The sequence below is a fragment of the Conger conger genome, chromosome 1 (genome assembly GCF_963514075.1).
Source record: "Conger conger chromosome 1, fConCon1.1, whole genome shotgun sequence".
NCBI lineage: Eukaryota > Metazoa > Chordata > Actinopteri > Anguilliformes > Congridae > Conger > Conger conger.
Genome location: NC_083760.1, coordinates 73,317,928 through 73,380,675, shown reverse-complemented (window position 1 = coordinate 73,380,675; position 62,748 = coordinate 73,317,928). Strand labels below are relative to the sequence as shown.

Below are 62,748 nucleotides of genomic sequence, written 5' to 3'. Positions count from 1 at the left end.
CAGGGTCAATAATGATCTCCGCATGATGCCTGATGCTGGGTCCCCATGCCTTCTTATTCTCCTGGACCTGAGTGCAGCGTTTGATACAATCGACCACGCCATCCTACTCAAACAGGACTCTATTGGTCTAACAGGGATGGCTCTGAGGTGGCTCAGTTCATATCTATCAAACAGAATGGAGTATGTTGCCCTGTTTACACACCTGGGCGGCCTGTAGCGTAGTGGTTAAGGTAAATGGCTGGGACACGCAAGGTTGGTGGTTCTAATCCCGGTGTAGTCACAATCAGATCCGCACAGCCGCTGGGCCCTTGAGCAAGGCCCTTAACCCTGCATTGCTCCAGGGGAGGATTGTCTCCTGCTTAGTCTAATCAACTGTACGTCGCTCTGGATAAGAGCGTCTGCCAAATGCCAATAATGTAATATGTAATGTGGTGTCCCACAAGGTTCTGTCCTCGGCCCTATTTCGTTCATCCTCTACATGCTTCCCCTTAGTCAGGTCATCAGCCGGCATGGAATCTCACTCCATTGCTATGCTGATGACACATAGCTGTCCCTACAAACTGCTCTAAGCCCCTCTGCTGCTTGTTCCCACCTTAACATTGGACTCGAAGAGACAAAGACGTGGATGCAGAATAATTTCCTTCAACTGAACAGACAAAGAAATGTACTGTCCTCTCAGGTCCTCTTCGCACTTGTACTTTACATTACATTATTGGCATTTGGCAGACGCTCTTATCCAGAGCGATGTACAGTTGATTCTAAGCAGGAAACAATCCTCCCCTGGAGCAATGCAGGGTTAAGGGCCTTGCTCAAGGGCCCAACAGCTGTGCAGATCTTATTGTGGCTACACCGGGATTAGAACCACCGACCTTGTGTGTCCCAGTCATTCACCTTAACCACTACGAGGCTCTGCTCACCTCACCATTACAGGCCAAATCATTCCGCTATCCACATCAGTCTCTCTCCTGGGTGTGAAATTTGAGTCCTCCTTGTCTTTTGAATCTTATATCAACCATATTTTCAAGACATTCACTTTTCACTTTTCACTCACATTTCACTTTTTCACCTTAAAAATATTGATACACTCCATCCCACTCTAACCCTGTCAGATGCAGAGAAGCTTGTCCATGCCATTGCCTCCTTGAGGCTTGGCTACTGTAGCCTTCTCTTTATTAGGATTCCTGCTAAGAGCCTCCACAGGCTCCAGTACATTCAGAACAAAGCTGCTCGGATCATGTTAAGAGTTCAGAAACATCAACACATCACGCCTATCCTTGTTTCCCTCTACTGGCTCCCCATCTCCTACCGGATCAAAATTCAAAATCCTTCTCCTCACCTTTAAGTGCCTAAACAACAAAACACCCACTTTCAGAACTGCTCACTCAACAACATTCCTCTCATCATCTCCAGTTCAATAACGGTCTTTGACTTTTCAGCCCTAAGACAAAGCTCTCCTCAATGAGGTATTGGGCCTTCTGTTCAGCCGCTCCTCGTCTGTACCACCAGGGCTCCTCAGACTCTTAGCAATTTTAAATCTGTGCTTAAAACACATAATTTGAGGAATGTGTTTTATTAAAACAAATTGTTGTTTGTTTTTTAATACTTTCTTTTATAAAGTCTGTTGATCTGCTTGTATTTTATATTGTATTTTATGTAGCGCTTTGAGATTGTTCACTCAATGAAAAGCATTTAATACATTTGATATATTATTACTATTATTATTATTATTATTATTATTATTATTATAATATTGTAAAGGCATTATGCAGTACATACAGCAGGTATTGCTTGTCTTGCATATAATCATAGAGATAGGGGCGACATGCCTCAGGCAGTAAGAGCAGTCGTCTGGCAGTCGGAGGGTTGCCGATTCGATCCCCCGCCCGGGCTGTGTCGAAGTGTCCCTGAGCAAGACACCTAACCCCCAAATGCTCCTGACGAGCTGGTCGGTGCCTTGCATGGCAGCCAATCACCGTCGGTGTTTGAGTGTGTGTATGAATGGGTGGATGAGAAGCATCAATTGTACAGCGCTTTGGATAAAGGCACTATATAAATGCCAACCATTTACCATATATGGGTCAGGAGCTTTAGTTAATGTTCATATCAACCTCAAAAATGTGATCTAAGTGACTTGGAATGATTGTTGGTGGCAGGCAGGGTGGTTTGACTATCTCAGAAACTGCTGATCCCCAGGGATTTTCACACATGTTAGTCTCTAGAGTTAGCAAAAAATGGTGCAAAATTTTTTCATTCAGAGACCAGCAGTTTTGCAGACAGAAACGCCTTCTTAATGAGAGACATCAGAGGAGACGCCAGACTGGTCAAAGCTGACAGGAAGGTGACAGTAATGCAAATAACCACACATTACAACAGTGTCTAATAAAAATAAATACCTAATAAAATGCTCACTGAGTAATTTATTATGTATTGTGCAGGTATAGTATAATGTATTGTATATGTATTTTGTCCCTAACTATAGCTCCTGCTGTTTGATGTGTTCCAAAAGAGGTTTCAGTACTACATTACTACAGATGGATACTTTTAAGCTGAAATGTTCTGTAAGATACCTTTGTCAGCACTTACAATATTGCAATTATCCAGTAGGTCTACAAGTTGCAATATATATGCATGCACTTAGTGAGCACTTTATTAGGTATTTATTAGACATTTTTTCTTCTGCTGATGCAGCCTACCCACTTTTTTGGTTTGATGCGATGTGTGTTCAGAGATGCTCTTCTGCATACCACTTTTGTAATGTGTGATTATTTGCGTTACTGTCACCTTCCTGCCACCTCTGACCAGTCCAGCCTTCTCCTCTGACCTCTCATGAACAAACACATTTCTGCCTGCAATATTGCTGCTCACTGGGCATTTTTTGTTTTTCACTCTATTCTCTGCAAACTCTCGAGACTGTAGTGCATGAAAATCCCAGGAGATCAGCAGTTTCTGTGATACAAAATCCATGAAATCCTGTCAAAACCTTCACTACCTACCTTCATAGCGGGATGGTAGGGGAGATTGGGGATGGTTGAAACAAGAATGTTATTTTGTCCTATGCACAAATTCTTGTGTAAATCTAATACTATGGGTCTAATTTAACCAAATTTTCTGTTCCGGTTACATCCATCCCAGTAGTAGGGTAGGTTGTAACAGCGGCACTCCTTGTATTTCACATTAACTCACACATTCTGTGATATCGTAGATGATGTCTAAATGACTAGTATTTGTAGCAGACAAATTTGGGTAGCTTATATCAAAGCTTGAGAGCTCTAGCAATGAGTTATACATGTTGTAGAAAAACGTGTTACAATTGTCCCCGTTCTCCCCTATGTACTTAAACAGAAATAAGTGGGTAGAATTCTGCCCCAGCCTCTCAGCATTTGACGCTATTCTTTTTACCAACTAAGTACACTGTTTCATTTACAAACCACACATGAATGCCGCAAGACTCCCGTAGCTTAGCTAATAGAATTTTCCGGTCGATGCTCTTAGATCATGCGAAACAGCCATAGCCTATCATTGAGATAGTCTCACTGTTTCCTTTAGCGACTCAGACCAGTAGTTATAATGCAAATGTAGCCTCAACTAGCTTTACAAATGGGTGCGTGAATGTGGAAGTCTTCCCTGCAGCATCAGCAACTTCCTCGCTACTGCACTGACGCTCTCAGACGCCCAGGTTCCCTTATCTCCCAGCGTGCTCGCTCTGTTCTTTAGTTCTTCAGCATTTTCCCCACGGGCCATTTGACCTGAAATTGCTTGTACCAGCCCATTACTCACCCCTTCGTTGTCTGACCCTTTTTATTCAAGCACAACTGGACTGCCATCTGATGTTACGTTATGAATAGATTCAGAGGGACGTGATTACTTCCCGCATTTTCCACGGTCTTCCCACCCCACTTGCCCTCCATCCCCATGTAAGACAAATGGGCTAAGAAAGACCCTTTATGTAAAAAGTGGGCTGGGAAGTTTTTCTCTTCTCTGCGTAATTTCTCTCGTTCCTCAATCTTTCTCTTATTTTATTCACAAGCAGACGGTGCGCAGGACTTAATACATATTTGACGTATTTTGGGGAAATTCTGCTGACCTCGCCAATTGCGAAAGATTTACACCTGTCGAAACATTATTTAACCAAAATTGCAAGGTAACGGATAACATCAACTGCAAGTTCAGTCAGAAGAATGCGGTGAGTAATAGCCTACTGTATTGTGTGTTTTTCATTCATTAGCTTGTATAATAGTAGTATTGTTATTTTTTGCAATACTCCTAATACGTTTAACGCGTTTAAGGCTGATAATAATTTGACTTCACCTTATAGGCTACCTTCGTAGTCTGGTGGTACCAGACACAAATTCATTTCAAATGCTTAGTAATCTATAACGCTTGGCAAGTTATTATTTAGATCGTTTTTGAAATGTCACTTTCACCTGTTCGCAGCAAGTCTAACTGTAGGCTACTGTTGCTTTTAACGTTCCCTTAGTGTCATTTCCTTTGACTGGGCATTGGAATTCTCATGGAACAATTTGTTAATGTCTCAGTGTTATCTCGAGAATATATTATAAGCACATTATATTTTCCATTAACTTTTATTTTCTTTCTAGTTTCAGCTTGTCTAATAAACCGAAACAATGTTCTGAAATTGTATACAGATTTGACAGATGCCTATATTTATATTGCCCCGGTATTAATCAAAACATTCCATCTTCAGTCGACTCCCATTTGTATTTTCAAGACTGTTCTCTCATGCCTCCTTTAAAAATCCAATTTCTACCATGAACTCCCTTGCATATTTCACCTGGTTCACTACATTCACTACAACCCCACATTTGGTGACTATTCTCCCAATATAGCAATATTGGTATTGACATGCAAATGTACAGTGTTGAAGGTCTTGCATCAAACAAGTACATTTCAACTATTCAAGTGAAATGTTGTGTGCGGTGGACCATTCAAGATCATAGCACATTGTCAGAATATTTGACCTAGCCAGCTCCTTGGATCTGAGCAGAGTCAGTTTGTAAAGGGTTATTCTACGCAAATAACATAATTTGGTATGTTCTGTGTCACTCTCATAATTGCTGTGACCTATATATTATGTCAAGTCTAAAATCTTTTATCTGTATCCCCAAATTTCAATTTGTGAAGTGATCTTTCCATTGGGATCTAACTCCTCCTCTTTGAATTGGAGAATTATATGTAATGATGAGTGACACATCTATGGTTTTCTCCATATACTGTAGCTATATTCCACAACATTCAAGACTGAAATGGAGGCTTTGAGTCTAGTCATAGTTTTATTTGACTTTCAAGCACTAGAATTAGTATTTGCAATTAAATAAATACATAGGATAATTTGATAACTATAATGGAGATGACCAACACCTTAATACTGATGTATGACTGAAATTCCCCAATAAGTTAGAATGGGGTGCTTACGATGGACTCTGTACAGCCTCAATTTGTCCCAGAGATGAGATGATTTAAGATGATTTAATAATAGATTGTATTGTATTTATACAATGCATACTAGCATTACCTTACATGTAAGCATTTACAGCTTGCTGCCAATCACTGTTAAGTGATTTCCTAGGGTGTGTAAATGGGAAGCACGTTACAGGAATTATGTCATATGTTTTGTGCCTTCTGGTTTTGACAATGATAAAACTTTTTGCTATTGGCAACTTTTGGCAGAGTGCCTGGATTGTGAGCTGGGACGATGAGTTCTTGTCACGTGGTGGAATGTAGCCCACTGCACACCTCAGTGTTGTTGACCCAGTGACAGGCAATCCATCCACCCAGTAACATTCTCACCAGCGTATAAGCTTTGAATTACTGTTCGCTGCTCATGCTTCTGAATGCAGCATCCACTTCAGATGGTTAACTGGATCTACAAAAAAGAAGAGAAGAAATTAGACCTGCTCTGGCCACCTGCTGGCATTATTGTGAACTGCATTTGTGGTCAACTTTGGCCATCAAAATGTGGTCTTTGGTCTTAATTGTACTTGGTCTCAACTGCTACTTCTACTGTTACACACAAGCACATACACACACACAGACACAAGCAAGCACACACACACATACACCCACACACACACACGTGTTGAGGTGGCAGTTAAGGTGAGGTGGCAAATCATGTCCTAATGCCCTGTGTTAATTCCCTGTTCTATGTGGCCCTACTTTAATATTCTACTTATTTTATTTATGGATTTAAGAGTTCAATCAGCCGTCTGAAGTAAATTGAAAGAAACCTATTTGGTCTAACTTACATGGAGATCTGAAAGCGTTATTTTCAGATGGAAATTTGACCTGAAACAGAATATAGAATTAAGGTAAAACACTTCCTCAGAATGCAAGCACGCATCAGTACTGAGGGAAACTTTGCACTGACCTTGTCTTCAGTCTCAGAAGTCTCTCTCAGGCTCTGAGGCAAAACTCTTGTGTTTGTCAGCAGTAGCCTAAACCTCCTGCATAGCTGGCTGAATGTTTTTCAAGGACTCATTATTGTTGTGTCTGGCACCGGAGGTACATTTGCTTTCTGGGCTGCAGCACCAAGGGGAAAACCTACTCAATTGAGCCTCTTTCGCCAGATCCCAGACCCAACCTTGTAAATTACTTATTGGACATTAGTCTATAACTAGGCCTTGGGTCTTTTATATTGAACATTTACAGCATGAAGTGAAGTCCAGTTGTTTTTGTCATAGCTGTCGGTCAGGAAATAAAGAATGTACTTCAGCTGAATCATGTCTGCTATATAATTGGATGATAGATGGTAGACCTTGTATGTGCCTAGGACCTTATTTCCCTGCTGAGCAGATACATAATAATACATAGCTATGAAGGAAATTGTCTGAAAATAACTTTTATATATTGGTTGATTGCAATGATTTGGTTTTATTTTCCTTTGTAAATATCAGAATAATTTCCAGAAACAGTGAGATCCTAGCTGAAGATCTTTTACCTTACACAAGTACCAAGGGAGCAAGCTAGCCTGTTTGATAGGCTACTAACTGTGGACTGGCCCATCATAAACAGGTTTTAGATATTGAGTAGAATACGCTCATAAAACACATAAAGATATTTGTTGTGAATTCAGTCCTCCTTGCTGGGGCTACCTAAGTCAATGCAATGCCTGTTGTTTTACAATTCAGTGCTTTCACAGAGGGATTGTGAACCTGACAAGCTTTGTAAATGAGAATAATTTATGGAGCTCTGATTCCATAATATGCTTGAGTTTTGCTCCAGTCCCTGATAAGCCACTGGAAATCTCAGCTGTTTGCCAAAACATCCTATAGCTGTTTGCCCAATTATCACATTTCCTCCTGTGTTTGTCAGAGAGGAGTGTCATACAGGCCTGTTCTGCATGCATCCCACAGGGCTATCCACTGAATCTGCTGCACCCAAGTAACCGAGTGCTCGGGTTTCTCCCACTCTTTTTCCTTCCTAATTTCTTGCCAGTTTTGCACCCATGAGAGTGAGCGGGTTGCCCGTGGTGATGGGCAGACAGAGTCGTCCAAGGATAAAAGAGGCGGGATTGGCGGGTGGGCGGTGCCCGGGGGAGAGAGATGAGGAAGGACGCGAGATGTCTGTGAGCACCATCTTGGCTGGTGTTAAAAGGGCCTGAGTGACTGTGCGAGTCAGTGGAATGAGCTCACTGCCCCATTTTCTGCTGCCAGAGAGAGGAGAGCAGATTACACCGACCACCAAACAAACACAAAAACAGCTGGAGCATGCCCCATACAGTGAACTGGGGTGGTCACATGAACAACGGTGGTCAGGCCCCGCCCCCTCTACATTCAACCAGCCTCAGTTGACCCTCCGTGCTGAATCTCATGAGCTCCCTCCTCAGCTGTTTCTCAAGGTGAAGCTATTGGTATTCCCAGCCATGATGCTTGCCTAAGCACTTTTGTGGTTGCCAGGCTGCCCCATTCCACTTCCCTCACAGGAAGTTGACTGCTTTCCCCTTGGCTTATGGAAATGTGGTCGTGGACACAGGCCATGCACAAACTCTGGTGCCATGGAGGAGCAGGAGTGGAGGGAGGGGGACAAAAACGTACCAAAACCTTTGCTGTCAGTTTTACATCATCAGTTCATCACATGCTGCGACTAAAGTGACAAGTAATCGCAGAACAAAAGCAATGAAAACATACTCTGTCACATCCCGCATGTTGATACTGAAACAGTCCTTCTCATAGTTAAATTAAGAGCTTCCACTGGAATAAAATACAGCTTCCACTATATTTTGCCCCTCTGATTTTTCCATCTCGCTGAATCATTTTGGAGACAGTCTGTCTCATGCAGAACTAGGTTTTGGAACCCTTGTCACGTATTGGTGAGATGACCATGATGGATAAGTTTTGCAATAGGTTTTTATTTCCACACCATATGTAGTCCTTGGCTTGTTGTCACCTCAAACTGGCAAGGGATCCTACACACTCTTAATTTCACATAAATCTTTGGAAATTATTATGAGGTTATATAATGACCCTTATAAACTGTGCTGTTATATGATTTTGTGTTGGACAGAAATTACACATAAATGTTCAGTGATTGGTAAAACTATCAAAAGGTTGTGTTAGGTTACTTTTTTGTGATAAATCTATCCCTCAAATTCACACTTAGCTTACACATACAATTTATTTTCATAGACATACTGCATATACTATACACAAATCTATAGCTTCAATAATTTATCTAGTAATGACCCATATATACTGAATATGCCAACATTATTTGGATTGAGTGATTCTGTTTTGTAATTTGTCTGCTACTTTTTTAATGTCATCTTAGAATTGTTTCGTGGAAGGATGGGGGAGAGAGGTGGGTGAATGGTCTGGTGGCTGAAATGAAAGTTGGGTTTGTGTGTCTGACATTCAAGGAAATTGGGTTAATCAGAATTCTCCTCACACACAACAACACCCAAAGGCTATGTCAGGCCAGCTGGATTAAAGACACACACACATAAGCACACACACACACACACACACACACACACACACACAAACCAAAAATGCCCTGTTTCTTCCATTTTCACCACCATTGTGATCTGTTTCTGTGCTGTGTCAGACATCTGTGTAATGTCATGTAATGTAATCCATCAATATTCAGTGTGTATTTATATCTATTGCAATACTTTTTGATTACAGGGATTTTGATTACGGGGATTGTTTTCACATCAATTTCTACTTCAAATGGAAATAAAGCTGCACTGGTGAAACATGCTTGTTGGACTATAACTATGTCTTTCAGTTTAATATCAGTAACCTTTCATTTTACGCCACTCTTCTTGACAGATTGACAATGCCACTACCACTGCTGCTGTGTGCCCTCTGCCCACTTGTCCTGGCATCCCTGCCGGGGTCAGAGCCAGGGCCTGGTGCGTTTCTGCCCTCCACTTTACTCACCAATGTTCAGAGGATATTTTATTGTCTTTAACATTTTGGGCTGCAGCCTTCCTGCATTTCAGTGACACACAGTCTAGACCCTCTTTGCACAACATGTATTGCATTATATGTCACATGCGATTCGATCCCACTATATTTCTGCATTCAAAACTCAGATACATTTGATATTTTAAGTTCTGCAATAGTGTCCATGTATGATCTTTTCATTGTACACATAGCCCACATATTGACTGACAAATAAGATCTTTAAAGGCTTATTAGCAGGCAACATTTTGATTATATTTCTGACAAATGCTTGAAGATATTTGCTGTCAGTTACTGAGCTCCAAATGCACTTCACTAATGTTTTGGCACATCCAGCATTTTCAGTTTTGGAAGAAATTGACCATTAACAAAGTTATCGCTTCTGTGCTCTGTTGCAAATGTTCTGCATTTCAGATGGGATTTGGATGTCTGATACTTTAATATTTATACCGCAAAGTGAAATTATCTTCAGGGGAAACTACCCATATGCCTGAATACACAGAAGAGAGCAATAAAAGTGGTCTCTACATAATATGTTTTGATGATTAATCATTGTTGGTTTGAACTGGTCTTCCTGCTCTTATCTGTATGTCGTCTAACTCTTGAGCGGGAACACTTTGTACTTCCTCCAGACGACACAAGACTCCTACAAGTCACCATCCCCCAGCTGTCACCTGTGTCTGCTGCTCTGGGTGGAACTCTCACTCTGCCCTGCCTAGTGTCCCTGACCAAGCCTCCCCCCTCGCCCCCCACGCTGGGAGACCACAGTCCCCCACTGCCCCGGGTGAAGTGGAGCTTGCTGTCCTCCGGCCATGACACGGAGATCCTGGTGGCCCAGGGGGAGAGGGTTAAGATCAGCGAGGCCTACTCAGGACGGGCGTCCCTGCCCAACTACGCCTCGTCCCCTGCTGACCTCACGCTCAGACTGGAGGCCCTCCGCAGCAACGACACAGGCTTTTACCGCTGCGAGGTGCAGCAGGACCTGGAGGATGCCCACGACGTCGCTCAGGTCAAGGTCAAAGGTAATGTTGGGGGAGTCAGGCTTGGGCCATCAGGTAAATCACTGTTCGTACACTAACCAAATCTGGGATGAGGTCTGATGCGGATTTAATGTAGTCATGTCCCTAGCCACTAAAATAGTGTTCATTATAGCAATGTCATGATAGGAGTTTTACTTTAAGTATGATGTGTATAAATTATTGCCTCTTTGTACATCAAGATAAAGGAATGTTCTTTTCTGTGAATGTTTCAATGAAAATGTTTTTGCTGTTGTTCATTTATCAGTTCTTTGGTTTCTTATCCAAGACAGTTGGGGTTCTTAGCGCGTAAACCCATTTCCAATATGTCTGTGTGTAGAATACATTATATTTTGGCATTTAGAAGATCATAAACAATCCACAACTTACAATTAATTTGTACAGCTGCACCCACAACCTTTGGGCTACGAGCCCAGCACCCTAATAATTATACTGCACTGTTGGCCACAGTTGAATACCAACAGGGTTGTGAATGTGTGTACAGGTGTGGTGTTCCACCACCGGCATGCCTCCAGTCGCTATGCTCTGTCCTTCTGGGCGGCACGGCAGGCCTGTGAGGAAATCGGAGCCAAAATGGCCACCCCGGAGCAGCTCCTGTCATCCTACCACAGTGGCTTTGATCATTGTGATGCCGGCTGGCTCGCTGACCAGACTGTCAGGTGTGTGTGGTCAGAAAACCTCAAGAAACATCAGCTTGGGGTTCCTATATTGCCCATGTATAATGACGAAGATGATGATGATGGTGATAATAATAATAATAATAATAATAATTATTATTATTATTATTATTATTATTATTAGTATTATTATGATAACACTCTCACCTGGAGCACTATGAGTCAGAACCTTCATATTAATATCTCATCTCCTAAACTCCAACAGCACAGTGTCCCCGTCATTGTATTGAAAACACCCCACCATTCACTATAAGCTGGGTGCTTGTGCAGGTTATTTCCAGTGGGGCGGTAATACAGACATTGGACCCCTCTGGGAGTGCTCAGCTCCAACACTCTCATATTACAGTCTCAGACTGTTTCAGTAATAGTTGCCACTTGGGTGACCGTGGCAGACCAATTCTGTTCACACAGTTCTGTAAAATTGTCTTTAGTGAAAAGAACTCTCACCCAAAACAAGAAATCTCTCTGTTTTTCTCTTGGTGTGGCAGCACACACTTACTAACACAAGCACACAACAGACACAGACAAATGCAAATGCGTCCACAGACAAAAAAAAAGAAAAGACTGACACTGTTTGTATTTGCTCCTTAGATACGCCATCCACGTGCCACGGGAGGGATGTTTTGGGGACATGGATGGGAAACCAGGAGTGAGAAACTCTGGGATGCAGGACCCTGAGATCCTATTTGATGTGTATTGTTATGTGGATAAAATTGAAGGTAAGTTCCAAACTTAACCTGAAATCATAATATTTGTACAGATATTATTAGGCAAATGTTTACTGTAGGATGTCATCCTAGAAATGATGATACATGTTTTATAAATATCAAGCACTTGTATTAATGATGGAGCATTCATCCAGCCATTTCCTAAGAGCCTAGACCCAGACTATACTCCTTTAATTGACACAGGCTACTCCACTAAACAAAGGTGGGGTTTTTTCTTAATAACTCTCATCTCTGGCTGGTGATAAAGGTTGGCTTTCTATCAGCTGGTGGAGTGGAGTTGGGTTCTAGGTTTAAATCGTCATATATCACAAACCTATTGAAATTCATGGCTATGATGTTTGAAGCATACAGTACAGGCTATCTGTCATGTCTGGTTATAACCTGTTCTATATGAGAATATGGAATAGTGACTGGGGTATTGAATTGGACCTGGAATTCATTACATTACTTTTTATTTAGCAAATGCTTTAAAGCAACATACAAAACAATGCATATCAAGATCATAGAACAACCAAACAGGTCAGGTAGGGTACAATCAGTCAGAACATTGAATCTAACTAAGTAGGGAGTTGCGGTAATGAAGGGAGATTACCATAGCCTGGATGAGTAGCTGTGTAGGGTATGTGGTCAGGTATGGTCGAATCTTCCTGATGTTATACAGATATAATCTGCAAGACCCTGATGTAGCTGAAAGTCTTTTAAGTTGTCCAGGACCACCCCAGGTGGTTGACCGTATCAAATGCGGCAGACTGGTCACGGAGGATCAGGGCCTCTGTCCCAGCCAGGAGAGCAGTCTCCGTTGAGTGCTGAGCAGGCTGTGCTGTTGGAGAAAAGAAGAGAATTGGTCCTAGCAGAGGTGCTACTCTTGCAGCCTTGGTTCTAAATGGTTTTATTTTAGCATACTTTGGCATGTCTATTGAAGCCAGCTTGGTAAAGGAAATGAAATCATACATTGGTAGAGCCATGCATAATGAACTAAGCATGAGCCAGTGTCAACTGAGTGAGATGGATTACCTGTGTTTACAGGTCATGTGTTCCACTCCCCACTGAACCTCACCCTGGGGGAAGCTAAGGCCTTCTGTGAGAAAGCTGGGGCGAGGCTGGCCACCACTGGTCAGCTCTACGCTGCCTGGAATGATGGTCTGGACCACTGCAGCCCTGGCTGGCTGGCCGATGGCAGCGTGCGCTTCCCCGTAGTCACTCCAAGGGAGCACTGCGAAGGACTCGAACCTGGGGTCAAGACCGTCTATCACCACAGCAACCAGACAGGCTTCCCTGATCCACACAGTCACCATGCCGTCTACTGCTTCCAAGGTGAGGGGAGAAAGAAAGAGCGGGGTAGGTGACAGTATCCATGAGGTTAAAAACGTTAATTGTTCCATTTTTGTCACTCATTGGCTAAAGATTCTACACATTTTTCCACGAGTCCTAAATCGGCCATCGATTTAAAAGAAAATCCATAACCTTTGAGTTAAATTAACACTGGATTTTACTGTGTATATATGGCCTTAAAGGACTGGACTTTAAGATCTGTACTGTAAGGGAATATATTTTCTGCACAGGTAACGGGAACTCCCAAACAAATGCACCCCAGGACTACATGTCCACAGAGCCAGAGGACATGGATCAGGACCTGGTGACCCTGTCAGAGCCGCTGGAGGAGATGAGCCAGAGCCAGGGGACAGAGACTGAAGCAAAAGGCTCTATGGAGTCCTTCTCTGTCTCTACTGGGCAGCGCTACAGGAAGAGACCAGTCAAGGCCACTGTGACAGCTGGGAGACCCCTGCCGTACACAATCACCCCTGTGTATTTTCCCCGGGAACATCGGCCCACCAGCGACATCACCAGAGTGGAGTCCATTCACCCCCGCAAGCGCCATAGGCATTCCCAGAACCATCCCGGAAGGAGGAGGCCTCAAGGAGCCACCACCAGAGTGAAAGAGGAGACTCATGTCATCACTCTGACTCCTGCTCAGGACCAGGACTCCAGTGTCCCAGCTGAGACCGACAGCACCCGCTACCAGACCACCCCCATGACGGCTTCCCCTGGAGAAGAGTCTGATCAGTCTGGTACAGACCCAAACCAGGCTGTGCTACCAGACTCCACTAGCCCTGCGCACGCAGAACCAGAACCAGAGACAGAGAACGGGTTCACGGACTCGGTAAGCCTGGACTCCACCAGTGAGGAAGAGAGTACGGCAACCATTCCCATGGAGACGGGGTCCGGTGACGGGGAAATCCCTGTGACCCTGATGACCCCCGTCCCCTTTACACTGTTCGGCCCCACCTCCCCCCGCTGGCCAGTGGAAGTGGAGTCGAAAGCCTCCAAAGACCTAGAGACCAAGGGGCAGGTGGAGCAGGAAGGGCTGGGCAGAAGCCCGGAGGTGCTGAACTCAACACTGCAGCCCAACGAGACCACCAGAGAGGAGTCTGGGAGCATGTCAGGAGATGCGCTCAATCACTCTGGAGCGTCAGGGTCTGGTTCTGGTCTGGAGGAGCCCTCGGGCTCTGGTTCTGGTTCTGGTTCTGGTTCTGGTTCTGGCTCTGCTGAGGGCTCAGCCATTACCGCCTCTACTGATTTCCCGTACCCAACTGAATCCTTCACCAATTTCACAGAAGGAGCCAACAAAACCAGCAACACCACCGTGGTGAAAATTCACTATACTTCCAGCAGCACAGAGGAGCCGGACGAACACCAGCCTAGCACGACAGAGTTGTCCACAGGCCTGGATGTAACACTACTCCCTGAGGAGTCCCAGACCACCAGCTGGAACACACACCCCTCTCCCACCGCCCCACAGGAGTCCCGCTCAGCCTTGGAGTACAGCGGGGATCAGCCCCACTTAAAGCTACATGCACTGCCAGACCCCAGGCAGGTACTGGAAGCAGCAGGAGCAGGAAGTATCTCAGGTAATGTCTGTGACTGCTGTGCACTGGTTACTCTAAACACTCTCCTGTCATTTGTTAATTTAAATCCTACCCCATCCTACCCACTATTTAGTAACCCTTCATCTTGTACATTCTCTGTTAAGCTGTTTTTTAGTGTTGATAACATGGGACATATTGTGAGTCAGGTCCCAGGTCCCAGGTCACCCAGGTTTCTTTCACAGCACTCGCATGGTGGATTGACATTCTCGTCATTTCATGTTCACGCAGGCATTGGAAATTGGTATAACTGATCAAATGTCTCCCTCTACAGGCCAATATCAGCATACTGATGGCAAACGTGGTGAAAAACATATTTAATCACTGAGAAAGCATGCAACTTTAATGTGTAAAATTTAACATGTTCACAAATTTCTCATATCTGTTTTAACATGAATGACAGTCATTGCAATACTGCATTCAATATATTCTCACTGGGCACTTTGTTAGGAACACATGGGGAAAGAATTTGATCTCATCTCAGTGATATTGATTGTGGCATGATTCTTGGTGCCAGACAGGCTGGTTTGAGTATTTATGTAACTGCTGATCACCTCGGATTCACGCACAACAGTCTCTAGAGTTTACTCAGAATGTTGCGAAAACCAAAAAACATCCAGTGAGCGGCAGTTCTGCGGACGGAAACGCATTATAACTGTGGTATGCAGAAGAGCAGCCCTGAACTCACAATGCAAAGTGGATAGGCTACAGCAGCAGAAGACTTAAAAAGTAAAAAAAGGCAAATAAATACCTAATTTACCTCATTTACCCCCCTTGTGTTTCAGATGTGTGCCTGGTGAACCCCTGTGCTAATGGAGGAACATGTATAGAGAGCAGAGTGTCTGCCAGCTGTCTCTGTCTGCCTGGCTATGGAGGGGACTTCTGTCAGACAGGTAGGGGGTCCCAGGCTTTCTGTCTTTTGTCATGACAGACAGGTGGTTAAAATGGGTATCAGTGTAAAGCAGCATGTCCTGTGAAATCTGGGAGGCACACAGCGGGAGCTCACTAGTTGCTTGGGAGTATGTCATCATTCCTGTTGAGCAGATGTAGACCTCAAGAACATGATTTCTCTCTCCCTCTCCCTCTCTCTCTCTCTCCCTCTCTCTCCCTCTCTCTCCCTCTCTCTCCCTCTCCCTCACTCAGACATGGAGCAGTGTGAGGTAGACTGGGAGAAGTTCCATGGTTTCTGCTATAAGCACTTCTACAAGCGGCAGGCCTGGGAGGTGGCGGAGAAGCACTGCCGCATGTACGGCGGTCACCTGGTGTCTGTGATGACTCCCGAGGAGCAGGAGTTTGTCAACAGTACGTCACACATGACACACAATGTCAAGGCCTCCTAAATTTTCATTCCAGCAGAACTTCGGTATTACATTCAGGAATTTCATAAGATTTTAATTTGTCTTATTGTCTAGTATCAGCTGCAGTAAACACTGCACTGTAAAGTAGGCCCCATGTAGCTATTTTGGCTTATCAGTTTTGGAGGAATTTCTCTCACTCGGTTTCCTACAAACAGTAGCCAGCATATGTATTGTTCCAAAACACAGTTTCTTCAGTTATGTTTTTCTTGTGAGGGTTGATCTTTCACAGTAGTCTCTTGCTCATTTCTTAGACAAGTTCAGGGAGTATCAGTGGACTGGTCTCAATGACAGAACCATAGAGGGAGACTTCCAGTGGTCTGATGGAAACCCTTTGGTGAGTCTGACTCAACGTGACTCAATGTGGAGTTTGAATATAAGTATTTTACCTATATTCAAAATAAAAGCTTAATATTATGTCATTAATCAGTTTAGTGGATGGTGCCCGGGGGCCATGAGTGGAATGTTCTGTTTCTGTTTCTCTCTTCAGGCTGTTTGAATTTAAATGATTTAAATGTACCTATTATGGCTGGGGTTTGGGTAGGTGCGTGGTGAAGTGGCAGACAGTTGCAGTTATACGGCGCTTTTCTCATTACATTACATTACAAAGCATTTAGCAGATGCTCTTATCCAGAGCGACATACAACAAAGTGCAGATCGAACACAGGAACAAGTGTGAAGAGGACCCTAGAGTACAGTACAGTTCCGAGTGCTAGCGTGACCATACAGATACAATTGGAATCCTTGAAGAGTACATCAACTTACAAACTACAGACTCATAATCAAAGCACGTTACAATGATGAGGGGGAAACTCACCACCACCAACCACCAACAGCAGCCATTTTGCATCAAAATGCTCTCCAAATATCAGCTGAGGTGGAGAGGGAGATAAAATAAGCCAATTTAGCCAATTAAATCAGAGGACGATTAGGTTGTAGGTTGAAAGCGCAGGTTGGGAATTTAGCCAGGACACCAGGGAACCCCCTACTCTTTGTGAAGAGTGTCATGGGATCTTTAATGACCACAGCGAGTCAGGTCCTCAGTTTAACTCTGAAAGATAGTGTCTTCTGCAGCACAGTGTCCCCATCACCGCACTGGGATATTTAACCAGATGGAAGGGTCCCTACTGGCCCACCAACATCACTTCCAGCAGCAGCTTAGCTTTTCCCTGTCCCATCAGGGTACTAACCAAGCCCACGCCTGCTTAGCTTCTGCCATTTACTAAACAAGCCCACGCCTGCTTAGCTTCAGACATTTACTAACCAAGTAAATAGTAGACATTTACGAAACAAGCCCATGCCTGCTTAGCTTCAGACATTTACTAACCAAGTAAATAGTAGACATTTACGAAACAAGCCCACGCCTGCTTAGCTTCAGACATTTACTAACCAAGTAAATAGTAGACATTTACGAAACAAGCCCACGCCTGCTTAGCTTCAGACATTTACTAACCAAGTAAATAGTAGACATTTACGAAACAAGCCCACGCCTGCTTAGTTTTGCCATTTATTAAACAAGCCCACGCCTGCTTGGCTTCAGACATTTACTAAACAAGCCCACGCCTGCTTAGCTTCAGCCATTTGCTAACCAAGCCCACACCTGCTTAGCTTCTGACATTTACTAAACAAGCCCACGCCTGCTTAGCTTCAGCCAATTGGCAGGAGCTGGGTGGCTGCTGGTTTGGTTGATGTCATTACGGTATTGTAATCTGCAATTTAAGCACCGGAAACTTTTATTCATACATTAGAACCATTAAAATAAATACACCTAATGAATTATTGTAACAAATGATTCAAGGATAGATAAGTATCATAATCCTGGACAATAAATCTGCCTACTTCAGAAGATTCTGACCCATTCTTTGCCCTTTGAGTTATTTGCGCTGCTTTGCATGAACTGAAAGGGCACTGTCCCACATCCTCTATCCAGCTCTATGAGAACTGGTACCGTGGGCAGCCTGACAGCTACTTCCTGTCTGGGGAGAACTGTGTGGTGATGGTGTGGTTCGATGACGGGCGCTGGAGCGATGTGCCCTGTAACTACCACCTCCCCTACACCTGCAAGAAAGGCACTTGTGAGTACAGCTTCGCCCTCACGGCACAGGAGACATGTTTGGATATAATAGACTCTCAGTGTTTTATTACTATGAACAAGCTGTTTTGTTTGAGAGAGTCTGCTTGCACAAGATAATCCTTGGCATGAATAGATGATTACTCTATCCAAGTTAATACACTGCAAATACTCCGATGACAGAAATGGCTCCCAAAAAGACACTCCTGAAGAGCCCAGTGATGAAGGGCGGGACAGTTTGGGAATACAGATGAGGCATAGTCAATTTATGAGTCCGTTTATGGCTCCTTGTTCTCAGCAGTTTTCTTTTACAAAATGTTGCTGTTCGTATGTTTTGTCCAAGAAATATAGCAGTAATAAAAATGTGATAATAAAAAAAGCTATTTTGTTTTATAGTACGACTACATAAGTGTTCCTCTGTTTCGTTTCTCACATTAAATCCTTGATTTCCTGTTTTCCTGTTCATTCTGTACCGCTGTGTAGCTTTCTGTCGGCAACCCCCCGTCGTTCCCAATGCTATGATGTTTGGGAAGCTGCATCCACGCTATGAGACCAACTCCATGGTGCGCTTCCACTGTAAAGATGGCTTCTGGCAGAGACGCAACCCCATCATCAAGTGCCTTCCAAACGGCCAGTGGGAGGATCCCCAAATCCTGTGTATCCCAGGTGAGCCTTCACAGGAACTCATCTGTGCCTTTTTATAGAGTTCATTAATATAATGGGCCTGGTTCAACTTGAAGGACTATTCCTTGTGAAAAATATTAGCAGTTGACATTGCAGTGCAATTTAAAACGATAAACCTCAGTTCATTGTGTCTAATGCACAATATCTGTATACATGACTGTTTTTTAAAAAGCTGGAAGTATTTCAGAATGCAGCAAAGAGAGGGTGTGTTGTGTGCACAAAGGGCACACTAGCCCTGTCATTTTTGGTATGGCGGACATTTCTCTTGGTATTTATTGATCCGTAGAACCAACCAAGGTACCGTACCTTTTGCCAGCGATGTGATGGGAAAGCAAAGTAAAGATTTACTGAGGGCTTCAGGAATTAGGGCTATATTTTGAAATGAAGTTAGAATGGAAAAGGAACAGAGAAGAGTGACAGAAAGCTTGTGCTGGAGAGGATGTGTGTGAGTGTGGGTTACTGGTGCAGCGCTTCTGAAAGCACTTGTGTGTGCCTTGTGCTGTTAAGCCCCGGTGACTGCGGCAGGTGAGGAGCAGACGTCTCCCCCGGACAGAATGGAGGCAGTGCTTATGGACGCCGTGGCCACCGAGAAGGCAAAAGCACAGTTCTGGGACATTAAGTGGAATGTCTAAATGTCTCACCCTCTGTTCCTCTTTTTATATCCCTCTTCATGTCCCTCAGAGACAATCCCTCTTCATACGCAGAGTTGCTTCCCTTTGAGAACTGAGGTGATATTTTAATGTACAGACAATATGTACAGTACAGTGCATATCTTATACTGCTCTGACTATTTCATTTAATCTTAAGTCTGATATACCTGTTATTTAACTTATCTGTCAGGGGTGGAAATTTGAAGGATGGGGTTAAGACCCACAATATTGTGGTGTGTCATTAAGTTGGTAGTTCATGAAGTAAAGTTAACGTTAAAAGCTCATTTTTTTATTTATTTGTTAGCCATTGGTTGGATACTGAAATGAACAAACATGTCTTACCTGTTTAAAGTTTGGGACAAACTGAAATATACTATGATAGCCAGGTATAAGGGTCTCAAAAATAATCTTCAGTATTAGTCCATGAAAATGTGATGATATTCTCCCTTTGACTAGTCTTGTCTCAAATTTTCCTCTTTTCTCAACTTCATCAATATTTACAAATAGGTCCTTAATCTGGTGCTTCATTTTCAGGTCTTTAATGTGTTTTGAGTGATGCTGGGTGTAGATGGACCCAAGGTGTACATATAATGTTTAATATGCTATGACTGAGGCCCACTGATATCAAGAGCAGTGAACGATATTGTGGTTGCCAATAGTTTGCAACCTCAAAATACTTTTTGTGAAGTAGTACTCTAATTTACTTAAAGCATAAACACATTAGTTACATGTAATTTCTGATGCTATAAAAGTTATCCATGTTTTGTACTGTAAATATTCACTGAAAATATTCTTATCCTTATGTTAACCCTGTCCTTTAATTTAAAGGATCGCGTGTTTAGCATTTTCTCAGAGATTGATGATCTGTATAACTCAGTTGTATTGGAAATATTCGTGTTGCAGCAATATCTGTAGAATTCCCCATTTCACAAAATAACTTTAGTTTATTATTTCCGATTGACCATTTATTATTTTACCACTGCACAGTGAATTCAGAATCATTCCTCAAATTGAATTTAATGAAAACTACACAGTACATCTCAGCTATGTAATTGAAGCTTAACAATGTAATGTTTAATATATAGCATGTAATTATCAAGCAGACGGTGGCTATGTGGTATACATTTCTCCAGATCAATAAAAGGTAGTGTTCAAAAATAAATGCTTGTTATGCAAGTATAGGTTGAGCTGTGCTCATACAGAGACATGATTAAGTCAGAAGGCCCAAGCAGATACAGAAATGTCTCATTAAAAAGTCTCATTTAAAATATGTTTTACCAGGTTATGCCATTTCATTAAGAATTGGTGAATTGTCAAGCAAATTGGTACCATCTGGTACATGGTACCTACTGTTTACCACTTGCCACACTGTTACACACTTTAATAAAAAAATATGTTTTCTAACAGAACATTAATGAAGTAACCTGTCAAGCTTTCCTGTGATTTTTCTGATCCTCCTTGCCAACTTTGGAGTAGTAGGCCCACAGATAATAATCAGGGATAGTCTTTTTAATCCAATCATTTCCTTTGTGAATGCATATCACAGCAGTTAACATAGCAGAATGAGAGCATCGTCAGTAGTTTATTTTATACAGTAAGTTAAAAATAATTCTGACTCAAAATTGCTCTGTATGTATATTCTATTTGTTCTCTAAAGACTGCACATGCAATTTAGTTTCTAAATTGAATTTACCTCAATATTTCTGTTTTCTTAAAGTGTATATTTATTGAATTCACATGTCCATAAATTAAGTCACAGAAGCATGAAACTTAGTTTGTGATCCTAAGACAAATTTGAATGCAACTGATGAGGATTAGTGATTCAGAAAGTAGGAATGCAATCACTGATCAAAAGTCTCCCTTGACTAGTTGAAATGACGAGCATATTGCCAATTGCAGGAATGATGAAAATGATTTAGCTCATGTGAACCCCCAAGTCAATAGAAATAGGGGAGTAATGTGAATTGTGTTGTATGCACAACAAAAAATAAATTTTCCTACAAAGCTCACATGAAGGTATAAAGAAGGTTATCCTTCAAAAATGCTACAATCAGTACATGTGTATATAGAGAATACAAGACAACAGAAACAATGGGAATTACTAGCTTATCAAATGTCTCCCTCTACTGGCAGAATTGTGTATGTCCATACAAAAAGCTGCACAGGTGCAGAATGCAATGATGCGGGGACCCCCAGATTCCCCCAAAAATAACCCTCAGTGACAAGTGCTGACTGCTGCTATTTAAACTAGTCTTTACAGCACACAGGAACAATTCACAGAAAACTGCATAAGAACCTTCTTCGTTCTTTCTCTGTCACACAGCCAAATGATTTATTGAGGTGTGTACCATTTATGGACCACGCTATTAATTCCATGCCCAAGCAATTCAGGGGATTTACAACACCAATCCTCTCCCTTCTGATATATCTGTTCATTTCTTACATGTCCCCCTTACTCCCCCTCTCTTTCTATAAAGTCAATTATAGTAATTAGCAGTACCCACCCTACCATACTTTATTGTAAACTTGCTGGTGTGTATAATTTATGAAATGTGGGTAATCACATTTTATTCATCTGACTCCCTCATATTTAGCTCTAGCAGACAGCAGTGCTGAGGCTTTTGAACGCACCCTTTTCTATCAACCCTATACAGTCTATTCAGTTTGCCTTTGACTTATTAGGTATTCTCTTCCTAGTAATTCCCACAAAGCAGAGATGTTTTTTGTGAGTGGCCCATATACAGACATTACTGCACCGAATGTTTAGGTTTGCTATTATGTCTTTGTCATGAAGCCTGATCACAATCTTGCATTCTTGTAGCTGAATAGAGTATTCAGCCTCACCACAGTTCCTGTCTTGGCAAGTAGGTCCACAGAATATCCGTGGTCTCAGTGAATAACAGAATGAACCATAGAGGAATAATTCTTCCTGTCAATTTCCATATTTGTCTACTTCATTTTACACAGTAATATAATATTCATACTGTACATACAATGTCATACTGTCCGCGGTATATATAGGTGTCATGTACTGTGCACTGTATCATAAATGTGTTGCTTCAAAAGCTTTTATTAAAGCTGCAAAGCTTTGGGAAAGGCTTTCATAATAGCTCATGAAATCTCTTTTCGGCAGCAATTTTCACCCACTCATTGCTGAAATATCTGCATGCACGCTCTTGCCTTCCTTCTCCAGTTCCAAGATATGACTCAATATAAAATCAATAATGTATGGTGCTGTCATACTTGGTCATGTACTCAATTAATGTCATGCAATCCCTGCATTTTTGGCCCTGAATTCTGAAAAAAACAAAAACATATAGTGAACTACTACAGCAATTGAGACAAATTGATATGGCAACACCTGCACCAGTTTGATTCAAAGGAAATAAAAACATGTTCACAGAGGATATGACCACAATGAAGGAAAAACCATGGGCAATAAGTGGAATTTAATTATGTGGCCATACAATCTTGGGGAACTCATGTGCAATATTCCATATTAATATAAGAATATTCCATTAATTCTATAATTATTAAGTCATTATTTACTTTATTGATGCATTTACATATCAAATACAGAATCATATTGTCAAATTAATTTGACCTACACTGACTGAAGACCATGGACTTCATGGATCAAGCAGAGTGGCAGACAACAATGGAGGGTTGCCTACAATAACATTTGATTAAATGCCTTTCCTTGCTACATAATCAATTCATTTATGATGAATAAGTTCTTTTTTAAGTAACATCATATGATCTTCTTCAATATTCATGGTGAGAATTAACGTAAATTTTAGCCGTATTAATTCAATGGAGACTGCCACATGACAAATGCATGAACACAAAATCCTTCTGATCCTGTTATGAACAGAATTAACACAGTAGGAAAACACAAAATTATTCAATTTCTTATTACTCAGCCTTCATGCTGTAGTATGTAATCCTGATACTCAATATGTCCTCCAGTCATAGCAAATAGCACTGCTTTTAAATATCAATATAATCACAAAGTCAGGAGGTAATGCGATTGCATTGTAAATACAAGCAGTTATCCTGCATCATTTCCTGCAGTATTTGCAAACATTATGGCCAAACTTCAGTTTTAAAAGTGCCAAAGCATGCTGTGTCCTGCTGACGTCTTCTGAAGAGTCAGTGTGCCACCTCCACCTCTTCCCCCTGCCCTACTACCTGTAGCAGTAAGCCCCATGGAGACGCAGGGTCTTGCTGGGGAAGCCGAAGCTCCGCACCCCGGGCTCACGCAGGTCTCCGCAGCGCTTCCTGGGGCTGGTGATGGGGAAGCGTACGCTGCCGTCATACAGCCAGCCTCCATCGCAGCGGTCCAAGCCCCTGAAGTGCCAGGCCGAGTACAGCTGACCAACTCGGGCCAGCTCCGCCCCCTTCTCCCTGCACACCTCTATGGCTTCAGTAAAGTTCAGTTTGCCCCCGATGAAAAACACATACCCTAGAGAAGGACAGAGAAAGATAGAGGCATCCGCTTTAAAAACAGAGATATCCTGTTACTTTGATCTTTTTTTTTTATCAATGCAGACAACCCTGTTCTTAGCATGCCACAAAGATGGAGATATTTCTGGGGTATTTTCCATGTACTTTACAGATGAAAACATTCTAAGGTGAAGATTATAAGGTGAAGAAATTTCCACATTCCCCAACCAGTGTAAGCACATACCTACTGCCTAAACCTGCACAAAATTCAAATTTGCACAGATAAAGGTCAAACTGTGGCCATGCATGTATTGTTTCTACACAAACACTGTGACCCAAGGCAGTTAACCCAAACCTATACCTAAACCATTAACAATTTAGGCTACACCATCCATTACTGAGTGTGGACCGTGTCATTGGACCGTGGCGCTGGCAGTGGTTTCACTGCACATACATACTGTATTTCTGAGGCTTTACAGCTACAGCAGTTCCAAGACTGGCATGAGCCAAACTGAGCCGGACACTGACTGACCTGCGGTTATAGAAGTGAAGCAAAAGGCATCGAAGTAGTCTCGGGTCTTGTCTTTGGGGCCGTAGCTGCGAATTCCGGCCGGCAGTTTCTCTCCTCCACACTGTGCCCGCGGGTGCAGGATGGGGTAATGGACTGTCCCATCGTTCAGCCATCCCGCATTGCACCAGTCAAGCCCTTCAGTCCAGGCTGCAGATTTCACACCATTAGCTTCATTTTCTTACTATTATGCACATCTTCAACTGGTTATTTATTTTAAGCTGTTGATTGGCTAAATCTATCTACACACCTTAAGGCCTTAACTGGCTCCCGATCAATCTCTGTACTTAAGTCTTTTCAATTTTTTTATTCAATATTTTTGAAATAATCCAACACAACATGTTCTAAACAGTTCATTTCGGTAAGCCTATTGTTTGGTCTGTTTCTTTTTTCTCTCATAATGGCTTGTGTGAATATCAATGGCACAACGCTGGTCCTCATGACAATCTCCAATAACAGAATCAAGAATCAATACCGAAAGCTTTCTTATACATGCATCAAGGAAGCAATTCAATACACATGACTAATCAGAAATGGCCGTCTGTCTAATTACTTCTGGTCCCCTAAAATGCTGGGACTATGTTAAAAAGGGATGTCATTCCTATACAGATCACCTGATCTGGATATAAATACCTTCAAATTAAAGGTGACAGTCTGCACTTTAACCCCATTATCCATTGGTTCATTTCAGATTCTTTCTTCAACAACGAATGAAATGTATCACCTCTGAACAGCTGCTTATGCGTAGCCAGTGCAGCGTCCTGTCCATAGCAAGCCTCTTTGGCCTCCTGGTGGTTGAATTTGTAACGACCATTGGCACTCTGATAAGGAAATACAAGCCCTGGAATGCAATAGGTTCATTTACTAACCAAAAGGTTAAATTCGTAAGTACAACACGTTCAGATTTATTTTCAGAAATGACACTCTTTTAGTACGCCTCTGCAGAACTGTGCTTTCTGTTATGTAGAAGAGAGATTGGTTGACACTGGGTAACTTATTTTGGCTACCACTTTTATTCCGCTAGCACTGTATGCTATCACTGCTTACCTTCTACTCTCAGGGTAAGGACGACACTTTCGTCTTCGATACCGTTGATTAGTTCACATCGGTAGCTTCCGTCGTCCTCCAGTTCAAGGTTGCTGATGCGCACGGAGGCATCCAATGGATGTGCGCGGCGTAAGGATGCCCGGGGCCCGAGCAAGCCGTATCCCTTTTGCGCCTGACCGTTTGTGATGAGAACAATGTTTTCCACTCCACGACGCAGTGGTTCCAACTTTGTCCACTTCACTTTGTACACGAGCGGTTTCTTTTGCAACAAACAGGGAAGGGTGACGTTTGCACCTCGACGAGCAGTTACTTCTGCATAGACGGGTGGTTCGAGAAGGTAGCGAAGTTTCTTATGCACACCTGTAATGCAGTTAAGGAAACATTAAGTTGTATTGGTGGAATTTAGTCAGTGTTATACATAAGAAGAATAATTTTTCCTTGGTAGTCTTGGGAAATATACTGTCAGCCAACCTGAAATAGAAAAGTTGCACTTTATTGCATTGCACATTTTACTTGATGGAAAGGTTCTTCCAATTTCATGCTGTATAGTGCTCGCTGGCCTGTCTTGGCTGTGTGCAGAGGTTCTATAACAACTGAGCCATTATTAAGCCAACTGGAATGCTGATTTAAAATTTGAGCTATTATGATAAAAATAATGAGTTCATCTGTGTGACTTTTTTGGAAATAAACAAAATATGATGAGTTTATTGCACACAGTTTCTTTTTATATACTAAAATTATATACTAGTTATATTTATATACTATGCTGATATATAATACTGCATATAAATATTTGATCCTTATCCTCATTAATTTAATAGCAAGGTATCTCTCCTGTTTCATAATCATGAGCATGTTAAATAGCATGATGAAGAGGGAACATTAAAATGATTCAGGGCTGACACACTCATGGTGACTCACTTTGTCTTTGACTGTCAAATACAGCTGATGTCCAGGTGAAGTAGTTGACAGCAAACAGAATCACAGCTATGTTTTGCATGATGGGACACAACACTAACTCTATCTTCCTGTTTCCTGCAAAAGAGGAACAGTAGCACATTTTTTTTGCTTTCTTAGACATTGCCTTCGAACACTCCTCAGTAGCATTTTTGTGGAGAAAAATGTCAGTGGTAATAGTAGAATATCCTTATGCTGTTTGTATGCCATTTTATAACAATAAATAGAACAATGATGGAAATTAAACTGTCAATCTTATTTTTGCTATAAAAACATGTACAGCAAAGGTTCAGCAAAATAAACATATCCATATCCATAAATTGCTAGCATATTAACACACCCACAGTGTGTTATGAGTGAAATAGTGAAGTTAAAATGTTCTCAAAAGGAATGGAACCAGTATTTTCACAAGTGAACATGTGTAGATTTATTCACAGTCTGTACAAAAGACAACAATTGCTGCTGGAGTGTGTGGAAATCATCGAACACACAGAACAGAGTAGCCCAGCTTGTATCCACATGGTAGCACATACATCTTAAGTCCATACATTGTTAAGTTGGGAATCTAACCAGTACACCAGGGAGCCCACTTTCTCTTTGGAATAAGTATCATGGGATCTTTGATGACCGCAGTGAGGCCGGACCTTGATTTGATGTCTCACCGGAAAAAGACAGCACAGTATCCCCATCACTGCACTGAGGCATAGGGGTTTATTTCCCCAGCAGACCAGAGGGCCCCTACTAACACCCACTAACACCCCTACCAGCAGCAACTTTAACCAAGAGGTCTCCCATCCAGCACACATTTCAGACATTATGCAGGAGCAAGGTAAACGATGGTATAGATGCTGAAGCTGATGCTGGTAATGCTATCAGTGGGGATGGAAGTTGATTTTCTAATTTTGCATAAGCACACCATCTAATGTTCACCCTTACACAATGCTTGCACCCTAGGCCTGGTTTTAGGCATATGTAGGTGACACAGACAATCACCTAGAGCCCCATCAAGACCATTTAACTTACAAATGCTTGACACGGCACAAAAAAAGCTAAGAAGCTTGTATTTGTCCGTAAACAGACAGCTCATTGTCAATGTTACAAATAAGTGGATGCTCTGAAACAATTGACTAAATCCAATACATAAGGTAGGCCTACACGGTGCAGCAGCAGATAATGATATTACCAACTTTAAAAGGATGGTGAGCTCTGCCAAAAGGACTGGACTGTACTGTAAGCCTAAGATGACTTGCAACGACAGTCTTAATATTAGTCACCATACATCGTGCAAAAAATCAGTTAAGCATATAACCATATAATGCCTGAAAATGTTCCAGATTTGCCAGATTCTGTCACTACTGTGTTTTACAGCTCCATATGTAATCGTGGTTTCTTCTCATTTCCATTTACACAGATCACTTTTAGAACCCAACCCAAAACAAGTAGTCATTATGATGATGAGTGTCAGAATCACAGCTATGTTGTGATTAAACTACCAGTACACTAAACTACCAGTTTAGTTTAATACACTATTAAGGTCACTTTAGTGCAGCAAAGTTAGTTATTTGTGATTAGTTTATTATAAAGCTGTAGTTTGCATATTAACCGCTGTAAGGGCAATATATTAGAACGACTTTCCACTTTATGGATCATTTTACTGGATAATTTATGGATAATTGATATTTGTTTCTTTAAACTTTTCTTCTCTGTCTTATTTTTCTACCTATTTGAGCACCAGAATGTGGTCAATTATATAAGATATGTCATAGTCGCTATCAGCCAGAAAAGTAAGATATCATTCTGTTTAAAACAAATCTAGAAAAACATTAGATCTAAGTGCACAGTCCAGAGGCATTATGCTACTACATTTAGTGTGAATTCGTATTTCTTGTGTAATTTACACCTGGCATTTTAAAACTTTTTCACTAGAGAGCCATCTCTGTTCATTTAAACATTTACATTGGTATTCCATATTGGTCGACCTCTAGTAGTGATATCAGGATCACTGAAAGCATTGCAGAAGCAATGTAATGTAGTCACATTACCACTCTCAGTATCTGCCCTAGTAACAATTTGCCTGTTATGCAATTTGTAAAGATCTGACTAACCACCATTCAGCACAAAATTCTCCCTCAAAGATCACGTCAGATCTGTAGAGATATAGAGAGATAAAGAAACTCTAACCTGTTGATGTTGCCAGTGTGGCTTTGAACTCTGTATCTTTTGTTCACCCAGACATGTTATGTTCCTGATGGTGCAGTTGATGGTGATGTATGGCCTGCCAGATTAAAAGGGCAGAAACCTTTTTTTAGCTGTCTGTTTCCTTCTGTATTTCTGTCCTTCTATATTCCTGTGTGCTTTTCTCTTTCCCTCTGGATATCTTTTTTTCTGTGTATCTCTGTCTTCTCTCCTCTCTCCTAACCTCCCTTTGTATGCCCTTCTGCTGTTTCTCTCTGGGCTCTGCTCAGGACTCATGTGCCCCAGGCCAAGAAACGCGTAAACAACCTTTTTCTCCTCTATGCTCCAGATGTTAATTAGATAGTGACAAGCAGCCATTGTTTGCCCTGCCGCCTCTCTCTTCCACAGCTCCATATGAGGAGCAGGAATAATGGGAAATTTCATGAATGGACATGGGGAAAGGGTGATGCTGTGGTGGCATGCACGGGATTATATAGAGGCATTTCCACCTCTGTTACTCACCCCTACACTACACCTTCAGCTTTGGGAATCCTGCTGTCTGGTCCAGATGGTTGGATGTTTGTGTCTTTAGGAGGGCAGTTACAGACCGTCCATATGTGGCCATTCTTTGATTTGTGTTGCAAACCATGTCTGAGCAAATTTCACATCTCATTAAAAAACGAGAAACCTACTTATTGTCAGAAAACTGATGGATTAGTTTTTATTAACCTCTTAAAAAATAGAGAAATGTGAAATTTCAAAATACTATATTGTAGAGCTTTTTGTGTCACCACATGATGAAAAACAGAAGTCTTACTTTTGCAATATGATGAGAATTTAACCACATAAACTTACATTTTAAATAACTATTTTCTGGTCAAACCACAGAAACTATTGTTTACACGTTACCTAGATTAAAGATTTAAAATATATATATAAAATAAAATAATATTTTATTCAAAATTGTCCAAAGATTTGATGTCTGTGGTGTTACCCAACAGATAATATCTATTTAACAATAAGCAGGAAGAACTTCTAAACTGCAAAACTACTCCCTTTTGGAAGTGATTGTACAAAGAAACAGGGATTCTGACAGGTTTGACCTACCAAGCACTCTCTCATACCTTTTCTTAAATTTAACAAAATCTCAGTGAATTTTATGTGTCCCAATTTCTTTGGTGTTACTCGTTTATAACATATTTTACATCAATGTAAAATAATAATGAATGGCGGATATTTTATGTTTCCACATGTCTTCTTGGTAGTTACCTAAAATAGCTGCATGTTAGCTTTGAAGAAAATATCATATTTGTGTGTAATTGTAAATGGGTGGCATTTATGCAGCACCTTTAGCCAAAGTACTGTACAACTGATGCTTCTCATTCACCCATTCATACACAAGGGACCAACCATCAGGAGCATTTGGGTGTGAGATGTGACTCAGGGCGGGATCGAACCGGCAACCCTCCAACTGCCAGGCAACTGCTGTTACCACCTGTCTTTGGTGTTACCGCTGTTTACTTCTCACACCACAGACCCATATGTGCAGTGCACAACATTATATGTGATTATGTGTGTTATTTTGGAACATTTATCAACCAGACATACAGTATAAAAGGCCTTTTATTTTGTTACTTGCTAGTTCAGTTAATTAATGATGTATTGTCCGTGGTGTTACCACCTAACATACAGGAAATAAATGACATTGAACATCCGATAACTATATGCATTTCTTTTACTTTTCTTCACAATAGAGATGGTACGTCATACAGCATACTAGTAGAAATTGCACTTCAGGGTACAAAATGATCATATCACATGATATTGTACCATAGAATATTGTACCATAAGTGACAATAAGTAATACCACAGACATGAATGATTTTGAATGTGTTTTAAAAAGCGAATTTATTTAAAAAATGAACGATCATTAAGCTCTCAAATTTGTAGAAAAATAGCTGTAAAATGTTGCCAAATGAAAGACAATTTTTGAAGACAAATCAAATTGTTTACATTTTCTCAGCTGGTTTGCAACAGAATCACCTGTGTGTTAGATTCTATTTTATCATAAGGTGACCAAAAAAAAGTAGCCCTCAAAGTTCTGAATGTCTTTGTTCAGTAAGAATATAGTGTTTCTCTGAGTATTTCCTCTGACAATTCTTTTCCACAGTCTACCCATTTCCTCCTGCTGTAAAAGGGGAAGGAATTTCTCTCTTTCTGTCTCACTGATAAATCTGAAGTTAAAAGCAGTGTATGCCCAGTCTATAGTGTCGTAAATATAATATGTAATACATGTATATGTAAATTTTTCTGAAATTGTAGCCTACAGGTTTTTAAAGATACGACTGACAGTTCATCTTCAGCCATGTATATATTTTTCCTTATAGTTTGCTCATATCCTCTCTGGTATGGCCTTAATGATAAAATATTTAAATTGCGGAAAACACGTGCAGGTTACAATAATAACAACATTTTATTTGTTTTATTTGGACAGAAAGTTATGTATCACATTGAGGATGCACTGCTGTGTTTTGGAGGGGAAAGTGTCAGCAATATCAGGATAGCCATATCCAACTTTCAATCATACAGCTGATAAGTACTTTAATTGCTGTCCAGGGTATAAACAGAGTCACTAATAGAGCATTGTTACTGACTGCATTTGAAATATGAATATGGCGACATGGCTCAGGCAGTAAGAGCAGTCGTATGGCAGTCGGAGGGTTGCCGGTTCGATCCCCCGCCCGGGCTGTGTCGAAGTATCCTTGAGCAAGACACCTAACCCCCAAATGCTCCTGATGAGCTGGTCGGGGCCTTGCATGGCAGCCAATCACCATCGTTGTGTGAGTGTGTGTATGAATGGGTGAATGGAGAAGCATCAATTGTACAGCGCTTTGGATAAAAGGCGCTATATAAATGCCTGCCATTTAATACCTGATTCCATATCCCTTCCATGTAGTGTCAGAAGGCAGTGGCCCACAGCCCTTATTTACATTTTCTGTCTCAAAAGATTTATTGGTTTTAAACTGACTGAAGCATGGAAATTGAGGGAGACGGACTGATAATCGCAGGGACACTATTTGAATGCACTTCTCATGACATCTTTTGTAGGTAAAATTGCAGGTTCAATGTTCGGTCAACTGCAAGTATCAGTACCCATGTCACAGTTAACTGTACTGTTTCTTGGTTCTCATGCAAAAAGGCTAGCAGGTAAGATAAATGCTAAGACTGGCGCCAGTACTGCCCCAGGTGTGCATGAAGGTAATGGAAATGCGGAAAATAAAGTTTAAGGTGTAACCCATGTATGTGTAATTCAATGTGTTTACCTGTGATGACATTGAGACAGGGAAACAGGGATTGCATATACACCTGTTCCTGTTTTATTCAATCTGTCTGTATTACTGCAGTACCCTCTTGAGCAAACACATTATCTTCATTACAGCTCAGAGAGGAGCAAACATTTCCATGGTCTGTGCTCCTGAACCCCAGATCATGAAGAGGAAGCTGTGTGCTCCGCATTCCTCGACCAGGCCACTTGTAAACAATGCCAGAATTGTAGCTGCTGTGACCTAAAGAAAGCAGCTTGCACACAAACACGAGGAGGGGGAAAAAAAGTAAAAAGTAAAATCAAATAATGGAATTCCACTGCCTCCCCTGTGTCTCTTCACCATTGTGTGGCCCTATCAATGGGAGTCTTTCTAGCTTTCTGTGGAGACAGCAATTAGTATTCATGAGGGCACGTTTAGGTGACAACTGTTCCTTCTCTCTCACGCTCCAGCCTCTCTCAGCTTTCTATTTACTCTGCCCTCATCAAGGAAAAATAGAAACAACACTGGAACTTTGGCTGTGTATTGCTATTATTTTTTAATTTGGTAGACAATCTCATCAAGTGTGACTTATAGAGCCATATTGTATGAATTGTAAGAACGAGGAAACAAATACTGACTAGTCGCATATGTTTTACAGGATCAAGCTCAGTGCTAATGCAGACATGTAGACAGTCAATCACAGCATACAATTAAATGCCGTACTGACAGTATGTGCTGTGCTTGGCTGTATCCACATATAAACGTGTTATAGTTTATAAACATGCATGTTTCTTATTGGCATATGGCAAGTTCATTTCACCTTCATTTCATTTCACAATTACCATATAAATTGTATGAGACAATGCATTCAGTACATCACCAGTAGCCTGATTAGCCTTAGTATGTGAGCCATCTTACCGGACCCAGCCATCATGCATATGTCCATACTGCATGGAGCTGTTTATGCATCTTCTATCACTAAGAATCTAAGACACATCCAGTGCACTCTTTCTACAATAACTCTGATACAAAGTGTACAACAGACCTCAAACCCTCATTCTATGCTGATGATTGCATACAGAATCATTTATGTTATTTAGCGTGATCAGTCAAAAGTGCCTCATGATGACTAAGCGTTTTCTTCTTTTTTCTTTGTAATGTAAACATTTTGCCTAAGTTATGCTGTAGAACCGAAACTTGCATAGTGTGCATGTCTGTTGCATATATAAATTGATCTTTATTTTTTTTCAAAAACTGGATGAAACACTTGTTAGAGGCTCAGGTATAGCCAGGTACTGCTTTGGTTTCTCAGTGGCTACTGCTACTTGTCAGTGGTCCTTTGATGTCTAAGAGAGGTCAATGTGATAGTTTCCAAGCTGTAAATATTTCACAAGTAGATCTTACATGTCTTTGATCTAACAGCCTCTAGAATGTGTGAAAGATTGAGAGAGCCATCTCGGTGAAGTCATGCAAGATAAGAAGCATATAATTTTGGCTACCAGTAGGATGAAAGGTAAAGTATAATGGGATTTTGGTATGGCTAATGGTTGTAGTTAATGGCACAAGAGCCAATAGCGAGCAAGCATGCATTATATGTGCAATACTTTGCTTTAAAACTCTACCCCATCTCATCTGTAATCTAGTTTTTACATATTAAAAAAAACTTATTTCCAACTACAGTGTGGAAATGCTACCGCACACTCTGATGTTAAGAAACTGGTTGTGAAAAGCATCAGCATGATTTTGTGGAGTTTGTGATAAAAGTAGTTATAAAGCATACTCCTGAGATACTAGCTTTTGGAGAGATATCACATATTCTAAACTAATCTGGCCAAAAAATGGATTAACTGTACTTAAAAGTCCACTGTACACACATGTGCATGGGTCAAAGGCAGATTGTGAGGAAAGTTTAGGATGGTAAGTAAACAGTTCTGTGCTTCAATTATCTCAAAAAAGAGAAGAAGGTCACACATTCAATAATAAAAACTAAATGGATCACTATTTCACCATTTAATGTAGGGCAACCCTTATCAAAATGGTTGATAATGGTTGTTCTTACAGACATGGTCTCTATAAACAAAGTTATTTTTACATTGCATTATTCATTTTTCATTAACTGAGGTTTTTCCCCAAGTAAATGGCAAATATAACATTAAACTTGAACACTAAAATGACAGATGGGCTGTTCTTGTCTAGAAAGAAATAGAAAACTATTTTCTTGTGTCAATATACATGGACCACTGAGCCCATACATCATAGTTGACATAGTGTATGGTTCTTTTGTAGTCAAAGTGAAAACACTCAGCAGGTTGGGACACGGTCTTAGAAGTTGTTCGCCAGTATCTGGATCGTGATTAGACTGGTGAATTTTGGATTAGAGCCTGTGTTTTTAACATTTTCTGTCACAGCTAAAACTGACTGTCAAAGATCACCTTTCACATTCTGTTCACTTCAATAATGGTGTGTGAAATAAGCAAGCAGTTCTAAGAAGTTAACTGCTCTGACCACCTGGCTGAATGTAGCTCCTGTTCCCTCAGGCATAAAATGGTTGCATTCCTCAGGGTCATCGTGGGTCTGGAGACATGTTAATTCACGTGACAGGACAAATGTAGAAAAACAATCCCTGTGACATTTATTACTAAGGTTCCCCCCCCAGCACACAAAATCCCCGGGTAGCAGCACATATTAGCACAAAGTTGAATGAGTTGTTACAGCTTAAATCCCTGAACAGGAATGGCAAGACTAATTAGTATGAATGGAATGGGTGGTTTTAGCTTGTGCATTGAACAACACATTGCCATTTCTGTGTTATGGATACCCTTAAAAAAATAGCATTAAGTAACATTGTGGTTGGTCACACTTTCTAGGTTTTTATATGCAATTTGCACAAGAAGACATTGTAGAAACACAATGAAAGTATTAAATATGTCCATTTCAAAGCGTACATTTTTCGGGCCGTCAAAACATTGCACAGCTGTACAACAGTTCAAGCTCATTGGCTCATTGGCTCATCAACTGCCACATGGCGTGGGGCTTATTCTGATTGTTCCTGTAGCTGCCCAAATTGCGCTCCAGACAAGCAATCACTGAAACTCTGTGTACTATTGCTTTTTATCCAAGCAAGGGCTGCATATGAAGTTGTAAAACAATACCATTTTGTTATCGGTAGCAACAAGCAAATTAACTATAGTTAGCTTGAAGAATTTACAAATATCCACTTATGATAAAATATAGGCAACACGAACATTGTAGCGATTGCACAAGCGTTGTGCTTCCGGTGGATATTTGTACATTCGGGAAGCGAACTAGTAATCGCTCATTTGCTTGTTATAGCGAGCTGGTATTGTTTTCTAAGTAGATAAGCAAAAAAAAGAGCTTCAGTGATCGCTTGTCTGGAATGCAATTTTGCCAGCTACAGTTTCGGAGACTTGGATCTTTTGGTAAAGCTTGAAAAGATGCATTAATATATCTGCAATCTTTAATCACACAATAAGGATGCATTGTTGAAGTGGATACTTTGGCAATGTTAGCAGACCCATGTAATATTTGTATTTGAGAGTATTTGAGAATTTGATCATGGCTTTGAACTTGGGAGCACACACAACATACATATTCACACTGGATGAGTGTTTTGGTCACCTCACATTGATCAATGCAAATTAGAAGCATTTGGGACGTCAAGATTGCCATCTGAAAACCACCAATAAGAAATACTCCACCAGGCGGCAATGTATAGTTTTTTAGGGAAATTAATTAATTAATTATATACATGTATGAAATCATTTTAAAATCAATATGTAAGTAACCATATAATCTTTGGACAAAATATAAGCTTTTTAAAATCATGATTTTGATGGCACGGGGTCTTTAAATGAAATGTTTGCATTTGCTGAAAGCCTCAAAATTAAATTGATCAGCCCTAACACTAACATAAGCCTGCTCTCCATTAATCAGCATGGGCTTTCAGCAAATGCAAACATTTCACTTAAAACATTTTTTATTTTATTTTATTTTACTAATATGGCCCTAAATCTGAGGACAACTAAAAGTATCTTCTGTGATTCATAGGTTACACCATTTCCCTTACGAATTTAATGTAAGCATTCTAATAAATGTCCATAAATATAACATGAATAACATAAGACTTTTAAGTATCCAATTAAAGAACATGCAAGCAAATATTTGATCCACAAGAATTCTATCATAGGCTGTTATCAGCCAGGTGACACTGCTCAGAAGCGCCAGTAACGGATCCAGCATGTCCGTGGGACAGTAAGTTAGTACTTCCTAGTGATATGAACATGTAACGTAACATTATTCTTGGTTTTCTCATAATGGACTTTTTTCTTTTGGTTTTTATTTTTTTGTTATGCAGCAGCGACTGTCAAATACATCAAAATGACCGACAATAAATCCAGCGCTTGAAAACAAGGCATGCATTTCGCTAATACAGGGCGTCTTGTGTCTCAATGTCAAACACAGTCTAAAAATATAGTTTGTAAAATGACGAAGTAGCAACGGGGTTTCGCGTCATTTTGGGGGCGAGGTCACCGTTCATGTCGGTGGTCTGTAGCTATGCCGAGGGTAAATGTTGAGTAAAAATATAGTTTTGGTAAGTTATAACCCCGGAGTTATGTTAGCTCAGTGTCAGTACACTGCAAAACATACATTGACCTCGATTTCACGTGCAAATTCACATTTAACACGTGTGATAAAATAAACTCAAACCGATATATCCTGGTTATAATGACGCACTTTGGTCGGGTGCACATCTAAAGTTAGTTGCTGGTTCCCTTAGTTCAAACACACAAACATCCACACCAAATACGCCCCTAACATTTTGCGACCATAGGAGACACACACACCCACCCGATTAATGTCTTTGGAAAGTATATTTTTATTGTAGCTACTTATCGTTTGTTTAGCGGGCTGTATTTAAGTTTAGTTGTACAGTCTTCCGTTATCCATCGTATCCGTTTGTTCGTTTGTTCGAAGCCGAATGCTTCCGGCAGCAGGATCGGGATACAGTCTATGACCTAAACAGAACCATGGCAACTCGGGCTGGGTCGAGTTGCACATGCGTGGTTCTGTCTTCTGCCAATATTGGGTCAAACCAACGACAATTGGTTTTTGTTATAAAACGAAAATAATTCTGCACAAATGGAATTGTAACCTAACCAATTGAATGGGTGTTAATTATCTTGTATATTGATCATGTGTTTTGGCAATATACCTGCCTGTATAGTGAGGTATGTTCTGGGGGAGGGGCCTGAGGTTCAAGACATTTGAACAATTATTTTGCTTGGCCTCAATGTATACATTAAGTACCAATTATGCGCCCCCTGTATCTTTTCTATTCAGTGTCATGTATACTACATTTTGAGAAATTACTTTCTACTTTCCAGACACACCTGTGCACCAACACACCTGTGCCTTATCTGGTCATTTCCCAACCCACAGTGACCCCCATCACTGCCTCACACTGGCCTCGGCTGGGCAGATGCCTCAACTCCCCTCACAGTGACTTGGTAACTTTCACATTAAACAAAACATTTGATGAGTCTACCTACCAGGGCCTTTAGAGGGATATTTTTTGCTCACATGTTTCTTAAAATTACATCTACTCCTTATATCCCTCATTGAAAAATCTAGAATCTATGAATATGCAAATATTTTTTATTTAAAAAGTTGGATGCTGGATGCAATATGTTTCCTACTTCACTGAAAAGTGAGAGTTAGTTTTACAGTCAGATAGATAGATAAATATAGCGATGGCTAGATGGATAGAAAAAATCAAGACATGGATGGTAAATCTGACCACAACATTTGGAAGACATTTTACTAAGAACTAGCTTGTCTCAAGGCCTGCTCTCTCCTTCCTCCATTTCGGTCAGATGTGAGCTGCAGCCACCTTTTTATACATTTTTTGATATCCCCATCAGATGAAGCTGCAGTATACTTGTATTTTGACACACAGATTTTAAAAAATCACATAGAGAATGGAACAGGCAGGCTAAGGCCATTCGCAACAATTCTTTTTATTTATAATTCACTTTTTAAATATGCTTTCTTTGATACACTCATCCAACAGCCCTCTATAGGGAGGTGAAGCAGATGTGTAGGGAACGATACTTCCAGTATACTGCTCCCTATTAAATAGAGCGGTGAAAGCTAAATATAAGCAAACTACGTAGCATTGAAGTCGGGATTCAAAATATGTTTTTCATAGTTTAAAGACATAGCTATATACTGAATACAATGGGATTTCAGTTCTTGAGCACAGTGTGGGGATATCGAGAAAATGGGATATATAGGGGTTAAAATTAGAACATTAAATTATGCTTATGTACATTTTCTTTTCACTGGTATTTTGATATCTTTCATATTTAGCTAGCTCACAAACCAGATGATTTATTTCTCTGATCTCACTGGTGAACCCTAAGAGTGCATTGATTTCTTGTCATTCTGACAGACCTGAAATGATGGACTGCCATAGCTGTGGTATGGGGTAGAGGCTCTCTGTCACTCTGTGAGAAGGCTGGAGGCAACTTGTGGATCTCAGGTGGATAAGAATTGGATAGGCCTACATTTTCTGGGAAACTTTCTGCCCCTTCCAAGAGATACAGTAGACAACCAATGATGAAATCGCTGGAAATCTTCAACCCTGAAAGGAAAATGTTTTTCCCAGATTCTAAATTCACACGGAGACAGTTATACAGTCCCCTTCAAAAGTATTGGAACAGCAATTCCTTCTTTTTTGCTATACACTGAAGAAAATTGAGTTGGCGATCAAAATATGTGCAAGAGATGACAGATCCGAATTTCAGCTTTTATTTCCTGGTATTTTTTTATCTAGATTTATTAAACTTACCAAAGGTGCTATGTTCTAAGTACTTTAACACATCTAGGTGTAAATACAAGGAAATAAAAGCTGAAATTCTACCAGCTCCTGGGCAGGGTGCTCATGCCTAAATCTTCAGATGTCTGATATGTTTGTGAGTATGCATGTATGAATTGTAATGTATGCATGTAAGAATTGTGCAATGCTTCCTTCCAGGTAGGCTAGAGCAGAACCTCAAGCAACTTCAGTTTCCATCACCTCTGTTATAAAATGTTTTATTAAATTTTTTATAGCCTCTGCAATATAAATGGAGTACTTGCGTGAGGAGAAATTGCCAGGAGTGATCAGTTTGATTTGAATAAACAGTTATGATACATGTAGTTCAATTCAAATTCCATTTTACATATATTTTTCATACATTACATTTCCATAGCCTGTGAGTACTGAATCTTCACATTGAGATTCCTGTATTTTTTTTTGTTGATTTTCCTTTGGGTGCTCAACATTTTTGTGTTTATTTCCAGGTAAATTCAATGCAAGTGCCATCTTTTATAATGTGTAGTACAACTAGTCGGAGGGTTGCCAGTTCGATCCCCGCCTGGGCTGTGTCGAAGTGTCCCTGAGCAAGACACCTAACCCCCAAATGCTCCTGACGAGCTGGTCGGTGCCTTGCATGGCAGCCAATCACCGTCGGTGTGTGAGTGTGTGTATGAATGGGTGAATGAGAAGCATCAATTGTACAACGCTTTGGATAAAGGCGCTATATAAATGCCTGTAATGTGTATTAGGAGTGGCATTTTATAGCAATTTAATTTAAATTTCAGTTGTAACAGACCTGTTGTAGATAAAACTCCTCCTTGCTTTTGTGCCCCAACCTGCCTGTAGACCTTACAGGCTCAGTCAGGTTTGATGACTTTCTGACTCCTGGCCTTTTCTTCCAAGAACTCTTATCTCTCATTGTCCCTCTTGTAGATATTTGATGGCAGCCAAAAATTTACTCACACATCCATCTGCTGTGTGATCGCGGGCACATGCCTCCCCCATGTGACAGTCATACCTTTGATAGAGATCTCCCCCTTATGGTGGAATGTGGGCTTATCTTTCTCCCTGCAGCCATACTGGGCCACCTTATAGCAGCCATGTTCACACACCTCACCCAACCAGAACATTGGAACAGCCCTTCCATCAGCATAACTGTACTGTTCAAATCCCTCCATTCCAGTATAGCCCATTCACTACGTCTCAAACCACCAACGTCCACACAGCCGAATTCCTGGAAAAAATGAGAGAATGGTTTTGTCTACCTTTTATTCCTTTTGCAGCTAGCACAATCATCTTTTGGCCCCTGACATATCTCAGCACAATTGGATTTCTATGAAGAAGCATATTTATATTTTCATGCCATGTCCTCCATACCTCCATTGCCGTTTTATCTCACGTTACATAATCAACGAGTCCTGGCTTGCGCTTATCGCATCGAATCGGGTTCTGCAACTCCAGTAGCTGCTTCTGTCTTATGGTGCGTCCTACAGGTGACCCCCCAGTGCCTTCCCCCCTCTTGCCCCAGCAGGGCTGTGTGAATACCACATTTCCTTATCTGTGGGGCCCAGGAGACAGCAGGGAGATGAAGTGACAAGGTGCTGCACGCATGTCTGTTAGGCTGCTATTCTGCAGCAGCTCCACTGGGGGTGAGGCCTCTTTATAGTCGTTGGGTCTCTGTGTTTATGTAGCTATACAGTGGGGTGCATTTGGGCACCCCTGGTTTAAATGTCTGTTAGAATGAATCTGTATGTGATCGAAAGCAAACATGAACTCTAAACATGAGACCTATCTGTAAATTTTAAAGGAAGTTTGATTTTTATTTTCATTTTTTACTGTTTATAAATGATAAAAAAAGGAAAACGGCCCTGTGCAAAAGTTTGGGAAGCCTTTTGGATTATTCTTTGTTACTTTTTAAAAAGATGATTACTAAGGCCCAGACCCAGGTGATTTACTCATTAGATCTTTATTGAGTCAGGTGGGTATAATCAGGGCTGAACTCCATGCCTTCTAAAGTATCCAACTGCAGTGAATGTTCTGTCTGGTGTTAACAACCATGGGTTCATGGTTAATTTCCACCAAGAAGGAAAAGGCTACTAAAACTCTCTCAATGTTTCAAACTACCTATTTCCACTGTCAGAAACATTATTAGAAAATGGAAGATAAATGGCCTGAGGCCTGGTGAGGAATGCTCAGAAGAACCCACACATCCCTGCAAAAGAGCTGACACAGGTCTGTCTGTTCAAGCTACAACAATACAACATACTTTGAGCAACAAAGACCTACAGGGCAGAGTTTCCAGAAGGACTTGAACCCAGAGCCTCTTTCTTGTGAGGCCACAGTGCCAACCACTATGCCACCATCTGCATGTCGGCTCCTGGGTGTAATATTAGTGCTACTGTGTGCTGTACTCTGCCATATCCATGTTCTGGGGTAAACACCAACAATACATTCATAAATATAGTAATGTCCTTATAATTTTTTGTTATTTCTTGTTATGATTACCTGACTTATAATTCCCTATATTATTTATGGTAATATCAATGTAATACTGCAATGCTTGAAAATGAACATGTTTTGAAAAATATCAATGTTCCCACATGATGAGAATAAATAATCAAATACATGAAGCATACAGGAGGCAAACAGTGAGAAGCTGTATGGAAGAATACTGAGAATTCTTTTGAAAGAATCTGAGAGATGGAAATGGAGATGGGTTTTGTAATGTCACATGACTTTTTTGTTTGTGATGACATGCGTTGTGCTTGAGTGTCTCAGCTGGAATGACAGAGACTCTAGGCATCCTGTGGAGCAGCTAAAATGGTTGTATCACTGACCAATCAGGTGGCCCAGGTTCGATTAAACTGCCAAAATGCATAATAAGCCCCTCTGAAAGCAGATGGAACCCTGACACAAATAGCAATCACACCTGAGGGCTTTGTCCTCTGGGCCCGTGCATCATTCTAGCTGGCTGAACCATGAAATTTTTGACTGAATCTCACAGAAATTATCAAAAAACATTTATTTTGGGAATAATCAAGAGTAGGCCCACATGATAGATAGTATCGGTCCCATGTTGAAGTATAATTCCAGCTTCTTTACATTTAGTATGCCTTTCATAAATTGAATATACTGCAATACATATATAGACTTGGAAGAATTATAATATATTACACAGTATATATATAGCTCGGAAATATCTAGTCGTATACCTTAAAGTGGCAATCATTTGTATATTTTTGAATGTCTTCTGAGGTGTTTCAATTCATTGATAATGCATTCATTATATTTGCAAATATATCACATTTTTGTAAGGGATGTTATAGATATAATATAGATTTCACTGAGGATTTCAAGTGAATTGTGAGCGTCAAGTAGCCTACATGAAGTGCAAAAGTCTCATGAAGACTAAATTTACTTATTGTGAGTGACTATTGCAAGTGTTCTCCCCAAATGACTTGACCCAAGTGCAAATAATTCCCCTGTACACACGCAGTTCATGAAGAGAGAATGCTCCTGACACTTCCAACATGTGTGTAGCAGTTTGAAAAGTTTATGACTTAAATCCCCCCCCCCCCCCCCAATCTCCAATCAGGTAGTACAAATGTGACACGAAGGACAGGCGTGGACATGCAGCTGAAATTGAGAGGAATTCAGAGCTTTTTACAACTGGAAGTGTGATCTTACTGTGGGCCAATGTCATGTGCATCTCCGTGAGGCAGGGTCTGCCTCGTTCACACATTCATTTGTAATGTACTACATACTGTATATGCTTGACCAAATCCCATTGATGACATTTTCACAAACCAGGTAATATGTGTGACAGATACAACCTGATATGGTGATTCTGCTCTGGGATGGTTTCTACTTGACTTTTCAAAAACATTTCTCGAAATATATGTTGTTTTACACGAATACTATTGTGCACAGAAGACAGAGGAGGGAATACTTAAAATATAGTATATATTACTCATACACACTTACCAAGAACATTATTAGGTATTTATTAGACTTATTTTTTAGACTTCTACTGCTGTAGCCTAACCCCTTAGAGTTATGATGTGTTGTGTGTTCAGAGATGCTCTTCTGCATACCACTGTTGTAATGTGTGGTTATTTGCCTTCTCTCAGCTCTGACAGCATTTTTTGCAACATTCTTTGCAAACTCTAGAGACGAGTGTGCGTGAAAATCCCAGGGGATCAGCAGTTTCTGAAGTATTCAAACCTCCCTGTCTGCCACCAACAATCATTCCATAAGTAACTTAAATCACATTTTTTCCCCATGTAATCAATCAATCAGTCAATAAATTTGTATTTGTATAGCGAATAACAAAGGGGCTTTTGACAAAGCAGCTTTACAGAGAAATCGGTCCCCAAGGGTACGCCAAGGGCAACAGTGTCAAGGAAAAAACCCCTGGCTGACAGGAAGAAACCTTGAGCAGAACCTAACCAAGGGGGGGACCCTATCTGCTGCTGGTTGGTTTGTTAAAATAATTATTTTAAATACAAACAGATTAATAAAAGTACATAAATGTCCAATCTGAATGAAAAAAGTCCAAGCAGAGATGAGGTAGAGTGATGGCAGGAGCAGGGTGGCACTGTCAGGCAAGGGGACAGGCTTGGTTCTATAGCTGAATCAGGAGGGCTGTTTTTATCTTTTAACCCCCGCTCCCAATACCCCCTCAAAGCTATTGCAGAAACCTAGTTATTTTCTCGAAGTATGTAAGGATTTTTAGCATTCCAAGTTAAATGCACTGCCCCTTTCTTGTGTAAACACAACTAAAATCACAACTGCCCCCATCATCACCTAATGTTATGTATTCAATAGTGTAGTTGGGCCCTTGAGCAAGGCCCTTAACCAAGGCCCTTAACCCTGCATTGCTCCAGGGGAGGTTTGTCTCCTGCTTAGTCTAATCAATTGTACGTCGCTCTGGATAAGAGTGTCTGCCATGTGCCAATAATGTAATGTAATAATGTAATGTAATGTAAGGAATTTGCATCAGTACAGCTTGCTTCGCCTGGTCACCAGGCATCAGACAGACAACAGGTCTCCCTCTCCACCCCCAAAAGTGTCCCTTCCCGTCTTGTTGTGTCCAAAACCAGCTGGGTATCGGTCCAATGCTCAAAGCTGTCTGGCTCCCACACAGATTAAAGCTTCATGCATATGGGATGCCTATGGCTTGAAGCGGTAATAGTTGATTACACAAATCATAACAGCATTGCTGTATTTTCTCTCCCTTTGAATGCAGAGATAGACTACACAGGCAGATAATGGGTAATAGTGAGTGATGTCTTTCTCCTCACAAATATGCAGAAACTTGTCCCATTGGCCTCCTGCTTCCATGAGAAACGCAGTCACTGTGAAGCCCTGCTTGAACTGAAGGTTCATGCTTGAATTCCATAAAAGCAAATTCCACACATTTACTATCAGGCTGGGGATCCAAGAAAAGACAAACACGCAGCCTCTGGTCTGAGATCCCTGACGATACCAAAGAGGAGGTGGAACAGAATATCACAAAATACCTCCCCAATCCTTTCATACTCACACTTTACTTTTATTGGTGATTGACTCATGATCATGCGTTCATATATCTAGAAAAAGTATTTACAGTATCAATATTTGTTACTATTAAGTCAAATAGGTGGGGCAACATGGCTCAGGCAGTCGGAAGGTTGCCGGTTCGATCCCCTGCCCGGGCTGTGTCGAAGTGTCCCTGAGCAAGACACCTAACCCCAAATGCTCCTGACGAGCTGGTCGGTGCCTTGCATGGCAGCCAATCACCGTCGGTGTTTGAGTGTGTGTATGAATGGGTGGATGAGAAGCATCAATTGTACAGCGCTTTGGATAAAGGCGCTATATAAATGCCTACCATTTACCAAATAGGCCCCCGTACTCTTACTCAAATATGTTCACATAGTGCTTCACTCTTCATGCTCATATCTGTCCTCAGTGAATTAAAAATAATAATACTGAATTTTTGGGGGACAGAATCATTAGCTTGTAAATGAGGTTGAAGTTCTTGGTCAGATTCAGGCCTGGGTTTAATTGAATAACAATTTAACTGTAATGCCCCAGGTGGCACGGATGGTGCAGTGGGTAGCACTGCCACCACACAGCAAGGAGGTCCTGGGTTCGAATCCCCGTCGGCCGGGGCCTCTCTGTGCGGAGTTTGCATGTTCTCCCCGTGTCTACGTGGGTTTCATCCGGGTACTCTGGTTTCCTCCCACAGTCCAAAGACATGCAGCTTAGGCTGATTGGAGAGTCTAAATTGCGCGTAGGTGTGAGTGTGTGAGTGAATGGTGTGTGTGCCCTGCGATGGACTGGCGACCTGTCCAGCCTGTATTCCTACCTTTCGCCCAATGTATGCTGGGATATGCTCCAGCCCCCCTGCGACCCTGTTCAGGATAAGCGGGTTAGGATAATGAGTGAATGGTATTTTAGTTTACACGGTACTTTACTTCAAAAAGTAATATTCAGGTTCGCAACAATGTATTCATATAGCAAAAATAGTCTTTAATTACAGTATGAAGCATACTGGGTAAAAGCAAGGCAGTTCAATTACAAACTCATGTTAGAAAGGAATGAACTTTTATGCCCCAAACCTCCTGATGTAAAATACAGGTAGTTGTCCCTGACAGGCAGACGAATACACATTATTTTGTCAGCATATGATGAAGGCATTGATCATTCAGTACGATTGAGTACGTTCATCCAAGAAAAATGAAGCAGACAGATCAAAGGACAAGAGGATGCAAACAGACATACTGGCATCTGACGTTCAAAGACATCTTTCAAACAATATATTTCTTACACAACAGTGTAGGTTTGAGAACTTTGTAGGAAGAATTTTCAGCTTCATGCATTTTTTACTCATGGACAATATGAACAATAAGCGCAGGTATGCACTCCGACGTGTTCATGTTTCTCAGTGCTGGGAGTGATATCTACTATGCCTGCAATCAAGAAAGTATTCGAGAGGGCAGTTTCAACATATTGTATGAAGTCACATGAGGAGGTTTGTAGAGGTGTAATTGCAGGTTTTGATTTCGTTTAGAAAATGGTTTAGATTTTATCAAATACAGTGTTGTTAGCAACCTGTCCCAAAGAAGACTGGGCCGCTTAGGTTTATAAAGACCTGGTTTTTTAAAGTGGATTGCCCAGTGAACAATACGCTGTTAAATTGTTCCAAGTTTCCAAGATTGTTCCAAGCTATATGAAAACTACCAATAAGACCTTTGGTATGAGAATTTAGATTTGACAAAACACCATTATCATAAAACAACCAGTAATATAACCAATTGTAGCACTCTCCAGGCCTCCTTAAAGATATGAATGCTTGAGGGGGAGGAGCTGATGCTGCTCGTAGCTAGGGATTGGTGGCATGAGAGGGTAAGGGGGTGTGTGCCTGAGAAGCACGACACAAAAAAGCCGTTTGGACTTGTGTGCCAGTGGTGCATGCACACACGCTCACTGCAGACGAGTTAGTGTCTCCTGCTCACTGGAGCCAAGCACGAGGTCAGAGAAAAGGACAACACCATGACTGAGCACATGACCAACCTGAGGGTGAAGCTGCCCGCCACCTGTATCATCCTGGAGGTCATCATCATCATCCTCTTTGGCACGCTGGTGGAGTATGACGATAACACGAACGCCAAGCTCTGGCACGAGGAGTTGGCCAACAAGTCCAACTATGAGAATGAGTTCTACTTTCGCTACCCTAGTGAGTATGCTTGCGGTTCTGTGTGGCTGGGGTGGGCTGGGCTGAATGGCAGAGGATGGAGGGCTTTGCTAAAGGATGACTCTCCATGGTCAGGGTGAGCTGTGCTTGAGATGGACTGATCTGGCGATATGATGCGGGACAACTCTATCATGTGCTTCATAGTTTGATGTTTGATGCTAAGGATTATGTCGTTCAGGTTTTGGAGTGAGGGAATGCCTGTCCTTGCTGTGCAGAAGTATTTGCTGGTAGCTCTGCAGCTGGCATTGAAGTATTGTTGTATCAGGTTTCGAGAAGTCGGAGATTTTGAAGATTTTGTCATATTTAAAATGCACAATGAAGCTGTTTTGACAATGCTAAATTTAGCTAAAGTTAATAATATTGCTCCCCACAAAAGCAAGCCAAGGATGACAGTCAGAAGGGAAAGATTCCTTGGTGTCCAAATAGGAAGAAATCTATGTAGATCTCAACAGGGGGAGCCCAAATCCATCATCACACCCTATGCTAAATCCTGTCTTATATCTGTGTGGGGTGTAGAGAGTCAGGTGCTATGAATATTATGCAAGAGCAAACTGTACCAGTGTTTCCAACTTCAGTGATGTTGCTTTAGCAAATGTTGACGGTTGCACACATTTGAAATTCAGTTAAGTGTTCCCAGTTATTGTATATGAAACCTAATGGATGATGCAGGGAAGACAGGAAAGACCGGCTACTATTACTCAGAAATGTAAATATTTATTTAAAAATCTTTTAGTCAAACAAAATAGAGATGTACAGTGCGGGCAGATAGAGAGGGGATTTCAATCCCTCTTTTAATAATAAAATAATATAATATAATATAATATAATATAATATAATATAATATAATATAATATAATATAATACAATATAATATAATATAATCATAATAAAAAATAAAATAAAAATAATAATATTATATGATATAATAATAATAATAATAATTATAATAATAAGAATAATAATAATATGTAATAAACTTCATTTATATAGCACCTTTCATACATGAAATATAGTATAAGTGCTTTACATTAAGCCAATTACAAGGAATTGCATTCAACGCAATGTAAAAATAATAAACACTGGAAATATATCCACACAACGAACAAATGAGACACAACACTTTCTATTATGTATTATCTATTATCTGTTTCAAGAAGTGAGCAAAAAGACAGACAAACGCATTGATTTGCCAGCAATCTGTATTGCATTTACTTCCTTGAATGATCAGTTGAAGTGCCCACCACTCAGAACGCTGCTGCCTTCATTAAATCAAGGTTACTTTAAAGACCACAGTTCTAAAGACAGTAAAATTAAAGATGTCAAAGCATCAGACCACCTAACTTTCGAAGACTAAGTCACACTTCAAAACAAGTAATTGAGCAATTAGCAATTTAGAAACACTTTTGGGCCTTTCCCCTGTGCCTCCCTCGAGAGAATGCCATTCCCAACAACCAATAGTATGTGTGGTACTGCAGACAGAACTTTTGCCAAGAAGCATTGTATTTGACATTGTGTGGGGTGACCTGTGTGAGTGGATTATGTTTCGACTTCTACAACCGAATGAGAGATGTGCCTGGATTTGAAACTGACACCCCTAGACAGATAAAGGAGCGCAGACACTCAGCTGTCCTCCGAGCCTGTGCTCACAGACACTCAGCTGTGCTTTGAGCCTGTGAGCACACAGACACTCAGCTGTGCTCTGAGCCTGTGCTCACAGACACTCAGCTGTCCTCCGAGCCTGTGAGCACACAGACACTCAGCTGTGCTCCGAGCCTGTGCTCACAGACATTCAACTGTGCTCCGAGCCTGTGAGCACACAGACACTCAGCTGTGCTCCGAGCCTGTGAGCACAGACACTCAGCTGTCCTCCGAGCCTGTGAGCACACAGACACTCAGCTGTGCTCCGAGCCTGTGCTCACAGACATTCAACTGTGCTCTGAGCCTGTGAGCACACAGACACTCAGCTGTGCTCCGAGCCTGTGAGCACAGACACTCAGCTGTCCTCCGAGCCTGTGCTCACAGACATTCAACTGTGCTCTGAGCCTGTGAGCACACAGACACTCAGCTGTGCTCCGAGCCTGTGCTCACAGACATTCAACTGTGCTCTGAGCCTGTGAGCACACAGACACTCAGCTGTGCTCCGAGCCTGTGCTCACAGACATTCAACTGTGCTCTGAGCCTGTGAGCACACAGACACTCAGCTGTGCTCCGAGCCTGTGCTCACAGACACTCAGCTGTGCTCCGAGCCTGTGAGCACACAGACACTCAGCTGTCCTCCGAGCCTGTGCTCACAGACATTCAACTGTGCTCTGAGCCTGTGAGCACACAGGCACTCAGCTGTCCTCCGAGCCTGTGAGCACACAGACACTCAGCTGTGCTTTGAGCCTGTGCTCACAGACACTCAGCTGTGCTTTGAGCCTGTGCTCACAGACACTCAGCTGTGCTCCGAGCCTGTACTCTTTAGTGCTAACTGCTTTAGGGCTGCTGGTGCCACAAGGCAAATCCACCTCCACTAATCATGCAGTTAAGGTAATTACTCAGTGAAATTATCTAAGCTTTCATTTATGCCAGTCACCAAAGCCCATAAATTTTTTTCTTTTTTTTAGAAAACGGGTTGAAGCATGTCAGTTGGAATCAAGTGTGTCTGCAGAACTCACCTAACTGTGGTTGAATTATGCTGATTGTAATAACTATAATAATAGTAATAATAATAATAATAATAATAATAATAATAATAATAATAATAACACATTCAGGACTAATACCAAAACAATTACAAAGTGTGATAAAGACAAGACATTTTAAATAAAAATAATGCAGAAATAAAATAATAAGAAAAAAAGGAAAGCCTAAAAGTCTCTGTGATGTAATTATGGTGCTTCCAGAACTCACCAACCTGTGGTTTAATTATGATGATTGCAGAACTCACTAAACTGTATAGTTTAATTCTGGTGATTGCACAACTGTGTTCGTGGGGAAATGACCTGCAGTCAGGTACAGAAAACCATTGATTGAATTAGATTGTATTAGTTCTCCTCTGAACTTCTGAACATTTAAACATTATCTCTACGGACTTACAGTTCCACCTTAAGAGAGGCTTCAGTGGATGAGTGGGTGTGGCCAGTTATAATCCCTGTTGGAAGCTCACCTGCTTTGGGGCTGTGCCTGCTAGGAGACTCCTAGCACTGGGTGTTTGAATGCAGACATCCCTACTGACACACAGGTACAGAGTCAGGGGCTGAAATGGTGCCCGTGGCATGGGAACTGGGAAGAGGAATGCCCGCATGCACATTTTCACAGACCAGTCTGTGCAGCTCACTGAGAATGGGGGCCTTTGCCAATAGCGTGAGAACAACTGAGAGAGATACTGTGATGAGGGTGCAGAAGATTTGAATGAATACCAAAGGGAATGTTTCCAGTTCTCAGACAGGTCTCGCTGGTTAGTGGCTGAGGGATGAGGGTTGGGTGGGGAGCTTCTGGCTCTGCTGGCCAGAGAACTGCTGGCTCTTATCGACAGAAACCATTGCATTAAATGCTCTGCCATTTCATTGACTAGGTGAGCAACACTGAGTATAAGGCTTTTGTCTTTGCAAGACAAAATTATTATTCCACAGAGAAAGGTTTAATGGTCCATTAGACACAGTCAGTTCTGGTAATGTTTATCCAAACTTCTCCACCTATAATTAACGCAGTAATTATTATACAAGGTCATATTACACACATGCTAATTTGTCACCAGTGACTGCATAAGTGAAGATCATGGAGTCGTAGTCACATAATGTGTTTAGTTTGTTGCCTTTAAAAGAATGCACATGATAGCATGGTGCATGGAGTGATGCTGAAGCTCAGGCTAGATGAGTGTTTGCGTGTGTGTGTGTGTGTGTGTGTGTAGAGGCTGCATTGTGTGTATCCATGCAGCCACAGGACAGTGAGAATGGAGAATGAGCTCACATAAATGGGAGTGTTAGCATAAACCTCTCCAATATCTGAGTACAACATGGAAGAAGACATGGAGTTTCTACTATATCATGTGGGAGGGGAACAAATCCTCTTTTGGAATTCTGTAGCTTCTCATCAAATATAAATTGATCATTTGCATACTTTTTAGCGTTGCAGGAAGACTAGAAAGTGCATGTATTACTGCTGGATTAAGTCTATCATGAAAGCTGTCTTAACAATCAGCAGTGCTGTTTGTTCAACGTATTCTGCATTCTTCAAGAATAATCTCCAGGGCTGTTTTTGACAGAATTCATTCTGATGGTATCAGAATAGCCTCAGGCTTTCGGGGAGGGGGGGCGGGGGTGGATGTGTCATACAGTCATGCAGAACAAAGATAACTATTCACAGGAATATCCATTTAAGTACACAATTTAAATGTCATTTAAGACCAACAAGCCCTAAAGTTTGAATATCAGAAGAGGCCATCCAGTGCTGAACTGACAGTGAAGGACTCCTGCCCCTGAGGAACCTGTGTCCCTGTCCAAATTCTCACTGGTGTGAGTGGAACCTGGAACACGTACAGAAAAGCAAATGTTTAGAACGCTACAGTGTGCTACTGTAGATATCCTGGGGAGACTCCCGGGTTGTGCTGTCTCCTGTGGAGCACGACAGTGATGACATATGACACACTGAATATGATGTTAAAGCAATTTGTAATATAAAAAGTTACTGAATACCATTGTATTATCTTACCACCTGTTTCTCATCTGAAAGACCTGCCTGTAATCTCATAATCAAAACACAACCTCCTGCATTTGAATTCACACAATCACATGTCAGGGGAGAAACCTGATAGTCAGGTCTTTGAACAAACAAGAGTGTGTCTTTATCAGTTTCACAATGTAAGAATCATGCTAAAAATGATTAATTGTATTTGTATGGCACCTTTGATAAATCATAATCTTCACAAGGGGAAAATAAAGCTAAAGCATTAAAAAGCAAACTCACAGTTACAGAAGGAAGATGGCAGGTATAATTGAAACTCAGTACATTACCCAGTACTCCAGTGTGTGAATGTGTTTCTGTAAGGGCAACAGTGGGGTGGGTTAAAGAGGTGACAGGATATCTGGGACAGTTGGCCAGCAGGGAGTCTGGCACCATCAGCGCTCTCCCTGCCAGCAGCCAGTTTCCAGGCCCAAGCACAGAGAAAGATTGTTCACTCACTATCTAGGCTGTGAGGCCATGAATGCATCTCATCTAATAGGCAGATTACAGAGTAGTTGGCTGAGTGAACAATGGGAACAGATAAATTGAATAGAGTCCAGGTGACAGCACATCCGTCTGTGTCCAATTATGGAAGCCAGCTGAATTCCTTCTCCCATTTAACCACATGCACTACTAGAGTATCCACAGCTGGATTGCGGTTGGGTGAACTGTAACAATGTCCGTCATTGAACCCTTTCAGGACAGTAGCACAGAGTGCAGTTTAGGACACCAACCTGTGACCAGGGAAGTTGTGGGCTGAAGTCGGCTGGCATGCTGCTGCTGCCTTTCACTCGGCTTTATACGAACAGCTCCTGCTCTCAGGACCTCCCTCACACGGGGGATGAATTAAAGTGAATGAATACGGAGGGTTTCCTCTCTTCTCCTGCAGGCTTCCAGGATGTGCATGTGATGATCTTCATTGGCTTTGGCTTCCTGATGACGTTCCTGCAGCGATACGGCTTCAGCAGTGTGGGGTTTAACTTCCTGATCGCGGCGTTCGCCCTGCAGTGGGCCACGCTCATGCAGGGCTTCTTCCATGGCATGCACGGGGGAAAGATTCACATCGGAGTGGAGAGGTGAGACTGTCTCTCTGTCTGTCTCTCTCTCTCTCTCTCTCGCTGTCTGTCTCTCTCTGTATGTCTGTCTATTGCTACCTCCTCTGTCTGTCTCTGTCTCTCTCTGTCTGTCTCTATCTGTCTCTCTCTGTATGTCTCTCTCTATCACTATCTCTCTCTGTCTGTATCTCTCTATCTCACTCTCTCTATCTTGCTCTCTCTGTATATCTCTCTCTATCTCTCTCTCTCTGCATGTCTCTCTCTATCTCTCTCTATCTCACTCTCCCTGTCTCTATCTCTGTATCTGTCTGTCTCTCTCTATCTCTCTCACACACATGCACTCTCTGCCTCTCACACTTAAATACTGAAACAGGTGTTTTATAATTAATGACGATGAACAGTTGCTAAACCAGTATACATATGTATATATGTTTAAGAATCTTGTGAAATATGCTCCATAAATCATTAGTGCAGAAACACTGTAATTTGTAGAGGAAACAGTTTTGGACTTTAAGTGTAGAATTGCATGAATAATTGCATTACAGTACAATGTGATTTTGCGTACAGTGAATTGCATTGTGTTCCTCCTGCAGCATGATCAACGCTGACTTCTGCACGGGATCAGTTCTGATCTCCTTCGGTGCTGTGCTGGGGAAAACCAGCCCAGTCCAGCTGCTGGTGATGGCCGTGTTTGAAGTGACACTGTTCGCAGTCAATGAGTTCATCCTCCTCACTCTCCTGGGGGTGAGTATAGGAGCACATGCATATGCAAGCACCATAACACACCATTACACTGCAGAGCTCACTAACACATACCAACAAACACCATAACACACCATTACACTGCAGAGCTCACAAACACATACCAACAAACACCATAACACACCATTACACTGCAGAGCTCACTAACACATACCAACAAACACCATAACACACCATTACACTGCAGAGCTCACTAACACATACCAACAAACACCATAACACACCATTACACTGCAGAGCTCACTAACACATACCAACAAACACCATAACACACCATTACACTGCAGAGCTCACTAACACATACCAACAAACACCATAACACACCATTACACTGCAGAGCTCACAAACACATACCAACAAACACCATAACACACCATTACACTGCAGAGCTCACTAACACATACCAACAAACACCATAACACACCATTACACTGCAGAGCTCACAAACACATACCAACAAACACCATAACACACCATTACACTGCAGAGCTCACTAACACATACCAACAAACACCATAACACACCATTACACTGCAGAGCTCACTAACACATACCAACAAACACCATAACACACCATTACACTGCAGAGCTCACTAACACATACCAACAAACATCATAACACACCATTACACTGCAGAGCTCTGCATATGGTAATATACCACAATGCAGAGCAGAAAACATTAATATACATCATTACCCACCAACACAGACACCAGAACATACAAATACACACCAGAAAATGTCTACGCATATAATTTGTGTTATTTTTGATCTAAGATTTGGATTAATTTGATTAATTTTGTCTGTTCATCAGGCGAGGGACGCAGGTGGCTCCATGACCATCCACACATTTGGGGCCTACTTTGGTCTGGTGGTGGCCCGAGTGTTGTATCGCCCTCAACTGGAGAAGAGCAAAGAGAAAAACTGCTCTGTCTACCACTCTGACCTCTTTGCCATGATTGGTGAGATGCTCATTTTTAAAGATATTTACCTTCTCCCTGTACAGACCCCCCTGGAATTTATGCTTACAATTCTGCGTAGCTGTACGTAGTGTAGGTCAGGGCATGGCACATCACTAATTGCACATGTATGCAGGAATGCACTGAGTGAAGTTTGACCCAGAATTGAGATATCTGGATGGTGTTCCTGTTCCGATGCCAGGCACAATCTACCTGTGGATGTTCTGGCCCAGCTTTAACTCAGCCATCACCGCACAAGGGGATGACCAGCACCGCACTGCCATGAACACCTACTACTCCCTGGCTGCCTGTACACTGGCCACCTATGGCTTCTCCGCTCTGGTCAGCCATGAGGGCAAACTGGACATGGTAAGAGGCTTGGAGGACTGGATTGTTGGAGTCATGGGACCATAAAATATATGCTGAGGATGATGAGAACGCATGAGGGTGGGGTCAGGCCAGGGCAGCATGGAATACAAAGACAATAAGGCATAATGACACATTGGCATTACAATAGCAACTTATAACACCTGAAGAAATACACAGAGTACACATACTTTGTACACATAGAAGTCTCTCATTGTGACATTGAAAGCAATACAGTGTGACATTGAAAGCAATACAGTTCTGTTACAGGTTTTCTAAGACTTGTAAGTGGTAGATTGAGGAACTCAATTGTATACAGTATTTTCTCATTAATCTGTGACCATGTTCCAGTGTATTATCTTAACAATGTGCCTGTGCTTATGCACTTATGAGAAGTAATTGCAAATAAAACAGCAATGTTTGTCCTAGTCCTCCAGAGGGGGCTGTTTGTCAATATTGACCAGAGCTATGGAAAACATACAGCTCTTGTCTTGGTCATTTTCTTGTTTTAGAGGAGCACAATGAAGAAACATTCTGATACCTGAACATAGATTTTTAGAAATAGCAGCGTTGGAAACCATCCAGAAGAAGTTGCAGATTCCATGCACACCAATACGTTCACCCAGTGACAAACTACCCAATCTCAATGAAAACTATCACATGTTCAAGCTTACAAGGATTTTATATTCCTACCAAATAAATTAATTTATGAGCTGACAGTAATATTGAGATAATACACATCCAGCCCCTCTCAAGTTCAAGAGTGGCACAATCTAGTATGCACAGCAATTGTTTTGTTTTATAGCAATTTGTTTGATTGGTGAAAGAGAGTATGATATTTAAGCAAGTGTGCAACTATAATTAATGCTGTTAAAGAGGTTGTGGGGCCGCAATGCATTACTCTGAGAGTAACTCATAACTGATTTAAAAAGCATGTCCCTCTATAAAGACAATTTTTTTTTGTAGTATGTATTTCCCTTTCCTATTTACTTTTAGTGATAAGTAAATTAATTTAAAATACAAAGATATTCGACTGATATTTGATACTGATGGTGACTATTGCACTGTTACATTCTGTTAGGTCCATCATGTTAGAAACGGCGACGACAGGCAGTGTGAAAGCTCTTTGCTGCCCCCTGCAGGTACACATTCAGAATGCGGCTTTGGCCGGAGGAGTGGCCGTGGGCACGGCTGGCGAGATGATGCTCACACCCTTCGGCTCCATGATCGTAGGCTTCCTGGCTGGCACCATCTCCACCCTAGGCTTCAAGTACCTTTCGGTGAGGACCAGTGGCCATCACAGGCCTGCCGTCTCTCGTCTTCACCAAATCTGTGTTATTTTAGGGGAAGTAACTGGCATATATACATGCACATGAAATTTGATTGGGTATTGATTTCTAAAAATGGGATGATTTGGGGGCGGCACGGATGGTGCAGTGGGTAGCACTGGGTTCGAATCCCCGTCGGCCGGGGCCTCTCTGTGCGGAGTTTGCATGTTCTCCCCGTGTCTGCGTGGGTTTCCTCCGGGTACTCCGGTTTCCTCCCACAGTCCAAAGACATGCAGGTTAGGCTGATTGGAGAGTCTAAATTGCCCGTAGGTATGAATGAATGGTGTGTGTGCCCTGCGATAGACTGCCGACCTGTCCAGCCTTTCGCCCAATGTATGCTGGGATAGGCTCCAGTCCCCCTGCGACCCTGATCAGGATAAGCGGGTTCAGATAATGGATGGATGGATGGATGGATGGATGGATGGATGGATGGATGGATGGATGGGATGATTTGGGCCAAAAATGTACTGCACTGTAAAAACAACAGCCCCAAATAATATTATATCATATAATAAAACATAACATAACATAACATAACATAACATAACATAACATAACATAACGTAACATAACATAACATTATATAATATAGATTATAAATAATATAAAACACAAAGGAAAATGAATATGCTGAAATACACACAGAAAAAGAAACACATTTAGTTACACAGAGAGACTGACAAACACACACACACACACACATGAACACACGCACGCAGTCCACGTCGTTTATCTGCTGTCCCCTGTCCTCCCGGTCCAGCCTATTCTGGAGGATAAGCTGCGTATTCAGGACACTTGTGGGGTCCATAACCTGCACGGCATGCCAGGGGTCCTCGGGGCCATTGTGGGGGCCATCACTGCTGCCGCGGCAACAAGGGAAATCTATGGGGATGGGTGAGTGCATGACCGTGTTCTCTCCACTGCGCTTTTCGCCTATCATCACTCAAATGCTTAGTAGAATCCAATTGACATTGGGAAGGTAACCATGACTAATCAATTTATCTTGTTCACATCTAAAATTTGTATGAATATTACTCTGCATTGATTTACTACTATATTGAACTGTAAAAACAATTGTAAAAACAAACACAATTCCAGTCTGCCATAGAATGTATTGAGATGAGCATGTAGCCTCATGTGAGAAGGGCTAGCGTGGACGTGTCTGGATAATGAGAACAGAAATATATCTTTGTACAGTGTAGTGTAAGATGCATGTCCCTGTGTAAAGGCAGATGTTTCTGATGCAGGCTGGCAGACGTGTTCCCGGACGTGGCCTCGGACACGGTCACTGCGTCCGCTCAGGGTGTGCGTCAGGCCATCTCCCTGGCGGTGACCCTGGGCATAGCCCTCCTGGGGGGAGTTATTGTGGGTGAGTTCCGGCTCACAGGGTCCTCTCCGATAGATTTGTGTATGCGTGGATTAATGGACACCATCTTGGCAACATACACTGTATGTCCGTGAACATAAGATGAGAATTCACCTGTAACTGTTGGCCATCCATGTGTTGCCATGGAAACCTTCCCTGTGTTACCACCCTTTAGTCTCTGTGCTTAATTTATGGAGCACAGTCACAAACAGGCAGGCATGAACACACACATGTTCACACTCATTGCGCACACACACACACACACACATTGCGCACACACACACACTTCTGCTGGTGATGCAGTTGTCATATGGCTGTATTGCTTGTACTTGACTCTGCATTGTATTGACAGGTTTCATTTTAAAGCTGCCCATCTATGGCTCTCCACCAGACACCATCTGCTTTGAAGATAGCATTTACTGGGAGGTTAGTAATATTTACATTACATTACAGTTATGTAGCTGATGCTTTTATCCATAGTGACTTACAAGCGTATTTTGCTATATGGCAACTCTGTACCACAATGGAAAATGGTCGAAACAATAGTTTGTCTAATTAAATACATGTATCTGGATACTTGTCTAATTACAACTTTAATATTGATATCCCTCAATATTATCCTTAAAAGCATTCAAATATAGGACAGCTCTCACATAGAAGAGCTAATTCTGCATTCTCATTCTAGCCCTTTCCATAGAACATGGATGTGTCCATTTTTCTCAACAGAAGAAATGTAAATTCTAATTGTGTAATTTACACCTATGGCAACACCAATTTTTTCCTCAATTTACTATAAAACTATGTGAGACAAAGTTGGTTTGTGAATGACAACATTTATTGAACTCGCCAAATATGGAGGAAAAATATAAAGTAAAAACTGTAACCCTTCAGGTGCCGGGTGAGGAGGCCTCTCATGAGGAGGTGAGCAGAGTGCCAATGGAGGATGTGGAGAAACCTCTAAATGGTTGAGCTTCCTGTCCAGGTGGAAGCAGGCAATAATGTGGCTTGCACACAAACGCTTTGACACACTAGATCATGCAGCCATACACACATGCGCACACATGCGTGCGTGCACACACACACACACACACACACACACACACACGCACAGACACACACACACAGGTTTATAGGTTTATACTTTTCCTGAAACTCTCCCCCATGCATGAAAGTGGGCTTTCCTGTACCAGCTCCACCGGTCCAGCACCTACATGGTAAACTTGTGTAGGTTATGATGTCCTGAAGTAGGTATTACTCGAGCATTCAGGTGTTCGCCATAAGTATTTTTTTTTTACGTTTTGACTGTTAAGCTGAATATGAGGAGTGTATGTATACACAAGCAAGTGAGACACTGAAACGGAGAAGATCGTATGGAACTTTAATCTGTCTCAGATGTGATCTGTGAGATACAGTCAATTTTCTGTTCTCTGTTTCTGTTCATTCAATTAGGTACTATTCAATCATTGTTTGTGTTATTAGCTTTGCGCGGCTAAACGGTTTTTACGCATCCTAAAGGTCTTAGTAAATCGGGCCGTTTATTTCTTAAGTGTAGCGACTTCAATTTCAAACAAAACTCGCCGCGTAAATTGTTGACACCAAAAAAACAACAACAGCAACTACGTTTTCGTATGTATAGCCAGAAGATGGCAACCAAGAGCCATATTTTAGACTGGTGGAAATGACGAAAGAGCAAAATTGCCCAGTTTATTATTTCTTTCTTTTTTCTTTGCAACAGGGATGCTTGGATTGTTCTATTTTTCTCACGGTAGTTCAAGTGTTACAATGCAAAGTGTACATCAACGCTGCAAACATTATGTTTGTAACCGTCTGGACACACTGTTTATATTTAGAACCAATCAACTTTCGTATTTCTTCAGTGGAACAACAGGAATGTAATATAAACTGATTATATATCATTTGAACGAATAATATATTTGCTATAATAATTCATTTCGAATGAATTGTAATGAAATTACACATGACCAAAACAGTTACTTGAGTTAAAACGGTTAGTTATTTTTAGTTGTTTCCTGTACCTTTATTGTGATCTTTGTAACGTTATCTCTTTGCAATGCCAATACTTCATTGTTTGAGACGTGAGTGTAAATTCAAATGTAATATTTGGAAATAAAGTTCATGTTTTTTTCCAGAAATTACGGAGTGCAGTCTTTCTTTGGAGTGTTATTTATGTAAGTTTGTGTAAGTATTATGTAAGTTTCAGCGGGTCTAATAGCTATCTGATTGGTGGCAGTGTGGGTTGGACTAGGACCTGGGCTAAAACCTCTAAATACAAGTGCCACGTAGGGTGAAGTCGCCTACTACCTTGATACCTTTGAGAAATTTAATCTATGGTAGTCGCTGTATTCCATATATGACAATTGAATGAATAATATTGCTTAGCTTGTATGCGTTGGTTCATCACCCTGCTAGCTTGGGCATTGCTGTGACGTTTTGAAATAACTTGTAATTTCATACTTCCAGTGACCTACTGCTTCTGGTTTATTGAATTATCTTTAGAGTAAACCATGCAGATTAATAATTCAATATTTAAAACAATTTTGCTTATGTCGGATTCTAGATTGAATGTATGTATGATTTAATATTGTTATTGTCTAAATTATTTCTGAGAAAAAGAATATGGATCTCACGGGTTGATTTCCGGAGCATGGCTAAAAGCTGCGCCCCAATTGGGACCAGACAAAGAAACAGAACTACTGCTCCAGAATGAAAGCAGGCCTGGAAAATGCAGTTTAATCCTCTCATGAATACTTAATGATGCTACAATCGGGGCGGAAGGGGTTAATGCCCAAATCCAGATGGTTTTTCCATCGTGTAATTAACACAGTTTCACTTTAGTAGGATCAAAAGACAGAAGGGAAGCGGGGGGGCTTATTTCGATACGGCGTTATTAGCCATGCCCGGGGCCTATGCATGGTGAAATGGTGGAGGGAGAAGAGCGCCGTTTTTATTCTGCGAACAAATCCCACTCTATGATGGCGCCATGGCGTGAACGAGTGCTGCGGCCCTTTCCCATGAACTATAAGACAGGTGGGCAGCTGTGCTAATGAATGGGCGGTAAAAACCAAGAACTTAATTGCACTTTGTAGTTCCAATTAAAATGCAAGAGAAAGTAATAACGATAATGATCAACTATAATTATTCAAATGAATTTTCCGGTACTATTGAGTGCTGCTATCTAACAAGATATTGACTCTTTGTGTAAAATAATCTTTCAGTGAAATTGGTGACATATTTCAGAAGGGGGTTTTGATGTTTCATATAAGATATTACACACTAAAATGGTCAGTGTTACATCACATCTAACCCCTATTGTACCCTCTGTAAGAGTTTAATTAACACTGGACATTGTATTGTGTAGGTAGCAGGATATCAAAGTTCAGTAGGCCCATTGTCTTTCCCCCTGGAATGCTTATGAACTTTAAAAGGTCATATACCTGTCCATGCTTAATGTTTAAAAATATGCCTTATTCATTAGGAGGTGCATTTTGATTGTGAATATATTTTGGCTGATTTGAACTTATTTCCACGGGCTTGAAGGAGCCATTATTGACAGGAACTCCGCGGCATATGCATTTGCTCACTTTTCTTGAGGCTCTGATCAGTGGCCAGCCGGCCGGTCGACGTTTGACTCTACCCATAGGGGGGTCACGGTTAACCTTTCATCCGGGCAGGATGAATACTAGGAAAAGGAAGGCCCTCTGCCCAGAATTTGCCCAGCCAGGAATGCTGGAATAAAGGGGCTTTCAGAGGACATGGGCCTGTGCTGATGTCAGCTCCTGGAGCCCAGCGATTGGGACAATGCTGCTCGGCATGCCGGGGCCCTCTTCCTCTCCCTCTCGGGCGGCTTCTAATGGGATTAGAGCCTGACCACGGACCTTCCCCTCTCTCTCATATTCATCACACCTCTTGGCCGAATCGAGCAGCTCAGCACCTGCTGGGGCAAATGGAGAGGACGAAAGGGCATGGGAATGGGGAGGTTTTTGGGAGTTGGGGGGGGGGGGGGGGGGGGGGGGGCGTTGGTGTGTTTTTAAACACAAATACAACAAACACACAGATGTCCATACACACTCTGGGCTTTACCTTCTTTGGACTTTAACGTATTTCCAACTGAAACATCAGCATGTACTCAACATACATTTCGAATTAAATGTGCACATATATTTTGCTGAATTAATTGACCTTCATTATATTCTCTGTGCAGGAATTGGGTTGGCAGGCTTAATGGGCCTAACCGAATCCTTTCCACTGGACATTTATAATACTTACTGAAAGCAGGCAGGCTCCATGTTGAACGAAAGAATCAGCATGGAGACAATGGCCATTTCACTACAGGGAGCCTGATCTTGTGCCATACATTTCCAGAACTTCAGGTGCTCCCATCAGTCGAATTACTCTGCGGAGACCCATCTTTGAAGCTAAGCATAATTTGCACCTGTCACCATTTCTCACATAGTCTCTGTTCTCAGAGAGATCTGTATGACTAAGGCTATTCAATTGTGCAGTTTTTTTTTGTAGAACAGGTTTTAATCACAAATTGTCCTCTCCCAGAGTGGTGCACCCAGTTGGATTTGTAGGCTCATAATGCAATGCTCTTTGTAGCTGTGTGGCTGTAGACGTGGAGCTGTAATGCTGTGGCTTATTCTATGCTGCCACTGTACAACACCATAGAATCTCACTGCACTGAAACCAGTGCTTTAGTATGGCATGCCACTTGCTTATCTTTGCACATGGCACACATACACACACCACACATACTCTCATCCCCTCTAGTAGATTCCAGGCCCTGGCAACAGATAAATCTCAGGGTAATTGGACCCAGTTCCCACAATGCTTTATTTAGGCCAACATTTGGTTTTCTTGCCAGCAATATGAAGGGCCAAATAGAATGCTTCAACTACAACAGGCCATCCAAAATTGTCCAAGCTGGCTCTCATCTTAGTTATTGTCACTCACAATCATCTTCACCAGTATTCAACATCAGACTAGCAAGGTCCCATGTACAGGGTTAGTGGCTTGTCCAATGTTTGAAATAAATAATACAGGATGAGAAAAAAGGAGCTTTCTCTCAAAGAGTCACTAATCAGTGAAAGGACTGATCAATACTCAGGACATAACCAGAACACTCAATTGGTTGCAATCAGTGACAGAAATACAGAAAAATGTTTTTCATAATTAGAAACATGCTGCAAGGAAAGTAAAAATCGGGGATATCTAAAGGACGTTTTCATGAAGATAAGGAATATAGATTAGATATTGAAAAAAATCTTGAAAAACACACATTTTAGTGCTTTAAGACCTTGAGATATATATATTTTTTTTTTTTTAAACTGATATTGACAAGTCTTGATGATAACCAGACCACATCTCTAAAATAAGACTTCAACAACCTATACAACAGAAATTAAACAAAGGCATTATATTTCCTTGTACCTTCTGAATGGTGAAGGCAAGCTGGACTCGACTGGAACAAAAATAGGAAGCTCAGCCTTTTCACTATACTGCTACTGCCACACGGCTGTAAAC

At 41.5% G+C, this 62,748-nt stretch overlaps 3 protein-coding genes across 3 annotated transcripts; 2 read left to right on the top strand and 1 right to left on the bottom strand.

Moving 5' to 3' along the window:
* The first annotated feature begins 3,681 nt into the window (after positions 1-3,681).
* Positions 3,682-20,971, top strand: bcan (brevican). Its single transcript, XM_061230843.1, has 13 exons — positions 3,682-4,183; positions 9,288-9,370; positions 10,055-10,444; positions 10,944-11,118; positions 11,728-11,855; positions 12,891-13,178; positions 13,427-14,773; positions 15,574-15,681; positions 15,932-16,090; positions 16,398-16,480; positions 18,074-18,218; positions 18,698-18,880; positions 19,406-20,971. The coding sequence occupies exons 1-13, from the start codon at positions 4,179-4,181 to the stop codon at positions 19,528-19,530; spliced, it is 3,219 nt and encodes a 1,072-aa protein (XP_061086827.1). The 5' UTR covers positions 3,682-4,178; the 3' UTR covers positions 19,531-20,971.
* Positions 20,972-23,078: 2,107 nt separating this feature from the next.
* Positions 23,079-29,033, bottom strand: hapln2 (hyaluronan and proteoglycan link protein 2). Its single transcript, XM_061259380.1, has 6 exons — positions 28,748-29,033; positions 26,531-26,644; positions 25,610-25,969; positions 25,287-25,403; positions 24,527-24,712; positions 23,079-24,013 (listed from the first exon to the last, which is right to left on the bottom strand). The coding sequence occupies exons 2-6, from the start codon at positions 26,607-26,609 to the stop codon at positions 23,736-23,738; spliced, it is 1,020 nt and encodes a 339-aa protein (XP_061115364.1). The 5' UTR covers positions 26,610-26,644; positions 28,748-29,033; the 3' UTR covers positions 23,079-23,735.
* Positions 29,034-46,356: 17,323 nt separating this feature from the next.
* rhbg (Rh family B glycoprotein) lies at positions 46,357-59,357 on the top strand. The gene is made up of 10 exons (XM_061239890.1): positions 46,357-46,646; positions 52,258-52,444; positions 53,017-53,167; positions 54,000-54,147; positions 54,347-54,513; positions 55,653-55,790; positions 56,599-56,732; positions 57,086-57,207; positions 57,557-57,630; positions 58,096-59,357. Exons 1-10 carry the CDS (start codon positions 46,463-46,465, stop codon positions 58,171-58,173), a joined length of 1,383 nt encoding a protein of 460 aa, XP_061095874.1. The 5' UTR covers positions 46,357-46,462; the 3' UTR covers positions 58,174-59,357.
* The last annotated feature ends 3,391 nt before the right edge of the window (positions 59,358-62,748 follow it).

Excerpts from the sequence above, each read along its gene's own strand:
- rhbg (XM_061239890.1), top strand. The coding sequence starts at position 46,463 with ATGACTGAGCACATGACCAACCTGAGGGTGAAGCTGCCCGCCACCTGT. Across the intron at positions 53,168-53,999 it reads TCCTCCTCACTCTCCTGGGG|GCGAGGGACGCAGGTGGCTC; the intron begins GTGAGTATAGGA and ends TCTGTTCATCAG. Across the intron at positions 54,148-54,346 it reads TGACCTCTTTGCCATGATTG|GCACAATCTACCTGTGGATG; the intron begins GTGAGATGCTCA and ends TTCCGATGCCAG.
- hapln2 (XM_061259380.1), bottom strand. The coding sequence starts at position 26,609 with ATGCAAAACATAGCTGTGATTCTGTTTGCTGTCAACTACTTCACCTGG. Across the intron at positions 25,404-25,609 it reads CCTTACCCTGAGAGTAGAAG|GGCTTGTATTTCCTTATCAG; the intron begins GTAAGCAGTGAT and ends ATTGCATTCCAG. Across the intron at positions 24,713-25,286 it reads GCATAAGCAGCTGTTCAGAG|CCTGGACTGAAGGGCTTGAC; the intron begins GTGATACATTTC and ends TGAAATCTGCAG.
- bcan (XM_061230843.1), top strand. Across the intron at positions 10,445-10,943 it reads CGCTCAGGTCAAGGTCAAAG|GTGTGGTGTTCCACCACCGG; the intron begins GTAATGTTGGGG and ends ATGTGTGTACAG. Across the intron at positions 13,179-13,426 it reads TGCCGTCTACTGCTTCCAAG|GTAACGGGAACTCCCAAACA; the intron begins GTGAGGGGAGAA and ends TTTTCTGCACAG.